The 72,089-nt window shown below is 43.3% G+C and overlaps 1 protein-coding gene across 5 annotated transcripts; it reads right to left on the reverse strand.

Moving 5' to 3' along the window:
- Positions 1-14,350: 14,350 nt before the first annotated feature.
- On the reverse strand, positions 14,351-55,050 carry LOC148039943 (uncharacterized). Of its 5 annotated transcripts, none has more exons than XM_087695407.1 (5): positions 54,873-55,050; positions 54,138-54,286; positions 53,892-54,047; positions 15,139-15,314; positions 14,351-15,001 (listed from the first exon to the last, which is right to left on the reverse strand). In XM_087695407.1, the coding sequence occupies exons 2-5, from the start codon at positions 54,267-54,269 to the stop codon at positions 14,905-14,907; spliced, it is 561 nt and encodes a 186-aa protein (XP_087551533.1). In that variant the 5' UTR covers positions 54,270-54,286; positions 54,873-55,050; the 3' UTR covers positions 14,351-14,904. The 5 variants fall into 5 exon arrangements, with proteins under 5 accessions (XP_087551533.1, XP_087551531.1, XP_087551530.1 ...); XM_087695405.1 differs by having other exon boundaries at positions 14,353-15,001; positions 54,138-54,299; XM_087695404.1 differs by having other exon boundaries at positions 14,354-15,001; positions 54,138-54,392.
- Positions 55,051-72,089: the final 17,039 nt, after the last annotated feature.

The following is a 72,089-nucleotide window of genomic DNA, read 5'->3' on the forward strand; positions in this document are numbered from 1 at the left end:
TGATTTGGGCCTTTCTTTGGCCACTTCTCAACTCAATGATCAATTAGCAATGATCTATTGTGCCTCTAGAAGCAATGAAAATTGCAGGGAACAAGCTCTACTAAAGTGAGAAGTCAAAACATACCTTAGGAGTGAAGGGTTTGGTGGGCAGCCATGAAAGCTTGAAGTGAAGCTCTCTTCTTATGCTAAAGCAAAGGCTGATGAAGCTTCTCGAATGCCTACTTTAATACTAGTTGAAAGGTTGAGTAGAAGTGGACGCTCGAGCGGAAGCAAGAGCTACAGATGTTCAAGCAAAGAAGAGAGAGACAAGTGTATGGGAACTCCAACAATCACAATGTGTGACTTGACTTTCCTTCTTCTATTGTCTTAGTAAGAATAAAGTGTACATTGATATTGATGGGAAGTTTCCACTTGCAATGTACAAGTGTGCAAGCGATAAGTACAATTAAATGTAGGTGGCTAGGCATAGGTAGTCTTTAACCCCCAACAAAACAGAGACTTGAGAATGAACATTGGTATATGACTCCTCAGAATAGTTTATATTATGGATCTTTACAATCTCTAGATCAATGGACAAGTACTGAATCTTAACCAAACTTAGTCCTCGTCCCACTAAAACAAGCTAGAAATCAATCATCAACATAGAATAATACCTAAAGAACAAGGGAAATGTCAAGCTAAATCATACTATTAAAGTGATCATAGGTCCTAGTAAAAAACCAACAAAAAAAAAAGAAACTCACATTTTTAGGATTTCCTTGTTCATAAAATTTTTCATTTTACCATAAATCAATTGAATCTTGTTGAGCTTCCTCCATGATAACATTTCTTTCAACCTACTTTCTTACAAATTCCTCTTTATGTCTCTAGAAAATAATCTATCAATCTCTTCCTTTACAGCATGAGCATGCTTCGGATTCATCGAGTAAGGTCATTCCTTTATTACTGGCATTGCGTTAGGGGTCATTGGGATGTTATGTGTTACGACCCTCCGATTGACTCCTTTAAGTTCATCTAAGGATCAGGTGAACACATCTATGTATTCTTGCAAGAGAGCAATAAGATCGGTCTCCTCTTGCTCAGTCAGGCCATCAGCTATAGACACGAGTTGAGGCTTCTCCCCTTCCCTATCCAAGTCGATTTCCTTGACTTTGGTGGTAGGTCCTTCTATTGGTTCACTCGTCTATCCTTGTCTTTTTGCACCCAACAAGATCACTATCATGTCCCCTTTCTTGAATTCAGTGAAACACTTTGGTAGGTCTTGGGGTTTCTTTTGTTGTTCGACTTCCATCCCTCTTGGTTATCTTCCTTTTTCCTCCTTCAACCATCTATGCCTTAGGTGGACCAACAAGTCCCCTTTGGTGCATCTCATCTTAGGTGATCAGGGTATCTCCGGATCGCTCTCAATGCTTACCTCCGATTCTGAGTTGAACTCACAGTCCTCACTAGAGAATGGAGTTTCCCCCAGTGGTCGCAACTCTAAGGTCGACTCCGTTCTAAAAAGAGGTGCGACACTTGGCGGGACTAGCCCTGCTTGTTCATAGTCCATCACACCTAAGTGATCTAGCCAAGTGCAATCACATTCAATTCTGAGGACTCCTCTTTCAATTCTAAACACATTGGGTCTCTACGGCTTGGAGTCTACTTTTATTTGTTCGATCACTCGGCCATTAGTGTCGTACTCTATCGTCTCGGCCTCTTCTTCACAGCTTCCATTCAAGGAATAAGAGTCCTCGTACTTGTCATCTGGATCACTACCTCTCCTGGACTGCTCGTCGTCATCTAGGTCTCTATTCTTGACTCTCTTTTCATCCATGATCAATGTGCCCAATTGTACCTAAGATTTAGATCATGCACTTTGGTCCATCACCATTTCTGTTCATCTATGAGATCTTGGAGTGGCTTGAGATTAGTGGTTGGATGACCAGCTAGCTCCCTTGTTAGGTACTCAAGAATCCCCTAGAGCTCAAGTTTGTCAAACAAGACATGGAAAAGGGTAGGTATTTTTTGCTTGCTATGATTTTTGGCCATCATACAGAGTGGTACTAACGGCAGGGTCTTGCCCTTTGGAGTCTGAGGTGAGGTGGCTTTATGGGACTCCTCGACTTTTCTTACAGCCTGCTTAAAAATCTTCTTCCTCCTCCAAAAATGGCACGTTGATGGTGGCTAGTACGTGCATCTTGTCACGCTCATCTTCGAGGCAGGGAATGTATTTTCTCAATGGTCCACCCGAATTCCTAGCTTGGTCATCTCCTTTCAAGATAGAGGAGATGACATCTAAGTCAACCGGCATGATCGTCTAGGTGTCCAACCATCTCAACTCTCACTGCCTCTGATGATCTATTGCCTAGGAATATGAGGTCATTTCCCCAGCCCTCAATTACTCACGCATTCCTCATCCACAACCACGGCCTAACAAGATGTCATAGTCTACTCCCTTCATAATAAAGTTCACCGAGAACTAGACACCTGTTATCTTCAAGGGCCAATCCTTCAACACTCTGAATGGCTTGACTTTCATGCCATTAGCCAATGTGACATTAAACCTTGAGATTTCCACCGGCAGATTATCCCAAACCTGCAGAACTGCATGGCTAAGTACACTGACTCCCACTCCCGTATTGACGATCCTCTTTCTTGTGGCATCTCCTAGTGCCACCACCATTGGCAGAACCACATGCATCTCCATGCCTTTCCAAAAAGCATTCACATGCAAGGACTTAGGCACCAAGTTCACTGTAAGGCTGGGTATTTGCATGGCTGCATCATTCTCGTGCAATTCAGCTACTTTTGGCCCCTTAGATCCCTCTACCCACTATTGCTTTAATTCTCGCCATAATGAAGGGCTTTTCCTAAGCAGATCCCCCATTGACAACGTTACACGAGCTGATAGAAATGTCATAAGCAGGCCATTGGCCGCTTGCCTCTTGTTTTGCCCTACACTTGTTTGCCACTAGTCTTGAGCATCTTGCCTACTGCCATTGGTGTCCAAGCCTTGTCTCCGTGATTTTGCGCAAGGTGCAAATGCATCTCTTGAGTTCATGCGTGTCCATGAGACAGGCGTGCTCACACTAGAGAACTCATCGATCTCGTCTTCTAGGATGGGCTCAGCATCCTTTAGATACTCTTAGGCTTCTCTCACCCACTCCTTAACCTTGTCGACTATTTCCAATTGGTACTTTGGATCAGGGTATTCCCCAACCTTAGTGCTCCCATTCTCTGTGGTTTTAGGGTGTTGAAGTCTCAGCCTCTACATCTACCACTTACTTCCCTCTTGTTAGTGTGGTCGCGCTGTCTGTTTTTAGCTTCACTTTGGCATCAACCCTCTGTTTCTTCCTTTGGTGGGTTTTCTTTCCTATGGAGGCGGCATCTAGGTTGCTAGGTCTTAGTAATGAAATACCAGCATGCTTCATTTGTGCCTTAGTCATGACATTCAATGAGATGGGAGTGGCCTCACCATCCATTGTTTTGACTCCAAATAATCCCAAGAGCACCAAAGGTACGATGGCTTAGCCAGTAGATGGTTTTCACTTGGGACATTTGGCATATAAGTGAGTGATTCCACACTCGAGGCATCTCAAATCAACCTTTTCCTAGTTATCTTGCTCATGTTTGGGGAAACATGGTGAGATATGCCCTAGGTGGCTATAAGTACAGCATGAGATTGGGTCGGCTCTGCCCCTAGGACCCTAACCTAACACTATCACCGGTAGTACTGGTCTAAAATCCATTAAGATAGGATTGCCCTCAGCATCATACGAGATGTAAGGGTTTACGTATGTCTTGCCTCATTCAGCTCCTCTACATAATGTATTGGAGCATCGCTCGGTGGATGGGTCACGAAGGGTCCAAGTAGTCTAAGTATGCTTGTAGGGTTGATGTCCATTCTAGGGATAGCCGGCTTGGCATCATTAGGCACTAGAAGAGCTTATGGAGATCCCCTTCTAAATTGTGGCGGTTTATTCTCCAAGTAGTATGGCTAGTTGTAAAGGTGCGGATATGGTAATCGCCTTGGTAATCGGCAATGCATATCATCCCGAACCTACCGGAGTTGTTGGTACAAGGTTTGGATTTAGGATCTGTACACTCAGCAAGGAGATGGTTCCCTCCACAATGGACACATTGCACGTGAGGTCACACAGGTCTTCTAATCGTTTCCTAGAGCTTGGCCAACTCTAGCCTTACGTCTGCCAATTCTTGGCTCGGGTCAACACTCTTCTCTTTCTCTTGGTTATCCTGACTAGATCTCTCACTAGCGATGGTAGCTCTCTCTGAGGTTCTAGAGGATGTTGCACTATCTCGGCTCATGAATCTAGAGCTCCTCTCCTTACGCAAGTCAAATACATGTATGGCTTCCTCAAAGATCCTAGCTAGCAGGTCCCTTTGCAGATTCGAGTTGCCTACCAAGGCCTTGTAGAGCTCTTCGCTCCTAATTCCGCTTATGAAGACAGTAAAAACCACTTTGTGGCGGTTGGGATTCTCCACACATGGATAACATAATCTCAAATGTCCTCCTTGTCCTTTTGACTGATATTCATCAATCGAACAATAAGGTTATCCGAGTATCCTGCCTCAGACAATCTCTTGATGAACAGGCTCTTAAGAGTATTGAAAGTGTTGCGTTTGGCATCATCTAGACTGGTGTACCACGTCCGCCCTTTATCTCCGAGACAAAGACCAAAGGCTCGCGCATGTTGAGCTGGGTCCATTAGGCCGTTCGCTGCACATACCTGCTCGAACTACTCTATGAAGCTATACGAGTCGTTGTCGGGCTGGTACTTCTCGAGTTGCTTGGCAACTATGGGTAGCTTCGGTTGGCTCCTTGAATTTGGCATGATTCCTAGTCTCTCTAGCAACGAAGTTGCTAGGGCCGCTCCTCTTTGCTCTACAACCGTATTGTCTATGAGTCACTTAGTGAGAAACTTGCTCAATCTGAGATCGGCTTCTAGTGCTCTTTCCCTCTCTCCATTGGGTCCTGTCCTATTTCGATTTGGTGAGCACTAAAACTCACTGGACCTCTCACATTTCTATTTCCTACCTTAGCCTTTGACCTCGCTACTCCTGGTTGAAAGCCGCTATGCCCTACAACGCCTTCTTGGCCAATCTCCACTCTTCCTCAAGGTCAGCTCTGATATCCTCAATTGACCTACCATGGTGCTCCATCTTGGTTTGTAAATCGTATCAATTGATCATTTGTTGGATATCGACTAGGAACTCTCCCAAGCTGAGTTTGTCATTTTCATGGTTGGGGCTTGGTCTTGACATCTTGTCTATCTCTCAATCTACTAGGTTGTCGATCAAACCGATCAACTCATGTAAGTTTAAATCCCTAATCATGCAGGTCTTCTCGCTCTTTTGTGATTTGAGGGTTTACTCCTATTAGTGGATTCGTGCTAGTCACTTATCTTGTGTGTGAATTCCTTATTAGTTCGATTAGTCCTCAAATTTAAGTGTGCTCAGGTGTTTGTGGGTGCTTCTTTTCGTGCGCACTGCGAAATCAGGCATTCTGCTTTCTAAGTGCACTACAAGTGAGTGTTCAGGCAATGCATGACTGTGTCAAAAACAATGTGATGCAATACACTTTTCTAGTTCGCTCCCTTAGACGCAATCATTCTAATAGGTTCAGTTGGGTCCTTTGAAACATTTCGAATGGGTGGTCTTGGGGGATTGTTTGAGGTTGCTTCCTAAGTGGCTTAATCACAATCTTAAAGTCTGGAGGCACTATGAGCCATCTGGCATGTCTAGATGCCTACATGGGTGTTGCCTTGCTTCGGATTGAGCTCTACCTGGCCTGGGATGTGTTGGATGGTCCATTTTCAGGCTCTAGTTAGTGTGTTTGATTCTCAGACATCCAATTCCTAGAATTAGACTGTCCAATTTTGGGCATGTCCAACTATGAAAATCGAAGTTTGGGTGTCCGAGTTGGTTGTCTGACTCGGACAGTCTGAACATGGCTGTCCAAGTCTGAGTTTGAGCCTGAGTCTGAGTCAGATCGACTATGGTGTCCGATCGAATGTAGTATTATGAGTGTTCGAGTGGATTGACTCAGACTATCCGAGTCCAAGCATCCACCTCTGGAAACGGCCCGCGAGGCACGATTTCAATTCGTCTAACCTTCTTAGTTGATATCAAATGCTAGAAACTTCCAAAATCAATTATTAGATGCAAAGGAAGGTTTGTGCATACCTAGAATAGCAGAAAACCTCTGAATCTATGCTCTTGATCTCTTCTTTGTCTTGGTGCTCCAACACACACATACACGCACACACGCACACGCACATGCACACACACACACACACACACTCTCTCTCTCTCTCTCTCTCTCTCTCTCTCTCTCTCTCTCTCTCTCTCTCTCTCTCTCTCTCTCTCTCTCTCTCTCTCTCTCTCTCTCTCTCTCTCTCTCTCTCTCTCTCTCTCTCTCTCTCTCTCTCTCTCTCTCTCTCTCTCTCTCTCTCTCTCTCTCTCTCTCTCTCTCTCAAAGCTCAAAAACTAAAAATGAGCTCACTTCCCCCTTCCTCAAGGTTTTAGACCCCCTCTCCAACCCTCCTCACATGTCCTTTCCTCTTCTTTTCCGAATTACAACCTCGCTTTCCTTCGATTTAGGCCTGTTGTTACACCAAACCCTACTGTAGTTTTCTTTCTCTTCCCCTGGTTTTTCCTACCTAAATGCCTAAACATCCCTACAAATCACAAGCAAACTCTAATGCTAATCAAACCAACTCATTCAAACTTCAAAAAATGTAAAACACTTACTTGCAACGAAGATCAAATTCCATTTCTTCCTACCTATCCACCTCAAGCACCGGTTTGGGTGAATTCCTCCAATGCTTGATTCGGAGTGCGCAAGACTCAAGGATCAAATCATTGGTCCCAGCAATCGAACCAAAATGTGGGAGCTTTCGCTCAATTGCCTAAGACCCACCACACACCGCTTATTGGTCAAGCGTTTCAAGTCGAATGCTAATGGCTACCTCTCACATAGCCATATGTGCTCTCAAGCCTATGAGTGTAGTGAGCTTACCTCCATGCTCAATCAGGTTGTCTCCTCCCTCAAGCACTCCGGTAGCTCCATGATCCAAGGTGCAAGCTCAATCCTCAAGCTCCAAGCTCCATGCTCCATTGCCACATGTGAGACGAGAGAAGAGAAGAGAAGAAGAAGAAGAAGAGAGAACATGGAGAGCTTCTCCACTGCAGTCCCTCACCCTTACACACTCACTCCCTCACACTCTCACACTCCCTCTCTCAAGCACAAGCACAAGTAAGCAAGAAAGAAGAAAAAGAAGAAGAAGAAGAAGAAAAAGAGCCACTTCTGCTACATACCAAGAATGAACTTCTCTATTCACTTTTTGGCTCTTACACATGCCCTCGTCCCTTTGAGCACCCATCCCCTTTTTTACATGACGAGCCTTCTTGCCAAGGTCCTCTTTTCATATTCCTATCTATTTACATTGTGTGCCTTCACCTATGCCTGTCTACTCTTTACAACTTGAACAGGAGGGAGCCTAGCACTCTTTTACAAAAATTTGGGGGTGCCTTTATATTTTAAAATGCACCTTTGGTTTTTTTTTACTTTTAAGGTTGTCCTTGCGCCTTTGGCCTTTTCTTCTCTTATCCTTCTATCGAGCCACCTTTTTCTGCTTTGCTTTGCATTTTTTAATTTTCTTGATTTTTCTTTTTCTTCTTTTTCTCCGTTGCACACTTGGGTTAATAGTGATGTGCATGCAGTACTTCACCCTACTCTTTCCCCCACCCACCCTTCTTAACCCTCCCCACCAACTTTCCTCACCTGCAATAGATATCACCCAATCTCACCCTAAGATAAGAACCGTGCTAGAGCCCACTCCTACCCCTATCATGGAGTGACGTGTTGAAGACCAAGTTCTCAAAAAGGAGGACCAACCTATCAACACCACTGCCCAATATCCTGCCGAGCAAGACTTGCCACCTCTGGAGCAACGACCTCCCCAATCCCCTAAGAAGTTCACCTTTGCCACCATCCTCTCTACCAAACTCACCCTCCTAAAATCAAAGGGCCAAAAGAGATAGCGGGAGGAGGAGACCACTGATGATAACAAGTCCCCTGCTCTCACATCTATCCTCACTTGTCCCGGTGGCAAGACCTCTACTATCCAACCCCTCCCTACCAACTTGTCCCAACAACTAGTGCTGACCCCCCAGAGTTCAACTAGGACATGATTCACCAGTCATTGAACTTCATCAATGGGTTCTTAACCAGGTAGCAACATCAGCAATATGACCTCATTGTCTAGGAACATCAACAAAGGCCGGAGGCCTACCAATAGGCACAATTGGCATTTGCTAATGATGTCAAGAGTAGAGTGTAGCAGTTGGAGGGGGAGAATGCTTGTGCGTGTGGCTAGAGCAAAGAACCCATATTTCACGACCCCACTCTCTCTGGAGATCATTGAAGAACTCCAACGTGACTATGAAGTGGAGTGTCTCAACTTATGGGAAAAGATCCAACGAGAACTTTGGGCCCCCATGACCAACTCTTGCTCCAAGCTCTTGCCTTTGCCCAACAAACTGGATGAGCTGGACTCTAATGCCAAGTCCGTTCCCCCTACCCAACCTCAGCTCACCACCACTCCACCCCATCCAAAGTCAAAGTAGCCCAGGAGATGAAGAAGGCCGGTATTCTCTATTTGGGCCTAGAATCAGAAGATCCATGCCCTATACCAAAGCATCACCGGAGTACCTGAGGAAACCATGCACAAATTGAGGAGAAGGATTCCCAAATCATGGTGACCCAAGCAAGGATTAGGGAGGAAGAGATCCTAATCATAATGCTCCACTCTCTAAAGACCCCTTCGCTACCACCTCCAACACCCTAAAGTTAGCCAATGTATTAACTTTGGGATCACCTCACCAAGTCCGAAGCCCTCTCCCTCAAGCGATGGCATTGCATCCATGCTCTACTCAATGCTAAGTATACGTATAAACTAGAACTTAAAGGAGTCTAGGCCCGTCTTCTAGTTTAGATTAGTGGCCAACTACAACAACAAATCTAACTCAGCTCCATCTACCTAGAGAAATCAACAACTGAGCTCATCTACCACAATGTCTTGTAGCCTCCCCTCTAAACTCGCATGGATCTTTGGCTGCAACAGCACCACCTCCAGTATAACCCCCTCCTCTCGCTCTGATACCAACCCCCCAACGCGATAGCACCCCGCCTTTGGCCTCTACCAAACCTCAACCCACCTCACCTCTTACTGGCTCCCAGCCCGTCTCCGCTCCTCATCGCCCCACCTCTACCCTTGGACTAGATCCAATAAGAGGTTGCACTCGACATAGAGGATGAAGGCAACATCAGCGAGACTAGTAATTTTGTGAGTCTGAGTCCACTGTGCATGCCAGTGTTAAAGGCAACAATAGTTAGGGGCATTTAAATCTAGGAGCCACCCCAACAACGCATTAATGAGTTGACAAGTGCAGGAGCAGTGAAGACCATTTGGCACGGCACATGGGCGATAGTTAGGGGCCTTTAAAGCTAGAAGCCGCCAGCAGTGCATTAATGAGTCGACAAGAGCAATGAAGGCCATCTAGCATGGCACATGGGCAGAGAGAATGTTCGCAATAGGCAATGGGCTATATAAGTTAGGGAGCAAGGAGATCAAGGGTTGCACAATCCACGAGTTCAAGGATCAAGTATCCAAGCGAAATTAGGATTTGAAGGCAAAGGGTTCTTATGCTCGACTGTTAGGCCTTTCATGGGTTCCTGTGGCTAGCTAGCATCCTAAGTGCTATCTAGCAGTAGAGCTAACTCTTGGTTTGTCATCAGTCACGTCTGGTAATAGTACTACCATTGTCTTGTATTCCTCAATTGTCTTGAATTCATGAAGGTTCTATGATCCCTCACTAGTTGTTCCCCACGAGTAGTGTGTCAATATCACTTTTTGTCTTTGTTGAGGCAATTGTATTTTTCTTTTCATACAGCAATATATATTTGGGCTTGATCGATTGAGTATACTTTGGTATCTGATTTCATTATTGTGACTATGTCGAACTCTAAACCCTAGACACTAACTGTAGAGTAGGATGTTGATGTCCACATATATCGACTCTGAGCATGACCACACTCCATTCTGTGGTGGTAGTTCTCGGACATGATTACAAAGTCAAATGCAAAAGCCCTTCCTAAACCATGTGAATTTATGGATATCATTAATTATTATAAATTCCTTTCCCACAATAAGTATGAAGGGGAGATTTACCGATGTGAGGGATTCAATAGCCATTGGAATTTCTTGTTGCTCCTCCTCTTCTTGTAGGTTAGTCACTTTTAAGCTTTCAATGACAAGCTTCCTCAACATTGCCTCATCGACCTCAATAGCAAGGACCTCTTCCATGTGCATATCAGCTTCCTCAAGACGTGATAGTCTTTTCATTTGGCATCATTTTATTGTAGCTTTGTTAGATCTAAGGGTTCTTCTTGATAAGCCAAAAACCTAACAAATCCAAAGTAAAATTCATAACACTAACAACTCTTTAAGTGATGTGCGTAATCCAATGTCTTATTGCAATCCTCAAGCAGTTGGTGCAACCTTTGCTTTACAATTCTTCTTTGGTTGTACATCATCCCTTTGGAAAGGATAGTAAAGTTTCTTGAATCTTTAAGAACTATCTCTAATGCCACCAAGGCCTTGACTCATCTTCCAAAAAATCCGTGTTTGCCAAAATGACTTCCTTTGTATTTGGAGCATTGAAAATATTTGGCATTTTCAAAGCATGTACTATGCCTAAACTTATATAGAAAATTGAATAGCTTCTTAATTGAAGTTTTATCTATAAGAAAAAGTTCTTCTTCTATGTAAATGTGCTCCATGTCTTGATATTCAAGCTTTGAAATAGCTAATGTGCTCTTATCTTCCTCTCCAACACTTGTTGTGGTCTAATTATCCTTTGCAACAATCACAATTGGCTCATCTAGGATCCTACACTTCTTCCTTGGATTGGAGATCCATCAAATGGTAGAGGGAATTTTCATTTCGTAGCACAGGTACATCTCTGAGTTATGCTCGAAGGTTGGTATGACCAAGTATCGGCCTATCTCATGCCCCATGGACCCAAAGTCCAAGCTTTTGGTAGCGTGAGATCCTCTTACAGATACCACTCGTTACATGTGTCTTGTTAGCTCCCTGATCTAGCTTATCCACACTCGGTTGAATATTTCCTTTGTGGTGGCTTTGTTGTCTTCTTTCATGAAAACTCCCACTCAAGAGCATTGGAGAGTGGCTTTGCGTATTCTTTGTTAGTTACAGGGGACTCAATCCTACATGATCATGTGTGGAGAGGGGGTTACTCTTTCTAGTTGGAGTACTCTAATTGGGCATGTGATGTGGATTCAAGATGGTCCACTACATGTTATGCCTTCTCCCTTAAATCGGGAGCTATCTCGCGAAGTAGTAAGAAGCAGCCTATTATGGCCCTTTCTTCTATAGAGGCAAAGTATCGTGCATTATGTTCTATAGCTATGGAGGTAGTTTTGCTTCACCGCATGTTGGCGGAGATTGGCATTCCCCAACCTGGACCTACGAAAATACATGTGAACAACCAAAGTGCTCTAGCTTTGGTGAAGAACCTCATGTTTCATGCATCGCACAAAGCACATTGAGGTTCAATATCACTATGTTCGAGAGTGGCTTGTGGGATTCCAAGTTAGTATTGGCCTACTATCCCACAACGAACAATGCAACCTATATCTCTTCACGAAGCCTTTACCCCTTGCTTCTATGCTTCATCACATGAGGTTATTGGGTCTTTAGACACTCTAGAATCTAAGAGGGGGTGTTAGTCTACCTATTTTATTCATGTTAGTCTATCATCTTCTAGTTGTGAGCTCCTATCAAAGTCCCATGGAGACATAGAAGCTTTAACAATTTTAGGTGCATTTTCTTGGTTTCAACACAAGGATTGCACATTTATTGCAATTGGCCAACATTTATGGCACCCTCAGGGGTAGGTTGACCAATTTAAGGCATTTATGGCTATATATAGCCAACCCCCCACTTGGCAATCATTCATTCTCTCAATTCTTTTGTCCTCCTTGGCAAGTTCACACTCTTGACACTCCATCTCCTCCATGCTTGGTGCCACCATCGTCATCAACCTAATCTACTACCCTCACTGACATTGTGGACTATGTGTAGGGACTAATCAATCTCCTTCTGCTTTTCCTTTTATATCAACATTCTTCCTTGTTCAGTGCAGATTTCATTCTTCTTTTCTTATAGTCTCTCTCTATTCCTTTGTCAATGTGTTCATATTCCCTTTTGTTACGCACTCTCACAATAACCTAAGAATTTTGAGTTTTACATGCATAGGCCAATTTGCGAGCTTCCAACTACTAATTTTCTCATGTACCTTCCCAAGATCCCAAAGGGCTTTACTTAATTCACAAATGTCTACTCCAAATGGAATCCAAATACCTGAAGATATTACTTTTGCTAACAAATCCTCCTTTACATTGCAAATTTGTTAGGTGCTCTCAATGACACTAATCAAAGAAGATTTGTGGTAATTTATGGTGAATCCAATAGCTCCATAGTTTTGCCTATGTTTTATTTAGTAGCTTTGAGTGACATCAACAAATCATCTACAAAACTTTGTCCTATTAGCTACTTGTGTCGGTATTTCACTCCATCCGAACTCCCCTCTTTGGTGAGGCTCTCCATCATGAAAAATAAATGTGGATCGCTACTACAAATAGCCAAGGACTTTTAACATGCATCATTGTCTAAATCCTCTCATCAATTATGAAGGGAACCAAGAGAGAACCATTGAATGAGATGAAAGCATGACCACTACCAAAAAGAAAGTACAAAATGTCAACTAGCTTTCTATTGAAGCCCATCTTTAGTAGAATACTACAAATCTATGATGACCTCACTTTGTCAAAAGCATTCTCAATGTCTAGTTGAAGGAAGACAACCTTTTGCCCCATCACTTTAGCCCGATCAATAGCAATCATAGCATTTGACATTATCCAAGAGATACGTCCCCTTAATAAATCCATACTGATGAGCGTTGATATGTTTTGAGATCACATATTGTCATGTAATATGGTGGTCCTAGTTTGGAACGTTTTACACCACAATTATCAATGTTCTTATCACATTGAGTTGTCTTAAATAGACCTCATTCTGAATATTTATGAAGCTAGATGCAAAATATAACAAAATATGATAGTGGATACAAACCAATAAAAGAGTGTCCACCCACATAGGACTTCAAATACTCCAAGCCTTTTGTTGAACAACTTGACAAAACTTTCCAAATAGAACTCATTAGTGCTAGCCCTTCATTGAATGTTTCCAATTATAGACCATCTCCACTTACATAGTGAGCAAACAACTCTGGTTGAACTCACCTAGAGCTCAATGCGAGATATAACTTCAACCAAACTTGACATTATCAATTTCAATTTTGGCATGAATGTGACTGCTGGGTAGTATGTAAAAATAACAATACCCAAATGCTTGATTTCAAAACAAACATTTAAAAAATCTTCAATTTGCAGTACACTAACACAAGTAGCCTTCAAAACATAACTATGCTCGATCTCAACAGCTATCATCAGTGTTCCCAAAAAAAAATTGATAGAAACCTATTGAAGTAAAAACAGTCCATTGAAATACAAACTTTTTCTGTCAGTTATTTGGAGTGAATGTTCGTTCAATAAGCTAAGAGGACATGTTCTGTAAACATTTCTTATGGACCTCTGAAGTACACTCAGAATGCCCATGCGGGTTAGTTCTGAAAAGATTGTGAAAGGCAATTAAAGCAAGCAACCAGTTTACTAGACTTCAAAAAATAGCAAAAAGCAATCAAAGCAAGCAACCAGTTAAATTCTCTAGTTTGTTGAATCCAATATACCTGAGGTAATCCAACTACAAATATACTCGTGCAATCCATGATCTCCCATTTAAGTAACAACAAAGGACAATGATATCTAAGGGAATTACATTAAGTCTTAATAAAAAGATTACGCATAGATGTCTCTTAGGTTGTGGTTGTTGCTAACAGTAATACTATGATATGTACCCCTGAAAACTTTTGTAATTTTGTAATGATTCTATTGTGAATTGGCCTGTCAGTTCCTTGTACTCTAAGCCTGTTCCATTCAGCACCATGTAATGAGTTTATTGAATGGAACAAAATAATTATTCACACGGTCACAACTACTCTTTTTCAGCATAAGTTTGACTCTATCCTGCAGTAATCACAACACAATGGACGATTAAATTCATTTGACTCACTGCCCCGGATCATCACATTCCTTCAAACAAAGTGGAGTTTGACTATTTCAGTTGCCCAATGCTATTGCTAGATTTTTACAAACGGGAAAATCGCCTGCAGAATCTACTCTATGTTGAGGCACAGACAGACTTCGATTAAACACATAACCATCAGATTTACTCTAAGACTTTCCTCTTTGTACTGTATAAAAGGCTTACAACAGCTTTAGAGCTGCATTTAAAGCACTGACACCTCTGGAATTTCTGTCGTGACATCAACCAAATCTTAAGAAGTTACCTAACAATTGGTCTTAGAGTTGATAAGTAATGCGCGCACATTTTGTCATGCTAAGGGAAAAACCACTCAACCTTGCCGATCCAATACATTTTCAATTTTGTTGAAGTCAGCTCTCACTTGGAGAGGGGAACTTTGAATATGAAATAGAAATAATGTGTGATCCTACTACGATGACTGTTGGCATTGCATTTTGCTTGATGCTGACTGTTAGCATTGCATTTTGCTTGATGCTGACTGATGTCCCGTTGTGCTAAAAATGGCACATGCTGCAAATAACACGTAGCCGGTAAATTGACAGAGGCACCAGCTCCTACGAAACCAATCAGCTGGAGGCTGGTCCAACAACTTTCAGCCAGCGTGTGTAATTATAGCCTCTACACGCTCAAGAGAACCATAGAGATGACCATAGTTCATCCCTATAATGGGCTCACCAGTTCCCAAAGCTCTGCATAATTTAAGTACACATTAAAATATTAGAAAGAACGTCCTTCATTGCTGTCAACTAAAAACATAAATTTGAAACATTAATAGTGATCCCATACAAGGTAGAAATAGAATCCCATATAAGGTCAAGATACACACCCGTGGATGTCAGGAAGGACATACTCCGCATTCCAACCGACTCGAACATCAAACCCAGGAAATATAGGAAACAATGTTTTATGTCGAATCTGAGTTACTCCATCTCCTCCATATGCAGAGGTCAATTTCCACTTCCAACCTGTTGTGTGATTGTGAAATTCATGTCCAATGCCAACCTTCACAAAACAAATGTTTTTAAAAAGCAATCCATGTGATGGACAGTGATTCTGCAAAACTGAAAAGTAAGTTGTCTCCTAATGGTATCCTGGTGAGTGAAGAACATGCATATGTATACCAAGTATAACCAAAAATATTTAACAGTAAGCTTCATGTCACATGTCAGATATAATACAACTTCTGAGGTGCAGGAACCTAGAATCTAACAAGTACACAGGAATCTACCATCTAATCCTTACCGAAAAAAATGCACAATTACAAATTCCAGAATTTTATAATCTGTTTCCGTTTATGTTAGATGTGTGACAGCCTCGCCTCTTAAATCATGGAGGCGAGGGATAAGTTCATTAATTGACTCAAGGATTAACATACAGAGCTTATTCACACAATTCATAATCAACTGTCATGGTACCAACTGAATCTTTAAAAAGTTGGTACTGTGACAAGAAAGCTTGGTACCAAAAATCCAGAGAAGAGGGTAAGCCTGAATTAAGCTCTTTATCTGACGAGACAAGAGACCTTCATATGTGATGGAGGTGACAAAAGCTTCAGCATTCACCAATCATCATTAATTGTGTTTAGGGTTGTCTATGTCTTGCAGAAGGGATCTCTAACCCAATCCATCCTGTCCCATTGGCGCTGGCTGTTGAACTAGATGTTTGGCCGATCGTTTCCAGCCGTTTGCAGGGTTTTTGAACTGTAGCTGGCTGAGGGCTTCCTCTACCACAATACCCATGTGCTCCCTCCCCCCCACCCCCCCCCTCTCTCTCTCTCTCTCTCATATTATTTAACACTAAATGCACCGGTCAGTCCTCAACACAGTTGTCCACATTTGACAGACCGGACAATTACTCCCATCCCATCCAACTTGTCCAATGCTGGCCATACTTGTTCAATGAGTTCCCTTCCCTATCCAACCATTGCACAGGTCAAAATTTACTATTGGAGGTCAAAAGTGACTGATTAGATGACTTTTTTTCTCCCCCTTTCCATGGTATTTCAAGTTCCTAACTTCCAGCCTAGAATACACTCTCTCTCTCTCTCTCTCTCTCTCTCTCTCTCTCTCTCTCTCTGTGTTGAGCAACCAAAGTCATTACATGCACTAACATTTATCGACATTTGCATTAATTCCTAATTTTGGTCTTCATTAACAGCCCCAAAATAGGCTTTGTTTGTATTTATTGGTATGTATTTCGTGAATCACATGGTAATACAAATGCTCCAAAATCCCCTATAAATAGTGCATGTTGTAGGCGTTTTTCACCTCCCCTAATCACCCCATTCATTCTCCCTACATTCAGATCATTCTCTCCCTCTTCTTCAACTGCCCACGAGTTCTCCCAGCAGGCAACCAAATCTAGAGTGCTCCTACAACCTGCACGTCATCAGAATCTTCTTGCCCTACTGCCAACATGCCATTCTCACTGAGACAAAATGCACCAAACCAGTTACAAACGTTTATGATGTATGGCCCTATTGGAGAGAGGGAGCCAATGCCAATGCCCGTGCAGCCAATGACTCACTATTGTACACAACTATGTCATGTTTGGTATATGGATTCCATTTCCCAAGCATATATCTGGAGTTCTCCCTTTGCAGTGTTCTTTCGTTTTCTTTTGTTCTCTTTTCTCTCGTGTTGTGCAGTCTATTACAGCACTCTTCTATGCTTCCATCCCTCGCTGCATCCACTTCTAACATGGTATAAGATTTCACAATCAAGGTCTGAAATGGTGTCAGACATCCATGTTTGGGCTCCGGGTGCTATTTTCCGTGGTGGATACTCTGTGCTCACAGTTTTCTGGAGCTGATCTGATTTTCTCTGTCTACTGCAGCTGAGCAAACAGTTTCTAGGGATTCTCAGCCTGTTTTCAGCCTTAAATTATTTGTGTTTTTATACTGCTGCCTGCCTTTTTTCATTTTCTTCATTATTTTACCATTGGCGACTGCATTTTGATCTGTGCCATTTGCATTTGCAGCATCTTGTGCTCCTGTAGAGTGAGCATCTTGTGCATTTGCATTTTGATCTGCGCCATTTGCATTTGCAGCATCTTGTGCTCCTATAGACTGAGCAACAAGTTTTTCAGTCGTTGTCCGTCTCTGGTTGGCTGATTCTCCCGTTCTTTTGCAAATTTTGTGATCACTTAATTTCAACACTGCATGTGAATTCGTACTACGTGCAGTCTGTGTTGTGTTTGGCTAGCCTCTCTCTCTCTCTCTACACATATATCCCCGATGCTTCTTGAGCATGAGGCATCTTTGCAATTACAGGAGAGGCTTCCATTTCAATATGGTGGCTCCAGTGAGGCATTTGCAGCTTCAAAGAGGGGTGAACAAGAAGAAGAAGCAAAGGCCCAGTGTTATCACTATGGTAAGAAGGGACATTTGTGCAATTGCAAAGAGTTAGTGGCTTCAAGGAAGGAGGAGGAGACATAGAAGAAGTAAGATTCGGCCTTCTCTACTGAGTCATCCTCCTCCTTTGACTCCGAGATCGGATCGCACAGTCGGACTGCCACGTGGCAGTCTGACCTGTTTCTGGACAGTCGGCCGACCTACATTTACTGGGCGCCTATTTTGTGGCTATTTATAGCCGATATTCCAGCAGTCTTCTCCCACTTCTGTTCGCAGATTACAGGCTGGAGGCTCGTGCAGATTTCATCTCTGTTTGCAGATTTCAGGTTGGAGATCCTGCAGACTGCAGCGGACTTCAAGGTGAACAGCAGGTTGCACCGTCGAGGTGGAGACACGCAGTCCCGCGCACTGCGCCCGTGTACATATCTGCATATCTTTGTATACAGCACACTTTATACAGCAAATCTTCATCTTCCACTATCTCTTTCTCTCTCCTCTCTCTGCGTTCTCTCTCTCTCAGTCTTGGTCCCACACTTCTGCATCACTGCACTCTAACATGGTATCATAGCAGTGTAGAAGGGCTGGCTGAGTGAAGAACCAACCTGAAGAGGAGTTTCCATCGCGACACAAGGCTGCGTTTCAAGCGTTTAAGGGCGAGCGGGAGGGTTGTGCCTCGGAACAAGGCTGAAGCAAGCATGGGCGCACAGGAAAGGAGTCCAGTTGGTGGATTTGCTACTGTTTGCTGCTGTTTGAAGAGGAGGAAGGCTGAGTTTTCAGCTTTCAAGTGCAGGTTTTGCTTTTTCATCGCCTCCGGCAGGTGAAGAAGGTTCGGGCCGCGGAAGAAAGAGCCCTAGCAAGCTGCGTTTTCACAGTCAAAGGGGGCTGCTTTTGCGTTTGTGAAGGCATTACAGGTGAAGATGTCTACAAAGATTGACTTGGAGTTCCAAACGATCATGGACCGGAAGGTGCCTGTCTTACCGACTCTTCCCGCAGATCAAAATCTCGATGGCGACAATTACCGCATTTGGCGCGTGATGATGTTGGCCATCCTTGAGTCCTACGATTCGGCGGAGCTTGTACAGGAGGAGATCGACCGGCCCCCGGTGAGAGATGAGTCCAAACTCTCTTCCGATGCTCGTGCGGAGTTGGCCAAGGCACAGTCTCACTGGGACAAACTGAATGCCCGGATTCGTTCTTTTCTTTTTCTGTCTTGTACTACAGCCGTGATAGCCCACATCAAGCACTTGACGGTGGCTCGGGAGATATGGCTGGAGCTTGATCAAATATATAACCGGATGACCCTTATGAAGCGGGTTTCTTTGGAGGTGCAGATGCGGACCCTGTCCGTGAATAAGTCTTCTTCGTTGTGGGAGCACATCAACAAGCTTAGACAGCTTCAGATGCAGGTTCAAAATGCGGGGAAGCCGATTTCCTCCGAAGACATGGCGATCACACTTTTATCCCAGTTGCCGCCACGATTCGACGCTTTCTACTCCGCCCTTATTGCTTTGGGGCATGAGTCTACTCTTCGGTGGGAAGAGTTGGTTCCTATGGTCTTGGACCAAGAGGAACAACTGAAGGGATAGCATGCTTCCAAGTCGGAAGCCTTGACAGGTCAAGCCTCTCAAAAGAAGGGGAAGGACCAAAAGAAGGAGGAGGAGGACAACAAGACAAAGAAGGACAAGGACAAGGACAAAGAATCCACATGCCATATTTGTGGAAAGACTGGCCATTGAAAAAAGGATTGCCCTGACAAAGACAAGAAGGACACGAAGGATTCTGGAGCGGTGGCTACACCCTCATCAGCTGCGTTTCTTCATTTAGCTGTCATTGAGGACTCTACACCGAATGCTTCTGATGCTGCGATGACAGCTCCCCAGGCTCGAGAGTGGATCGTTGACAGTGGTGCCTCCCGGCACATGACTCCTTCATCAGTTGGTGTTGCCAAGTTGCGAACTTCGCGTGGGTAGATTCTCATTGGAGATAGCTCTTCGGTATCTATTGCAGGACAGGGTGAGATGCAGCTTATTCCAGATGGACATGGTAGTACCCATACCTCAGAGGTCTTGCATGTGCCAGGTTTAGGGTATCATCTACTTTCAGTTCATAAGATTTGTTCCCTTGGACTTTTGGTGGAGTTTGACAGTGATTCGGTGCGAGTGCTTGATCATGGGTCGAGAAAGGTTCTCTCATCAGGATATGAGGAGAACGGCATCTACAAATTGACGTCTTCTACCGCTCTCCCTACTCTTCTTCTTACCTCTCAGACACAGTCAGAGCTATGGCATGCTCGGTTTGGTCACCTTAACTATGATTATCTTCGGAGGGCGTCACATGGACAGCTTGTTGGAGGGTTGCCGGACATAGTGGTGAGCCAACAGCCATGTGTCTCCTGCATTCGTGGGAAACAGTATAGGATGCGATTCCCAACAAAGCTTCGCGGCGGTCTACTTCACCGATGGAGCTTGTATCTACGGATCTTTGTGGCCCTATGAGGAACGAGTCTTTGAGAGGAAGCTCATACTTCATGTTGATCGTAGATGACTACAGCAGGATGACTTGGGCCTATTTCTTGGCGTTGAAGTCGGAGGCCTTCTCCCACTTCAAGGATTGGCTTCTCTTTGAGGAGAACCGATCAGGCCGGAGATTGAAGACCTTGCGATCCAACAAGGATGGTGAATTTGTTTCTAATGAGTTTGCTCGTTTCTGTGCAAATAAAGGTATTCACCAGGAGTTTGCTAATACCAACACTCCTCAAGAAAATGGCATTCTTGAACAGAAGAATCGAAGTGTGATCAAGATGGCGCGCACCATGATGGAGCACCGACAGACACCTCAATTTCTGTGGGCCAAGACTGTGGCTACAGCAGTCCATATCCTTAACCGATCCCCCACTTCGGCCGTTCATGGGATGACACCTTTTGAGGCTTACTTTGGGACTAAGCCCGATGTTTCTTATTTTAGGGTTTTTGGGTGTGATGCCTATGTTCACATTTCCAAGGCTCATCGTGATAAATTTGAAGCAGCTTCCCAAAGACAGGTGTTTGTTGGCTACAGCTCTCAGTCCCAAGGCTATCGTTTGTATGATCCCATCAAGCGGGATGTGTACACCAGTCGAGATGTGCGGTTCGTGGAGGTTCCGGCCATAGCAACGGGTGAGAAGCATCCCGTTCTTGGAGATCCAGGGGAGAGTTGGGCTCCCTAGACAGTTCCTTTGGAGCCCGCGCCTTTTGATTCCGATTCTGTTTCCGATACAGAGTCTACTGTTCCACCGGTCACCCCCGAGGAGTTACCACCGGTGGATATCCCAGAGTCTTCAACTGATGGAGAGAGACGAGGAGAGGTCCGGCCTCCTCTTTGTTGGGCCCGTGACACACTCCGTGATTCAAGGATCGAGGGGGTCCCTGAGGAGTGGGGACCGCAGGATGGTCCGCGGCAGTCACGGAGGCACCAGGCACATTCTACGGAGCTTGTTTGCTCTAACTATTGTTTGATGACCCGTGTTATGCAAGATCGAGAGCCCACCTCCGTGCAGGAGGCTTTACAGTCCGCACCATGGAAGAAAGCTATGGAAGCCGAGTTGGAGGCTATTGAGAGGAATGGCACTTGGTATCTTGTGCCTCGCCCCCCGGATAAGAAGGTGATTGGCGTCAAATGGATCTTCAAGACCAAGTACCTTAGCAATGGTTCTTTGGACAAGCACAAGGCTCGCCTTGTTACTAAAGGTTTTGCACAGCGCCCAAGGAATGATTGTCATGATACTTTTGCCCCCACTGCTCGCATAGCGACTATTCGAGCTGTTCTTGCCTTGGCTGGCCATAGGAGATGGCCTGTCTACCAGTTGGATGTGAAGTCGGCCTTCCTCAATGATGATTTGAAGGAGGAGATCTATGTCGAGCAGCCTCCTGGCTTTGGATCTTCAGATGGGCAAGTCTACAGGTTAAAGGCGGCCTTGTATGGCCTCAAGCAGGCTCCGCGTGCATGGAACGAGAAGATTGATTCGTTCCTTTAGTCACAGTTGGGATATCAGCGTTCCAAGGCCGATCCGCAGCTTTATATACACACTTCCGAGGCTGATTGTGTGCTTTTTGTGTTGTATGTTGATGAGTTGATTGTCACAGGTGAACGTGCACAAAAGGTCAAAGAGATAAAGGCAGCTTTACATCAAACGTTCGAGATGACGGATTTGGGTCTACTCCATTTCTTCTTGGGCCATGAGATTTATTAGTCTCAGAGGGGGATTTTCATCTCTCAGCAGAGATATGTACAGGAGCTCATTCAGCTTCTCCCATCGCAGATGCTTCCCGCTACCGTCAGTTGATTGGATCACTGATTTGGCTCCTCAACACTCGTGTTGATCTTTGTTTTGCTGTTGGTCTCTTGGCGGGGTTCATGAGTGAACCTCAGACGGTGCATTGGCAAGCTGCCCAGAGGATACTTCGGTATTTGAGGGGGACATCCGATTTAGGGATTCATTATCCAACAAGCGCAGGTGGTTCAGATCTTGTACTTGCAGGTTGGAGCGACTCGGATTGGGCTAGTGATGTGGACCATAGGCGGTCTACAACAGGTTACTGTTTTACCTTGGGTGCAGGTGTTATCTCATGGAGTAGCAAGAAGCAGCCCACGGTAGCCCTTTCGTCTACTGAGGCGGAGTATCGGGCCGCGTCTTCCACCATATGTGAGGCTGTGTGGCTTCAGAGATTGTTGGAGGAGCTTGGCTGCCCCCAGACTCGTCCTACTTTGCTGCATGCGACAATGAGAGTTGCATTGCCTTGGCACGAAATCCTATTTTCCATGCCCGGACGAAGCACATAGAAATCCAGTACCACTTCATCAGAGAGAAGCTTCTTGATGAGACCATTGCTGTGGAGTACTGCAAGACGGAGGACAATCTTGCAGATTTGTTTACAAAGGCACTTCCCCAGGCTCTACTTCGGAGACATGCCAGATCCCTCAGGCTTCTGCCCCGCCCAGGCTCTGAGAGGGGGTGTTAGCGATCAGACCCTGTCGGACTGCAGTCGGATTGCACAGTCGGACTGCACAATCGGACTGCCACGTGGCAGTCCGACCTGTTTCTGGACAGTCGGCTGCATTTAATGCAGCCGATCTGCATTTACTGGGCGCCTATTTTGTGGCTATTTATAGCCAATATTCCAGCAGTCTTCTTCCACTTCTGTTTGCAGATTACAGGCTGGAGGCTCATGCAGATTTCATCTCTGTCTGCAGATTTCAGGTTGGAGATCGTGCAGGCTGCAGCGGACTTCGAGGTGAACAGCAGGTTGCACCGTCGAGGTGGAGACACGCAGTCCCGCGCACTGCGCCCGTGTACATATCTGCATATCTTTGTATACAGCACACTTTATACAGCAGATCATCTTCCATTGTCTCTTTCTCTCTCTTCTCTCTGCGTTCTCTCTCTCTCAGTCTTGGTCCCACGCTTCCGCATCACTGCACTCTGACACTTCCTTAACGCATCGACTACAATCTAGCAAGTTTTGAAATTCTAGAGCTAGGATTGACTTCCAAGTTCATGATGGGCTACTATTTGACAGAGAGCGAGATTGGCTCCTAGTCTGAGCTCACATGAGGGGACACTTTGGCGATCTTAGTCAAAGGCTAGAAATCCATGTTCATGTATTCTCAAAGGCATTTTTGACAAGGTGATCATCTATGCTCCTACAAGGCATTGTTAATAGACACAAAGAGCTATGGTTTTTCTCTAATTTTCAAATTCTGGTACGATTGACATCCACATCAGGTTCTCTCCAGGGCACCTTGGTGGTGACTTGATCACCCATTGCTTGGGTATCCATGGTCCTATTCTTGTGGTCTTTATTATATACACTATGATGAGTCATTATCATTGTATTATATCAGATCACCCATAATCTGAGAGAGAGTACTAGCAATCTAGTAAGCTCATGAGTGAGATTGTGCAAGGTTTAGTGGGCCAAGCAAATATAGATATTTTAGGTAATTTTTTGTGTGTCATTTTTATGGTTTTTTCAACATTTATTGCTAGCAGACCTGATCATTTTTCATGATATGTTTTTTGTCTATTTATTCGGCTCCCTCCATAGTCAATCACTCATCATCTACAGATTCCAGTGCAAGTCCTAGTGGAGAGAGGAAGCCGATGCCAATGACTCACTATTGTACGCGACTCTCGTGTTTGGTATATGGATTCCATTTCTTGAGCATATCTCTAAGTTCTCCCTTTGCAATGTTCTTTTGTTTCTTTTGTTTTCTATTTTCTCTCATGTTGTGATGTCTATTACAACAATCTTCTATGCTTCCATCACTACACCCACTTCTAACATCCATAATCCACCTTGTTGGTTGCCACCCTGTAGGAGTTCTTTTGGTTGTTGGTCATTATCCCTTCTCAGCAAGGTTTGTGTTTTACGCTACTGGATACTCAAGTCACTACAAGCAACCTCATTCATCTTCAAATGACATCATTTTGGAGCTCCCAACATCTATACTTTTACACTTCTTCCAATGTGGCTGCCCAACAATCATTTTGGTAGCAGCCATCATTCAAAGAGATTACAACTTCTCATCGTCATCACCACCTACATCTCTTGAGACTGCATTTCACTCCCACTACCATTGTCCATCATCACCTAATGTCTTCTCCAACATCCCCAAACCCACAAGATTGTGTATCACTCCCTCCACAAAGCATCCTCATCCACAAGTGTTGTCACCTGATCAGTTGGAATAGTGCAACCATCTTCAAGCCTTGTTTGACATCATCTCAATACTAGCCCCAAAGACAAAACCCTGAGGCTCCACCATTGTACCAACATTGTACATTATCCTTTATTTCATTCACTTTCTATGATTTTGAGTTTTGAGTCTCATGTTTTCAATACACACTCCGTGTTCCTTCCCGCAAACCCTACCATTTCTTTACATGGTATCAAAGCAAAGGTGCTATAAAAGCTAAAGATCTTTATCATCAATGAAGGCAAATAAAGGCTGTGAGGAGTGGCAACACTCTCGTATTCCAAATTCTTCCTCATTGTGTTGCATCATTCAAGATACCATTACCTTCTCCCTTCCACCCTTCCATCACAAATTTGACACACTAGTGCTATGGCTTCTTCTCCAAAAGCAAAAGGACAAACCATTGGGTGATCAGCTTCACTACTGCAACAAGGTGCGGATGCTCCGCACACATCAAGGAAGGCCTGAACAATGCAAAAAATCAGCAATCTTCATGACAAATCTACAAAAAGCAAAAAGTAAACAGCCAAAAACCAAATCGCCAACCTCCATGGTGTGAATACAAGACCTGGGGTGCATAAAAACGAAATGCACAGCCTAAAGTAGAAGGCAGTTGGTGTGAACACACTTGAAAATATTCTAAAACTGAAATGCAAGGGTGCCACCCCCTAAAAGCACACGAAATGACAAAACATACAAAATGTCAAAGCTCCTAATCTTCTCGTCTACTGACTCAAACTAAGGTTCACAAGAAGGACTCAAGAGATGACTATTCATGACACAAATTTCCACTAACACAGTCAACATAAGAGAACAAGAACACATGAACTCAGAAATAGTGAACTCAAGAAATGAAATCCATATACCAAAGGACAAGAGTGTGTACAAAGGCACTGACTATCGACAACCAATAGAGTGCTCTCTCTCTCTCTCTCTCCCAGAAAGTTGCAATGTGCATATATCAAATGACCATGAGATTGAGGAGAGGTAGCCTTTTAATAGGTAAAAATAAAAGGAGGTGTCAATCAGGTTGACCAACATTTAAAAAGACCAAAACATATGCCAGCCGGCCATAAGTGTGCCGCCTACTCAAAAATAAAATGCACTACAATCATGATATATACAATGCTAACACCCTCTCTCAGAGCATGGGTGATAAGTACAATGAAATATATGATGATAATGAAAGACCCACCGTAGTACTGTTTTAAAGACTAAACTATAGTAAAACCACACAACTGGAACAGCTGAAGCGATAACAGGGTTAAAGTTGGTATTAAACAGTCCGAATCACATTAATCCAACCTCCTGCATTACCCAGTCACCCCAACCTTGCACACTGATTCAGTCTCTGTGCAGGCCATTCTAGAAGGGCGACAGAGATCAGAAAGCAGCAATAGTGGAGCAGTTACAGGCTGCACATTCTAGACCTAAAGGCCTAAAGTAGTTGTGTTTGACCAGTTACAGGTCTTTCAAACCCAAAGCTGCCCATGTGACCGGAGTCAGATTCCAGCTGAGGGCTACATCATAAACACTCACACATACAAGGGAGAACAACACAAAATGGGAATAGAAAATCGAATGACACCTAGTCTGGTTGAAACCACTCTATGACTCACATAAAGCAGTAGTGCCTTCAATTAACACTTGGTCTTTTCACACACACACACAAACAGAGACCTCACTCCCTCGCTCAACACCAGATTGGCCCCGAAGACCGACGCCCCTCTCGGTATTTCTTTATCAATTAAAAGATGGAAAGTTACAAAAAAGAAATGTTCCAAAATACATAACCTGTGAACAATTGGTTTCCATCTTTTCTGAGTAAATCCCAGCTGCATAAGGACAATACAACATGACCAGATCAACATCCCTTTTAGGAAAGCATTTTCTATAACCATAGCTTAATGATTCATGTGCAAAATTGCAGTCTGCAGAACTCTAAATTCACTGTTCTTACTGTCCAACATGTCCGGAACAACATCCCTTTTAGGAAAGCATTTTCTGTGACCATAACTCAATGATTCATGTGCAGAATTGCAGTCTACAGAACTCTGAATTCACTGTTCTTACTATCCAACATGTCCAAAACAATATCTCTTTTTACTCTAGCATCATTCCAGCAGTAAAACAGTCCCACAAACAGCACTAAATCAGAGCTGAAAAACCTTGTTCATGTGTGGCATGGTCATTACTTTCTTTAGTTCCTGCATTGAAGAAGCAAACAGCTGCTCCTGAACCTAGACAGTGAGGCTCTTGCCTTAGCAAAAGTGCAAATAAAACACAGAACTGTACCTTCGATGGAGTCAGCCCATCATACAGAGCATTTCCTCTGAGAATAGAGAGAGAGTTGACCAGAGGGAGCAAGCTCTACCTCCGTACACGAGTCGGAGACGAAGAAGTACTCTCTATAGCTGATGCTCTTACAGCAATCTGCCCTCAACTCCTCAAAACTTCATTCTCAGATCTACCCCTCATGCCGATTACGGTTTTTTTTTTATGCTCTCTCTCTCTCTTTTGGGAATTTGTGCCACATGGCATACATGTAACAATTTTCTCGTTTAAACCTTCTGGTCTAGAATTCTCCATGATCGGTGCAAAATTTAACCTCGGTACAAACCAGAGAATTAATCCTCGGGCAAAAACGAAGACAATGACGCGAATAGATTCTCGGGTCCAAAAATAGTAACTCTCTAAATTTTAGGGATGGTGACCCCTGCATTCATCAAGTTGCTTTGAGCAACTTTTATCATTGCAAGCTAAGTTATAGTGGCTCAGTTATAGTGACTCAGTTATAGTGACTTTTATTCTGTGAGCATTCTTACATGTGCATCTTCTGTCTTGGCCAAGCTAAGTCCAATGTGTCCCAAGGGCTGCCTCTGTTTACTGTAACACCGGCAACAGGAAAGAAGCGGGAAAATAGAAAAAATCTGAGAAGCAAGAAAAGGCGTAGGGCAAGCATGAAAAAGGTGCCCAGAAGAATAATAAGTCCGGAAAAAATCCAAAAGCAAGGGAACAACCGCCAAAAGTCCAAGGCGCAGCCGCCGAAGTCTGGAGGAGTTAAAAGCAAAAAAACGCACTTTTAAATGTAAAGGAACTCTCAAATCCTTGTAAAAGAGCGCCAAGCTCCCTCTTGTGCAAATTGTGAACTTAGAAGGGCGGTAGGACTAGCTAGGAAGTGAAAGAATGGAGAAAAATGACCTAGGCCATGGCCAGCCATGTAAAAATTGAGGATGACCGCCCGTGGGAAATAGGGCATATATATAAAGTTGAAAAGTGAATGAGAAGCTCATTCTTGTGGGTGGCAAAAAGCTTCTTCTTCTTCTCTTCTTCTTGCCTTCTTGCTTGTGCTTGAGAAAGGGAGTAAGTTTAAGGGAGTGCGTATGTGAGAGTGAGGGATCGAGGAGAATAAGCTCCCCATCTCCTCTCTTCATCTTCTTCTCTTCTCTACTCTTCTCTTGTCTCGCGCGGCTATGGAGGATGGAGCTTGTTGGAGAGGGATTGAGGTTGCTTGAGCTTGCCTCAAGGATCGTGAAACTACCGGCATGCACGGGAGAGGAGGATACTCGATCGGGCATCAAGGTAAGCTAACTACATCCCATAGGTAGGGAGGCCGCGTCGGCTATGTGAGAGGTAGCCATGGCCACTCGGCTTGAAACACTTGACCAATAAGCGGTCCATAGGTCTCGGGGGTTGAGCTCGAAGCTCCCTTCATTTTGGTTTCATTGCCGGGACCGACGGAATCGAGCCTTGAGCGTCGCGCGCTTCGAATCGAGCATAGAAGTAGGGTTTTCAGCCCGAACCAGTGCTTGAGATAGATAGGAGATTTGGGTAGTTTGATCTTCGAAACAAGTAAGTATTTTGGTTTGTTGTTGAGTAGAAAAGTAGGTAAATCAACCTCAGCCACTGTTTTTTATTTTTGTTGCGTTAAGATAGGATCAGGACCAAGGAAACAGGGAAAACAGAAGGGTTTTCTGCTGCTGAAAACAAGCTGAAAACTGAGAGAAAGGGGCATAAAATCTAAGTCTTGAGTAGATGGATGCAAGAGGGGCAACCATAAGGTTGAAGGAGACTTGAGCAGGGCAATAAGAGGCTCAAAAGGTCAAGGGAAACCTCATTTTGCAATCAGACATTGAGAGAGAGAGCTTGAGAGAGAGACTGTGAGTGCAGGTACAGAAGGGATTCGATTCGGTCATTTTCCTATCGCCTAGCCAGTCCAGGTATTCCTTGACCTTCTCTGAGTTTTGCGTATTTGATCTGGAAAGTTGGAGCTTGTACCAGGACCCCCATGCGTGGCATTCGCCATTCGCACCCTTGCGACTATGCCGCAGCAAACGCAGTTAGACTAGGTTGCAGGTGTCTGAGTCCCATAATCGAACACTCGGACTGTCTGACTCTCGGAGTCGAACCGTCTACCAATTGGACCGTCTACCAGTCGAACCGTCCAACTTATAGTGTAAAGTGTGCAGCATAGACCCTAGACAACACGAGAGAACAGCCAGGAAATGCGCTTAGAGCCATATTAGGCTACGAACAAAAGAGGGAAAAGCGAAAACTGCTTTGTTCATTTTGCATTCGCACCTCACGCTGATTTCATTGTTTAAAGTGCACTAAAAGGGAGAAAGCCTGATTTGGCACTGTGCACTGGAAAGCACTAAGCACAAGTGTGAATAAAATTGACAACTGCTTTCAATAACAAGGAACTCACATAGAATCATAATAATACAAATAACCCACCACAGACCCTGAGACGTAGCTAGGTGCCATAGAGCCCCGTTAATAGGACCCTGAAGACCCCGACGAGTTTGAAGACAACAGGATTGGGGGCAAGTCGCTACCCGAGTTGATTGAAGTGATCGACAACCTGATGGAGCGATAGAGGCTACAGAAATGTCAGGAGCAGACGCGGACCGAGAGAATAACCAGTTGGAATTGGGCGAATTCCCACTCGAATTGTAGCGTATGGTCGATCAATACGACCGGCTAACAAGGACTGTGATCCACAGCAGACTGATCGAGAAAGTAGTTACGAGCCTTGAGGAAGAGAGGAAGACAGCTAGGAAAGCGGTACAGAGCATCACGGCGTATAACCGCGAGGAAAGGACGAGGAAATTGTGGCAAGACTTAGAGGTGCACGAGACACGACGCATTCTAGCCTTAGCTGGTAAGGCCAAGACAGGGCCGAACACAAAGAGGGAGAGGGAGAGGGAGCTAGAGGCAGACCTGACACTGAGTGACCTTGTCACCAAGTGGCTCATAGACAACACAGCTGCAGAACAGAGTGCAACTGCGCTAGCCACCTCCTTACTCACAGGCTTAAGAGTCACGCAAGGGGCAAGGAGCCACAACAAGATCCCTACAATGGCCAAGCAGTTGAACAAGTACCAGCCCAGCAACGACCCCTATAGCTTCGTGGAGCAGTTCGAGCAGGTTTGCGAAGCCAACGGCCTCACGCACCTCGCCCAACGCTCGCACGCTTTTGGACTTTACTTGGGTGATAAGAAAAGGACATGGTACACCAACCTAGACGCAGCAGAGTGAACAGATTTCAATCGCCTGAAGGGTCTCTTCATCAATAGATTTTCAAAGACAAGGTATTCGGACAACCTCATAGTCCGACTGATGAATGTCAATCAAAAGGACAGAGGACATTAGAGACTACGTCACTCATGTACGTAGCCTGTTTAAGAGAATCCCTACCAACAAACGACCAAACGAGAGAGCAGTCTCTAACGTTTTTATAAACGGAATCCACAGCGAGGAACTTTACAAGGCCCTAGCAAGCAACTCGATCTTGCCGAGAGATGTGCTCGCTAGGGTTTTCAATGAGGCAATAAGGATAGATGACCAACTTAGGGAGAGAAGCACTAGAAGCTCGAATCGAGATGGCTCTAGCCAAAGAACCACAGAGAAAGCCACAACCTATAGCGAGAGATCAGCCCTTGACATGCAGGATAAGAGCAAGAGCACGGCACAAGACCAAGAGCTAGCCGAAGTCAGGATGGAGCTAGCACGATTGCAGGAGCTGGTAAAGAGACCCACTAGACCGAAGGGTCGGAGGCGGAGAAAAAAGAAAATGGACGCTAAGATCACCCTCAAAACTAACGGAGAGACGTCGCTAGCAAGTGGCAGGAAGGTAACTGATGCTGAGGCTGAAACCACCACTTCGAAAACAGTAGAGAAAGGGAGTGCTAAGGTAGAGGAGTACCCCCACTCGAAGCGCCAATTGGAGGCGATTGAAAGGGTCAAGGAGTGGGTAAAGAAAGCCCAAAAGAACCCGAAGGATGCTGAGGCCATCATAGAAGACGGAACTGAGGATTTCTCTAGTGTGAGCCCCCCAGTCTCACCCTCTTGATCAAGGTCAAGAGATGCGCCTATGCCATGGGCAGCACCACCCAGGAGAAGCTTAGGGGCCACGGGCCAGCAAAACACCCAAAGCCAATGGCCCAAAGGTGTGGGAATGGAGGAGAGACAAATGACAAGTAACCTCCTCACGACATTAGTAACCACCCCAGTAACCCTGAGTTTAGGAGACCTGCTTAGGCAGCATCAAACACTTTGGCTGGAACTGAAGCACTAGGTGGAGGAACCAACTGAGCAAATTGCTGCTGACCTGCATGAGCACGATGCAATCACACAGATACCGAGCTTGACGTTGCACTCAGTGCCTAAATCTCTGCATGTAAATGCTTTTTGGGAGGGCACCGAGATGCAGGCGGTGCTACCTATCTTGGCCCTAGGAGACATGACGCAAAAAGGAATCGTAGACACGAGCGCAGGGGTTAGTGTCTTGAGCCACACAGTCTTGCAGGCCTGGGAAACTCTCCCATCGAGACTGCTAGATTCAATGTCACACTAGCAAATGGAATGAAAGTAAGGCCGTTCGGAGTTTTAAAGAATTGACCAGTGAAGATTGTAGGTGACTAGTTCTCTGTACACTTCATTGTTATGAAGGGAGTGGACTACGGTATCCTGCTAGACCGACCCTGGATGAGGAATGCACGAGTCATTGAGGACTAGGGCAATGGTCTAATCTTCTTAGGGAATTGGAAAAAAGCAGTAAGGGTGGAGATGGACACCTGGAAGACAACACCCATTGACCTAGATGCCATCTCAACCACATTGAGAGGTGACACGCAACCAACCACATCGTATGGGCTGCTGACCAAGTATATCCCCTGCCTTGAGGATGAGCGAGATCGGATGCATATCCTTGCAACCATCGATCTCCCATTCTTAGACGATGAGGAGTATAAGCAAGCCGCACAAGCCATGTGTACGCCAAGTGAGGAACGCTCAGTACCACTCTGCATGATGGCAAGGAGTCCGTGTGGTCGGCCCAAATCTGTCACTTTCCATGTCCCAAATAATAAGCTAGAACTTCAGGAGACCCTAGAGTATTTGACAAGCAGATTGGAGGGCAATCCTTCCGCTAATCTCTTGCCCCTCAGAGACCTCATGGGTGAGCATGAGTGGAAGTGGACCAAAGTTCACAACCTGAACTTGTTGTACAATTGGGCTCTAGTCACCGACGAGAAAGAGGCTAGAAAGGAGGACCCAAGAGACAACGAGCAGTCAGGGAGCGATGGTTCTGACAATGAATATGAGGATTATTCCTCCATCAATGAGGAGAGCGAGGAGGAAATGGGTACCGTGGAGTACGATACTGATGGAAGGGTGATAGAGCAGATAAGAGCAGACTCCAAGCCCCAGAAAAGGAATGCATGTGAGATCAAGAGAGGAGTTATGAGATTGGATTGCGATCGCTCTTGGTTGGAACGCATAGGGACAGTGGATTATAAGCAGGCTGGAATTGCCCAACCACCAGTGGTACCTGTGTTTAGGACAAACGCACCTACTGAACTACGACCACCCCAGGAGACTCCTTCCTCCAGTGAGGGATGTGAGTTCAACTCGGAGTCTGAAGCCAGTACGCAGAGCGACTCTGAAATACCCATGCCATACAAAACCAAACACACCAAGGGGGACTTGCCGGTCCACCTAAGGCACAATCGGCTAAAGGAGGAAAGAAAGAAACGAACAAAGAGCCAGACGCAAAACGACAGAAGAAACCGCAGGACCTACCCAAGCGCTTCACTAAGTTCAAGAAGGGTGACAGGGTGGTGGTCCTACTAGGAGCAAAGAGGCAAGGCCTGACCAACGAGCCTATCGAGAGACCCGCCAAAGTCAAGGAAGTCAACCTGGCAGGGGAAGGTGAGAAGCCTCGACCTGCATTCATAGCAGACGACTTGACCAAGGATGGGGAGGCTAACCTTGTTGCTCTCCTACGAGAGTACGTGGACGTGTTTGCCTGGTCTCTGGATGAACTTAAGGGGATCGACCCCAGGGTTGTGACCCACAACATCCCTATGGTCCCTCACGTTGTTCCTGTAAAAAATCTATGCGTACACTCTAGCCGGGCGGAATACTTAGAGAAACTATGGGCAATCTTTGAGCGGTGTCGACTTTATAATCTCTCGTTGAACCCCCTGAAGTGCCAATTTTGGGTGAAACACGAATGCATCCTAGGGCACGTGGTGTCTAAGAATGGTATCGCCACTGATTTCTCGAAGATCAAGGCTATTGTCGACTTGCCACCACCCAACAATATAAGGGTGTTCAGTGCTTCTTAGGTCACACAGGGTACTATCAATGCTTTGTATTGAATTATGCACTAATCGCAAGACCATTGTATAAGCTGCTAATTGTGTTCGAGTGGACCGAAGAATGCCAACGTGCTTACAAAGAATTGAAAAAGGCTCTTATCACCACACCCATCTTACGAGCCCCAGACTGGACCAGAACGTTCCATGTGTATATAGATGCATCTAAGTTTGCCATTGGAGCTGTTCTGTGCCAACCTGGTAAGCACAACCTGGATTACCCAGTGAGCTTTGCTAGCAGGCAACTCACCGACACAAAGATGAACTATTCCATTATGGAAAGGGAGGGGTTGGCCATGATGTTTGCCATTAAGAAATTTAGACATTATCTTTTGGCCACACCCTTCACCTTTCTTATTGACCATCAAGCATTGCTCTATCTAGTGAGAAAACCTTGCACTCCGGGACGCATTGCACGATGGTTATTGCTTCTTCTAGAGTTTGACTTCTCTGTGGTTGTACACAAAGGAAAACAGCATTACATGGCAGATCACATGTCTCGCATACCCACAGGTGAAGCCACTGGACAAGGAATAACGGACGACCTTCCAAACGCGCATCTCTTTGACTTGTCCAGTGACAAGGAATTATTCAAGGCTGACTTAACGCCATACTGGGCTGACGATGTCGTCCACCTGCTCGAAGACAGTCTACCCGAGAGACCTATCGAGAAGGCCAAGCTTAGGAGGCTTATTATGAAGATCCAACCCTATCAACTGATTGCCAACCAACTCTATAGGTTGGGGCAAGACGGATTGCTACGCAGGTGTGTGTGTGAACATGAGATGCATGACACATTGAGAGAGGCACACATTGGAATCGCTGGGAGGCATTTCAGTGGAGACACGACAGCCCGCAAGGTGCTGCAGTCTCAACTGTGGTGGCCCACGCTATTCCATGACGCAGCTAGATTTATCAAGCACTGTGATGAGTGCCAAAGGACCAAGGTCCCCGCGCGGAAGAACAAAATGGAATTAACCCCTGTAATAGCACGACAACCTTTCGAGAAATGGAGCATTGACTTCATCGGACCTATTAGTCCTGCGGCCCAGTATTCAGAGGCTCGATATATCATCGTAGCGACTGACTATTTGACGAAATGGGCTGAAGTAAGAGCCACAAGGAAGAATGACGCAAGGACCACAGCAAAGTTCTTATGGGAGCAGGCTATCTCAAGATTTGGTTGCCCTATTGAGATAGTGAGCGACCAGGGCACCCACTTCATCAATGAGGTGGTTGCCCACCTGCTCTCAACCTTCTTGATCATCCATAGAAAGTCTTCACCGTACTATCCCCAAGCCAATGGCCAAGCAGAATCAACGAATAAGATCCTGGTCAACGTGCTCACAAAGGTGGCTTCCACTTCTCGGAGCGACTGGGATAACAAGCTCATGGCAACTTTATGGGCCTATCGAACAACCTATAAAACAGCTGTGGGACAAACGCCCTTCAAGCTGATATACCAAACCAAGGCTATCCTACCTTTAGAATTTTTTATCCCTAACTTAAGGATAGCGGTGCAGGAGCGATGGGAAGGAAAAGAGGCTTGGACTAACCGTCTTATCAAGTTGGAACGCCTCACTGAAACTAGACTCATTGCCACCCATGCTCTAATCTGTGAAAAGGTGCGAAGAAAGATGTGGTTTGACAAGCATGTCAAACAACGTGATTTTGACCAAGGTGACCTTGTGTTGTTGTACTCTATGAAGAGCCATAAGCAGAAAATGAAGTTCCGAGGGTAAGGACCTTTTAGAGTGCGTGCCATCAGTAGGACGAGCAATGTCAAACTTGAAACACTGGAAGGCGAGGGCATAGGCTTTTTCAATGGCAGTCGCATGAAGAAGTACTACCCTCCCACACATCCTTATGATAGAGGCCCCTGTCCATAGAGGCCCCTGTCCATATCTGCGTCGCAACCATCACCGAGATAGAGGATGATGAGAAAGCTATTGCTCCAGCTTATTTACGAATCACGGCCACAGCCCAAAAGACACATTCTTTTGATGCTTTGATCGATAAGGGAGCCAACTTCAATACCCTAACTAACAGTTACAGCCAACTAACGCTAAACTTAGCCCATTTGGGAGCCGATCCTATGCACTCCTTGGGAAGTGCCAAGTCGTTGTCTCTATTGAGTCCTGAAAGTTTGCCAATCATCTTCTATGCATTGCCCAACACAAAGGAGGCAAGCAAGGTGTCGCTGCTAGGGCGCACTTTCAAAAAACAAACCCATTGTTACGTTGATTATGACCTGCAGTGTATCCAACTCACCATAGGAAATGTGCGCATCGTGACAACTTTCAGCAAGGCCAGTGCGGGTCCCTCCAAGACCACCACTCCACCAATAGAGAAGACCATACCAAAGGCTGAGGGGGGTCGTGATGTGTCACACCCCACCCAGCTCACAAAACCCCACCCCACCAAACCCACCCCTAAGGTTAAGCAACCTACATTTCAATGGGTACTTAAACATCAAGGCAAGCCTTCCCATAATAAGCAAACACAACCCCGCAGACCTAGAAACTCCCATGCAAAGCCTAGAAACCAACCTAGACGCCAAAGCCGTAAATGCACCCTTAAGCCGCGATGGGTCCCCATAACCCTATTATGTACTCAAGGATACTGGCAATAGCTAGATCTGGGTGCCCAAGACAGCAGTCCTTAAGAACAAACCCCTTACACGGCTTGTGGCCACACCTGCTTCAAGCAGCGCATTCACTAAATAACGAGTCATACCTATTATCCAAGCTGTCAAATCTATGACAACCACAAAGACCGAAGCCCCAAAACCTAAGCCCATCTATCGGCCAAAGCCGCAACCCGCTCGCTCTAAACTAGCCACTATTGATACCAAAGCAAAGTCTCTAGAGAACCTACCAATCAGACCAATGCAGCCTGAACTCACTATGTCTCTCGAGATCTCACATTAACTTACGCAACAGCTAGATGTCCCACAATCATCTAACGCGACCGACTCTTGCATGCTCAAAGCAGCTCACGATGAAGGTTGCACGTCTTCCGAGCCGCAAGACACACAACTAGCCTTCCAGGCGGATGCTCCTCCCAAGGAGCAATCTAGCGGAACATCATCGCTAATGCATCCATCCAGTTCTATTCCACCGCAGCCACCACCAGCAAGTCTTAGGCCTTCATATGAGCTACGCTCATTTCTTGCTATGGCCAAGGACCTTGCTGCCAATTCAGGTGATGACTTGGTTACTTGCATTAAAATGCTGAACAACACATTCACGACCTTCGCCCGAAGTTATGAGCGGCTAGACCTTGGCCTTCTTGATGAGCCGCTTGCTTCTGAAGCCCGTACCTTACCATGCACCTAGGAAGAGTACGAGCTCATGACCATCAGATTCCCTCAGGTTGCAGCTGACCTTATCGCTAGCAGTGAAGTCTCAAAGGAGCAAGCAATCATCAGCAGGATGCTGACCGAAAACCGAAAACCTGCCGGCTCTGCACCAATCCAAGAGCTTGAAGAGCTCCTGAGCCTTGCAAACTCTACCTTTTCATTCTTACAGCAATGGTACGCCTTACACCTCCAATGGGAGTGAAAAGGTTGCCAAATTATGACAAATGCCGAGCAGAGATGCGCAATTAAGGCTGCAGAATATGACCCCACGTACGTAGCTCCTACTTCTTTTAGGGTTATGGCCATCCAACATAACAAACTGCTTGACGACCATTTATTGGCCCATCCTTACATCGACCAAGTCCTTACAGACGAAGAGCTACATGTTGCTAGCCACCTCGAATCTGGCAATGTGCTACACGATGTCCTAACGTATATCACGCAAGCATCCATTCAACCACATGAACTTGACCGTCATGCCCAATTGGAATACAACCCAAATTTCTACCAATGGTTGTTGTCAAATTAAACACACCACACTATGCTTTAACGCCCTTTCCTTATTCTATTCAATCCTAGGAAAGATCTTCATCTTCCCATGAGGGGGAGGGGGTAAGGTGATCAGGAAAACATAACACAAAGGAAAAATCAGGAAAACATAACACAAAGGAAAAACATAATGAAGAGTTGAACTATGCATAAAAACTTAAGAGAAAAGCCACTCGGAAAATTCATGTCTTTTCTTTCAATGTGTTATTTCTCAAATTTCACGTTCTCGTGCAGCTTTTCTAATTGTTCAATTCTTTCATAATGCCATAATTCAGTCTTGCCTACCCCATCAACACTAATTATGAGTACTGTTGCATGGCAGGTACCCACAATGGCAGGACAAGAAAAAGGTGATAAGCTTCCGTTCACGGAAGAAGAACAGGCCAAGTACGAGATAGGTGTGGAGACACAAGGATTTAATCAATTCACCTTCAAGCACACTCTAAACCTGGACAAAGCCATCCTAGAGGAGCCAACAGTAAAACAGCTGGTAGACAAGTGTGCTCTCCGGAAGTATGTGGAGAAAGTGGGACAAGCAGTGGATTACAACGCTTGCGCAAAGTTCCTGAGGAGTTTTGATGCTCACAGGAACTGTGGCATGGTGACAATAAGAAGAGGGGATGTTGCCCACCAGGTGGAGGTACCGCTTAACGCAAAAGTGGTGGAGAACGCCCTTGGCTTGGCCCCCAAGGCGGTGAAGCATCATAAAAGAGACGTATATGCCATACTGGGGATGAACAAGAGTGAGGTGCGCACAGTGAACGGAGTAAGTTTGGCAGACATCCCGAACCCGGAAGTAAAGATGCAAGCAAAGATGGTCCACGCCCTCTTCTCACGACAGAGATACAATGCTTTGATGAACAGAATCAATGTCCCGATGTTGGAAAGCATAGCGGCAGGGTCCCCTGAAGAAGTGGATTGGAATGGGTTCGTCATAAAGACCATCAAGTCAACAACAAAGGCCCTTGCTACAGGTGCAATAGCAGCTGGAGGAGAGTCCCTAGTCTCTACAGCGAGATCAGCCCGCAAGAAGTCCTCTGCCAAGGCCTCTACCATCACATACGGTGGTGTACTGACAGCCATTATTCACGAGGCCACCAAGGAAGCAGGGGTAATCCAACACCCAAGTATGTCATACAAACATCTGCCAGTGAGTAGGCACACCCCCCAGGCAACGAGACAAAGTGTTCCTACCACTACCAAAACTTGACACAAGTAGGTGTCAGTTCACAAAGATACAGATCCAAAACTGAGACTTAGCTCATAAGCATACAGTGAACCAAGACATATGATGTATCATCCCAAAAGGTAAGAAGTCCCAAAGTCTCAAGTGTCTATAACTGCTCAATAGCATGTAATGGCTCAATGCATAAAAGTACCACGTGCTCAATGTCTGATAAGCATTCAAGAATGTTCCCACTGGCACAAAAGTCGTATGTATGAGCTCAAGAGCTCAAGCCAAGGCGCTTCTCTTTGAGAAGAACCGATTTGGCCAGTGACTAAAGACCTTGCGTTCAGACAAGGGCGGTGAACTTATGTCTAATGAGTTTGCTCGTTTTTGTGCAAATAAAGGCATTCACCAGGAGTTTGCTAACACCAACACTCTTCAAGAGAATGGCATTTTGGAGCGGAAGAACAGAAGTGTGATCAAGATGGCGCACACCATGATGGAGCACCGACCGACACCTCAGTTTTTGTGGGCCGAGGCAATGGCTACCGCAATTCACATCCTCAATTGATATCCCACTTCGGCCGTTGACAAGATGACACCTTTTGAGGCTTATTTTGGGACTAAGCTTAATGTCTCTTATTTCAGGATCTTTGGGTGTGACGCCTATGTGCACATCCCAAAGACGCAGCGTGACAAGTTCGAGGCGGCTTCTCGACGACGGGTTTTTGTTGGCTACAGCTCCCAGTCCCAAGGTTATCGTCTGTTTGATCCCGTCAAGCGAGATGTCTACATGAGCTGCGATGTGCGGTTCGTGGAAGTTCTGGCCACAAAGGGGGGTGAGGAGCACCCCATCCTTGGAGATCCAAGGGAGAGTTAGGCTCCCAAGAAAATTCCTTTGGAGCCAGAGCCCCTTGATGGAGATTCTTCTTCTGATTTAGAGTCTACTCTTCCACCGGCCACCCTAGTGGAGCTTCTGCTAGTGGACGTACCCGAGTCTTCAACAGATGGAGAGCGACGGCCGGGGAGAGATCCAGCCTCCTCCTCGTTGGGCCCATGACACCCTCCAAGATTCAAGGATGGAGGGGGTCCCTGAGGAGTGGAAACCACAGGATGGACCGCAGAGGTCACGGAGGAATCACGCACATTCTACGGAGCTTGTTTGCTCTAACTATCGGAAGGCTATGGAAGCCAAGTTGGAGGCTATTGAGAGAAATCATACTTGGTCCCTTGTGCCTCACCCCTCTCACAAGAAGGTGATTGGCGTCAAGTGGGTCTTCAAGACCAGGTACCTTAGCGATGGTTCTTTGGACAAGCGCAAGGCTTGCCTTGTTGCTAAAGGTTTTGCTCAGCGCCCAGACATTGACTTCCATGATACTTTTGCTCCCACTGCTCGTATGGGGACTATTCGAGCTGTTCTTGCCTTGGCTGGCCATAGGAGATAGCCTGTGTTGGGAATAAAGGGCCATCGTGCCTTTTATATGCGCACGGGTGTGAACACACCCTTAGCACATTGTACTTTCATATATATATCTATCTAAAAACCTAAAGTGGTACACTCGTCATTGTACCTAAAACGTGCTCACTCTCCACTTTGCTCTCTTGCACTCTCTTTGTCTCTCACTGCGCGTAACGATTGTCTGCCTCGATCTTCGTGCCTAATCGATTCCTACAAACTGGTATCAGAGCGTAAGGTGCTGCAAGCAATCGTCAAGCTGAGGTAGAAGACCAAAGCTGGCAAGAGACAACTCAAAGGCGAGCAGGAGAATCACAGTCGTGAGCTGCAAAAAGCGGACAGGTTGTGGAGAGTGTGCGAGGGCCAGGCTCCAACTGTGCGACAAGGCTCGTGGCGACTGGCAAGCGATAGGCGACACGCATCACGGTCGAACAGAGTAGTGGGCAGAAGCCGTCGTGTGGCAGGCTGCGATTGACCTGCAACAGGCGCTTGGACCAACGGGGCGAGCGCGCGACGGTGATGGGACCAGCAGGCGAGCACGCGACGGGGAGGACGGGAGACAGGCTTGATGAGTCAATGGATCCGTCATTCAATACTTTTTTTTTCAAAAAAATCATTTTCTCAAACTCCTTCCTCTAACTAAGGTTCGCGCGTACAAGCACAAAACATCAAATTTGTGCAATTTTGGCCCAGAAAGTTGGGGCTTCGCCAAACTGAGCAGCACTGTTCGTGAAAAATTGAGGCATCTGCATCGGAATTGCAGACATTGTGCACATTTGAATTGGGGATTTCGCCAAAATTGTTGAAATTTTGCTCATTTAAGTGAAATTTCTCAACATTTGGCCCAAAAATTTGGGGTTTTTCCCAGATTTGGGAAATTTGATGTAGGATAAGCAAATTTGTCTCAGAAATTACAGGAATTTGTAATATTTTTCCCCCTCATGCACAAATTGGGCTGAAATTAACCCAATTTCTCGACATTGAGCCACATTGGACCCCGTGCAATTTGGGGCTTTTACAATTTGGGCAAAATTTGTGCAGCATTTGGTCATTTTATGTACATGCAGGTTGAATTCCGCGCAATTTGGACATCAACACTTGGTAAAATTTGGGGGTTTTGCTAAAATTGCTTTATTTTGGCGAAATTGGACAGTCCTATGCATGGCAGAGGAAATGCAGATGTGTGTTTGATGCTTTTGGGCACAAAATTTTGGGGCTTTTGACTGTTCGTGTCAAATTTTATGCCCATGGATACATGTACAACAGAAATTGCAGCTGAAATTTTGGGATTTCTCATGTAATGTGATGCACATGCCCTTGGAACAGTTGTAATCAATTGGATAATGCTATAGCACTTGTTTTGACACTTCTGAAAATTTAATTACACATCTGAAATCTGTACTTCTGCGTGGTCAATTATTACTGATTGGTACTTGTTTGTACCTTGGTCACTCGGGTGACAGTTTAGGCCTGCATTTACTGGTTTTTTGTCACATTTGGGCTGAAAATCATGGCTGGCAGCAATGACAGCAGTAATATGATGCACATAAAGAAGCTTGAAGGCGCACACAATTTTGCAGTTTGGCAAAAGCAGTGCTACAATATCCTGTCACAAAAGAAGCAGGCAAAGCCGATCAAAACCAAAGGGGCAAAGCCCCCGGACATGGATCAGGATGATTGGGATGAGTTGAATGAGCTTGCATGCTCAACCATAGAGCTATCAATTTCTAATGCCTTGTTGTTCAACATTGAAGGTTTGGATTCTGCATATGCTATATGGACTAGACTGGAAGAACAGTATGCACAGAAGAGTGCTGCAAGCAAAGTGTATTGGCTGAAAAAGCTTATGGATTTGCGTATGAAAGAAGGTACAGCAATGTCTACTCACTTGAGTGAGTTTAACTCCATTTTCAGCCAGCTGGTTGCCTTGAAGTTTATGATTGATAAGGAATTTAAGGCTACTTTCTTGCTTTGCACTCTACCAGAGAGTTGGGATACATTCAAGACTGCTATGAGCAATTCTAATGTGATCCTTTTGTATGCTGATGTAGAGAGTGCTCTACTTATGGAAGAGATGAATCGGCAGAACAATGCATCCAGTAAGTCTTCCACTGCTTTGCATACTAGAGACAGATCATAGCAAAAGGACAAATATGATGGCAAGGGACGCAGTAAATCACGTGGCAAAGATGTTGAATGCCATCATTGTGACAAGAAGGGTCACTTTAAAAGTGACTACTACAAATGGAAGAAAGAGAAAGGAAAAGGCAAGAAGACAGATGATTGCAAGGAAGAGAAGAAGGATAGTCAGTCTAAGAAGAGCAGTGTAAAAATTGAAGAGGTGAATGTAGTCACTCATGACAGTGACAGTGGGAGTGATGTACTCTTTGTCTCTTCACATTTTGGTGCACATGCTTTACTTGCAGATACAGATGATGGCATGCATACCTGGATTCTTGATTCAGGTGTTTCCTTTCATGTCACCCCTCATCATGAGTGGTTTTCCGCCTATACAGGGGGTCGACATGGTGTTGTCCATCTTGGGGACAACTATGCATGTGAGATTGCAGGTATTGGCAGTGTGCAGTTACAGTTTCAGCATGGCTCTATCTTTACACTTCAGCATGTACGGCATGTACCTCAACTCAAGAAGAGCTTGATTAGCACAGGGCAGCTGGATGATGATGGTTCTTATGCCACCTTTGGTGATGGAAAATGGAAGATCTGTAAGGCATCTAGGGTTATTGCCAGAGGTTGCAAGAGTGATACTTTGTATCCACTTTATGTATCTAGTGTGTGTGACCATGTTGTTGCCGTGACCGAGCAGCCAAGCGTTTCTTTGTGGCATGGCCAATTGGGACACATGAGTCAAACAGGAATGAAAGTGCTTTCTCGTTTGGGTTACTTGCCTTGTCTTCATTATGCTGATTTTGAGCATTGTGATCGTTGCATTTATGGTAAACATGCACAGACGTCTCACAAAAAGTCTCTTTCTTTGAAATCTTCTCCTCTAGAGTTAGTGCATTCGGATGTATGTCAAATGCCAGGATTATCTTTGGGGGGAAAGAAATATTTTGTCACCTTTGTCGATGATGCTACATGGAAAGTATGGGTTTACCCTATTCATAGCAAGGATGAAGTGCTTGACAAGTTTAAAAAATTCTTGGCATTGGCTGAAAATCAAACAGATAAGACACTTAAGTGTCTTCGCTCTGACAATGGGGAATATGTATCCAAGGCCTTTCAGGCATTTTGTGACAGCAAAGGAATAAAGAGGGAGCTCACTGCCCGTCATAATCCACCCCAAAATGGAGTTGCAGAGCATATGAATCAGACCATACAAGATAAGGTCCATACGATGCTGTCTCATGCTACATTACCCCATGGTTTTTGGGCAAAGGCTGTTATGACAGCCGTTCACTTGATTAATCAGTCACCAAACAGGTCTTTGGGGGGGGGGGGGGGGGGGGGGGGGGGGGAGTTCCCCAAGAAGCGTGGTCTAGCAAGCCACCTTCACATGCTCATCTGAAAGTATTTGGCTGCGAGGCTTTTGTGCACATTCGTAAAGAAAACACAGCATACTTGAGCCAAAGTCCTATAAATGCATTTTCCTAGGATATGGTGACGAGGGTGAAATGGGGTATAAATTGTGGGATCCCGAGAAAAGGAAAGTAGTACGCAACAATAACGTTATCTTCCGGGAAGATCGCATGCACAAACAATTTGAAAAGACTAGAAGGTCCGTAGGGTTGTATTCTGGGAAGAAATACCTTTTGGACAACAAAATGTGCCCACTGTACAGCAGCAAATACCTGCTGTAAATGAACCTGTGAATGCTGGAAATGATCAGCCAGCTATTGCCCTGAAAATGAGCCATTACATGTGCACGAACAGCCAGGACAGCAAGCTGTTAATGCTGATTTGCAGGCTGAAATCCCAGGTCAACATGCTGAAAATGGAAATTTGCAAGAATAGCCAGCAAACAATGACCATTGGGTTAGGAGATCGTCTAGGGCTACTAGACAACCTGACAGATTTGTTCCTGGTGCAATTAATGTGGCTGATTATGTCATGTTGACAGACTGTGGTGAACCATCTTGCTTCAAGGAAGCAATGGACAAACAGGACAGCAAGAAATGGTATAAAGCCATGCTATCAAAGATGGAATCTCTAGAAAAAAATGGCACTTGGGACTTGGTGCAGTTGCCTAAAGGGCAGAAAACCCTTCCATGCAAATGGGTTTACAAGATGACGGGCACTTATGGTTCCTCACCCAAGTACAAAGCAAGATTGGTTGCAAAGGGATACAAGCAAGAGCATGGAATTGACTTTGATGAGATTTCTCTCCTGTAGTCAAGATGACTACATTGGATGGATGTAAAGACTATGTTTTTACATGGTGATTTGCATGAAGACATATATATGCAACAGCCTGAAGGGTTTGTTGAACAAGGGAAAGAAAAAATGGTATGTAAACTCAAAAGAAGTTTGTATGGGCTGAAACAAGCACCAAGAGAATGGTATCATACGTTTGATACATTTATTCAATCCCAAGGCTTTCATATAAGTCAAGTGGATCACTGCTTGTACACCAAGAAGACAGCAGATGGCAACCTGATTATCTTGGTTTTGTGTGTTGATGACATGCTGATTGCTGGCAGGGATACTCATGCCTTGGATTCATTGAAGCAAAGTCTTCATGGCAGCTTTGACATGAAGGATCTGGGTGATGCAAATCACATTCTTGGCATGCGAATACTCACAGATAGATCTAAAGGCTTACTCTATCTATCTCAGCAGGAGTATATCTTCAAAGTTTTGCAGCGTTTCAATATGGGAGGGGGGGGGGGGGGGGAACAATTGGGGTTCCATTACCTCCATATGTGAAACTCAGTGCAGAGGACAGCCCTACATCTGATGATGAGAATGGTGAAATGGCCAAGATACCATACGCTTCAACTGTTGGCAGTTTGATGTATGCTATGATTGCTACACGTCCTAACATTGCCTTTGCAGTGGGAGTGGTTAGCAGATACATGGCAACCCCTGGCAAGAAGCATTGGGATGCAATGAAAGGTATTATGAGATACCTCAAAGGCACAAAGGAATTGTGCATTTGCTTTGGAAAGCAGAAGGAATCTGTTGTTGGCTTTACGGATGCAGACTATGCTAGTCATGCGGACTGCAGAAAGTCCACTTCTGGGTATGTGTTTACTTTTACAGGAGGAGCAATCTCTTGGATCTCCAGGCTACAAAAGTGTGTTGCATTGTCTACTACACAGGCAGAGTATGTGGCTGCCACTGAGGCATGCAAGGAGGCTTTATGGCTCTCACGTCTAGTGGGAGAGCTTGGCGTCTCAGAGTTACCTGTTCTCCATTGTGATAGTCAGAGTGCTATCATGCTAGCACGGAATCCTGTCTTTCATGCAAAGACAAAGCACATACAGGTGAAGTACCACTTCATTAGAGATGTACTTGACAGCAAGAGCATTGAGCTTGTCAAAGTGCATACAAATGATAACCCTGCAGACCTTCTCACGAAGGGTCTTCCAACAGAGCGGTTTGCTCATTGCCGACAGATGATGGGAGTTGGATAGATATATTTATTTCAGCTTTGTACATACCTAGACTTAGTTGATTCTTTTCTCCTCTTAAGGCACATTGCCTTTAGGTGGGAGGTTGTTGGGAATAAAGGGCCATCATGCCTTTTATATGTGCACGGGTGTGAACACACCCTTAGCACATTGTACTTTCATATATATATCTATCTAAAAACCTAAAGTGGTACACTCGTCATTGTACCTAAAACAAGCTCACTCTCCACTCTCCTATCTTGCACTCTCTCTGTCTCTCACTGCGCGTAACGACTATCTGCCTCGATCTTCGTGCCTAATCGATTCCTACAACTTGTCTATCTATTAGATGCGAAGTCAGCCTTTCTCAATGGTGACTTGCAGGAGTAGATCTATGTTGAGCAGCCTCCTCGCTTTGGATCCTTGGATGGAAAGGTTTACAGGTTGAAGAAGGTCTTGTATGGCCTCAAGCAGGCTCCGCGTGCATGGAACGAGAAGATTAACTTGTTTCTTCAATCAAAGTTGGGATATCAACGCTCCAAGGCTGATCCGCAGCTTTATGTGCACACTTCTAAGGCTGATCGTGTGTTGTTTGTGTTATATGTTGATGATTTGATTCTGACAGGGGATCATGCACAGAAGGTCCACGAGACCAAGACAGCTTTACATCAAACGTTTGAGATGACGGATTTGGGGCTTCTTCACTTCTTCTTGGGTCACGAGATTTATTAGTCTCAGAGGGGGATTTTTCTCTCTCAGCAGAGATACATTCAGGAGCTCTTGGTGACTTTTGAGATGGAGACTTGTCAGACCATTTCTACTCCTATGGATCCAAACTGGAAGGCCACTTCACACTCAAATTCTCCCTTGACAGATGCTTCCCGCTACCATCAATTGATTGGATCCTTAATCTGGCTACTCAACACTCATGTTGATCTTTGTTTTGGTGTGGGTCTTTTGGCAGGGTTCATGAGTGAACCCAGACAGGTGCATTAGCAGGCTGCCCTAAGGATTCTTCGGTATTTGAGGAGGACCTCTGACTTAGGGATTTTGTATCCCACAAGTACCGGTGCTTCCGATCTTGTTCTTGCAAGTTGGAGCAACTTGGATTGAGCTGTAGGTGTGGACTACCGGCAGTCTACTATAGGCTACTATTTTACCTTGGGTACAGATGTTATCTCTTGGAGTAGCAAGAAGAAACCCACGGTAGCCCTTTCTTCTACTAAGGCGGAGTATCGGGCTGCATCTTTCACCACATGCAAGGTTGTGTGGCTTCAGAGATTGTTGGAGAAGCTTGGCTGCCCCCAGACTCATCCTACTCTTCTACGGTGCGACAATGAGAGTTGCATTGCCTTGGTACAGAATCCTGTATTCCATGCCCGACAAAGCACATTGAGATCTAGTACCACTTCATTCGGAAGAAGCTTCTAGATGGGACTATTAATGTGGAGTACTGCAAGACGGAGAATAATCTTGCACATTTGTTCACGAAGGCACTTCCCTAGGCTCTTCTTCAGTGACATGCCAAATCCCTCACTCTTTTGCCCTGTCCAGGATCTGAGAGGGGCTGTTAGAGAGTCATTTCCTAGACAGTAGTGTGCAGAATCGTACAGCCAAAGTGCCACGTTAGCAGCGCAGGATGCCACGTCAGCAGACAGTACGGACAGACCAATCGGACAGGTGCCACGTCAGCACATTCGGCCAAGGACAGCAGCAGTCGGACTGTTTTATGCAGCCGACCTGTTTTTTTGGTTCATTTTAGTGGCATTTTTCCACTGCTATTTATAACAATTCCAGTCCAACACTTTGATCATTCTAGATCTGAGATTTGACAGAGTCGGCTTGCTGAGACTAACAACACGTGGGCTGACAGAGATTGAGGTCCTCAAGGCAAAGACATATGCAGATATTTTCTCTGCACCCGTGTATATTTCTGCACTCCTATACAGCATACTACACTACAGATTTCCTGCGTTTCACTGTCTCCTCTCTCTCTCTCCTCTCTGTGTTCACTCTCTCAGTCTTGGTCCTACGCTTCCACATCGCTGCACTCTAAGAGAGAGCACGTATGTGCGAACTATTAGTGTCACAACATGTATACTCATTCAATTGAAGTGTAACGAATACAACTTCAAAGCACTGAGATTTCATTCAATGATACACATGTTAATGCTAAGTATAAACCATACATTGTGCATTATTCAATGAGATGCAATATTCAACTGCACAATAGAGAATGTACACTGCTTCAAAAAGCATTCTAAGACACTGTAGGTTCCAACAAGAAAGCTTCTCGGTAAAGTTGCAATAACTGAGGCAAATCTGCCAATTCAACCCTTTTCCATCCATTCGGTATCCATTAGTGAATAGTTCTTGAACTTCACCAAAAATCTTCTTATAGCTCTACCTTTCACTTTCCTATCCTTATGTGCCAAGATCTGCTCAAGAACTAGAATCTCATCTAATTCCTCTACTTCAAGCTATTCCTCTTGAACCATATCTTCTGGCACTTCACCAATAAAAGGCCTCAATAGGCTCACATGGAATGCATTATGAATTTTCCAATTCTCTGGCAATTTCAGCCTATATGCCACATCATTGATCTTCTCTCAGACCTAAAAAGGGCCATAGTAACGCATACTTAGCTTTGGAAACAAACGTTCCTTGCCCTTCTGTTTTCTCAAACGTGCATTTTCAAAACGCAGTAAGACCCAATCATCCTTTGTGAACAAGAGTTCCCGACGATGACTATCAACAGCTCTTTTCTATTTAGCTTTGTGACTTTTCTAAGGCACACTTGACCTTTTTATATGCTTCTTCCCAATCTTTTACATAACAATCTAGTTCAAAAATGTTATCTTTTGTCTGCAAAATAGAAGGCATTGTCTTTCACCTTCCACATTCTCAAAAGGTGCTTTGCCAGTAGATGAGTGCACTGTATTATTGCATGCATACTCAACCAATGGCAAGTAGTGTTCCCAAGAAGTCTTATGATCTGAAACATAACACTTCAGTAGATCTAAAACAGTCGCATTTGCTTCTTCAGACTGCCCATCAGTTTGTAGATGGAAAGAAGATGAAAATTTCAGCGTAGTGTCCATGTTTTCAAACAATGCTTTCCAAAACAAGCTAGTCATTCTTGGGTCTCTATCACTCACAATTGAACGTGGCATTCCATGGTATTTGAAGATATTATGCATAAATATCTTTACCATGTGTTCTGACTTAACCTTTTTCCTTACAAGAATGAAATGTATCTGTTTGCTAAATCTGCAAATGATAGTCCAGATTCCATCATTCCCTAAAGAAGTTCTTGGAAGATCGAAAATAAAATCCATGACAATACTTTCCCATGGCCTTTCTAGAATAGACAGTGGTTGCAATAACCCTAGTGCCTTCTATCTATCAAATTTGACCTTTGGGCATACAAGGCAAGATCTGACATATGCATCGACATTAGATCTCAAGGCTAGCCAATAGAAGAAAGTCTCTACCACTTTGACTTTAGCATCAATATCATGATGTCCTGCATACGGTGGAGCATGACTTTCTAATAAAACTTTTGGCCTTAGCTGTTTTGTAACGCATAGTCTTCCATGCATCATGATAAAGCCTTCTTTGAACACATAATGATCATGATGTTGGCCATTGATCAATTGTTCATAGATTTTAGAGAAATCTTCGTCATCAACATACTGCTCTTTCATATCATCCAATTCATGGTGATAAGAAATTGAAACACCTGACACCTGTGGTTTGCGAGATAAAGCATTTGCGACTACATTCTTCTTGCCTTCCACATGCACTATCTGAAAATGAAACATAGATAGGAAAATTGCCATTTGACATCTTTCTTCTCAAGCGCATGTAAAGGAGAAGCAATCTCTGCAAAGTGTCTTACAAATCTTCTGTAGTAAGAGCATAAGCCAAGGAAACTACGGACATCGTGAACTGTTTTCAAGCCTGGCTAAGAGACAATTGCTTCTATCTTTACAGGATCCATCTTTACACCATCTTTAGAAACTATGTGCCCAAGGAAGTGAATCTCTTCCAAAAAGAATTCACTCTTTTTGCCATTAATGAGCAATCTGTTATGCTTAAGCTCATTAAAGATTGTAACTAGATGTTTTTTATGCTTCTCTTCATTCTTTGAAAAGATAATCGTATCATCAAAGAATGTGCCAACAAAACTTCGATAAGGGTAGGTTCTATCCACCATCCTGTTAAACGTGGCAAGAGCATTGGTAAATCCAAATGGCATGACTAAAAATTCACAGAGACCAAATGTCGTTCCAAAAGCAGTCTTATGGATATCCTCTAGCATGATTCTGATCTGATGGTACCCACTTTTCAAATCTATACTGCCAAACATTCCTGCTCCCTGTAATTGATCAAGAATGTCATCTATCCTCGGAATCGGAAACCTATTCTTGATCGTGTTCTTATTCAAGGCTCATAGTCAATACACATTCGCCAAGAGCCGTCCTTTTTCCGAACTAGCAACACAGGTGAATAAAACAAGGAACTACTAGGCTGAATTAGTCCCTTCTCTAAAAGCTCATTAACCTGTGTCATAATCTCTTTCTGTTGTGCTACACTGACCCTGTACAGTGGCCCATTGGGCGGACTAGTCCCTGGAATAAGATCTATGGTATGATCTTCAGGCCTCTCAAGGGGTAACTCTCCTAGTAACGAATCTGAGAAACAGTTACTAAATTTATCCAAGAAAGCCCTTCTACTTTCATCTAGTATAGACACATTACTGTCAATTTCATTAACTTGCTTTGCAAAAACCAAGTGCGCAGAAATATGATTTTTCATTACAGAAGTAATTGCAGAAGCAGAAACAACTAGGACAGACTCTCCTTTAAGCTTCGCATCTAACACACAAGTCTTGCCCCCTATGTACAAGAGTAATCGTTCTATTGTAAGTATCCAGCATAGCATGCTTTCTGTGGCACCATGGAATACCCAAAAAGACATCACAGCCCTCTAAAGGCATAATATGGAACTCCTCTGTGTCCACATAGCTCTGAATGTGCATACAAAGTTTGCCAAGAATGGGGGTGACAGGTTCAGTATGTCCTAGGTATGCCAAATCAGCCTGTCGCACTGGTCCCATTTCCTCGGGACAAATACCCAGCTTAGCTGCTAATGTCGGTGAGATAAAGTTTGCACGAGCTCCAGGATCAAAGAAAATAAGCATTGTGGAATCTCTGATCTTTCCCCAAGCTCTGCACAATTCTGTAGCATCATCAGCTGATTGATCTCCCACCATATCAGGCACTAGGCCAATGTTGGGCTTCTTTTTACTTGGCGAATCTTTATCCTCTGCATCTTTAGAAGATTGTTGTGGGCACTTAGAAGCAATACGACATATCCTTGCATCAACAATATGTTCCACCACTGCAAAGCATTACCTTTCAAAAAAGTTGCAGCCTTCCGCACCTTAGAAGTCTCAGTAAAATTACCTCTAGTGTAAGCTGCATCAAACTGCTGTATAAATGTCAAAGCTTTCAGCTTATCTTGCATACCGCTGAAGGTTTCAAACTTTAATGCCTGACCACCCTCTTTATGGTCTTTAAGCTTTGCACTTTTTGGTGTCGAGTTGTCATAGACAGGTGGCTGTAAAAAGGGGAGTCCCTTGGGCGCATTATCAGCATTCATTTCACACGTCTTAGCTGCCATATGCCCACTAGGATGAAAAAAACCAGCCGCTGCATTTTGTACTCCAGGCATCAAATAAGGACTCTGCAAAGTCTGATAATCGGACTGTAGACCAATATTAGCATAAAGTGGGTTCACTGCCTCAATAGGTATCATTCTTGGTAGCCCTCTAGGCAAGTATCCTTGATAACCAGTGGGTAATCCAGTCATTGCTTGAAAAACTAACCCACCACCAAAGTAACCAGGATAAGTAGCAAACTGAGAAGGAATAGTCTGTTGTGCCACTTGTGCATAAATGCCTTGACCATTCACTCCCTAATCCTGTGCTTGTGCTTTTTGTTGCACTGGACCTGTCTCCATGTTTGGTGTCTTTTCCACATGCTCACACACTTTGGAGGTTTGCCTTTTTTAGCGCTCCATGGTATGATGTGATGACTAAGTCTGAGAATCCTGATTATGTGACTTCAAAATTTTTTGCATCCGAGGATTCTTTACAAGTTGTTCGAAAGAGCCAATCATATTAAGGATTTGTGACATAAACAAGTCCTCCTATTCTTACTCCTCATCCTGTGGTTCAACCTCGGTTCTTGAAGGTGCTAACACTCGTGCACCAATACTCTCTCTTCGGTGTCTATGAGCAAAAGAAGAACTCTCTTCTTCATGAGAGTTTTCCTTTGCCTTTATCCACGTCTGCCATCTCTCTAGTCCTGTAATCTCTACAAAACCTGTGTATATAGCCTTTTCACCCAAAACTTTACGAGCTTAAATTCTTACAGAAAAGAATTCAAATCCAAGCAATGAAACCATGAAACCGGTCTATGACTCACATAAAGCGGTAATTCCTTCAATTAACACCTGGTCTTTTCACACACACACACACAAACAGAGACCTCACTCCCTCGACCAACACCAGATTGGCCCTGAAGACCAGCGCCCCTCTCGGTATTTCTTTATCAATTAAAAGATGAAAAGTTACAAAAAAGAAATGTTCCAAAATACATAACCTGTGAACAATTGGTTTTCATCTTTTCTGGGTAAATCCCAACTGCATAAGGACAGTATAGCATGACCAGATCAACATCCCTTTTAGGAAAGCATTTTTTGTAACCATAACTCAATGATTCATGTGCAGAATTGCAGTTTGCAAAACTCTGAATTCACTATTCTTACTGTCCAATATGTCCAGAACAACATCCCTTTTAGAAAAGCATTTTCTGTGACCATAACTCAAATGATTCATGTGCAGAATTGCAATCTACATAACTCTGAATTCACTTTCTTACTATCTAGCATGTCTAGAACAACATCCCTTTTTACCCTGGCATCATTTCAGCAGTAAAACGGTCCCACAAACAGCACTAAATCAGAGCTGAAAAACCATGTTCCTGTGTGGCATGGTCATTACTTTCTTTAGTTCCTACATTGGAGAAGTCAACAACTGCTTTTAAACCTAGATTGTGAGGCTCTTGCCTCAGCAGAAGTGCAAAGAAAACACAGAACTATACCTTCGATGGAATCAACCCATCATACAAAGCATTTCCTCTGAGAATATAGAGAGAGTTGACCAGAGGGAGCAAGCTCTACCTCTGTACATGAGTCAGGGACAAAGAAGTACTCTCTATAGCTGACGTTCTTGCAGCAATCTGCCCTCAGCTCCTCAAAACTTAATTCTCAGATCTGCCCCTCATGCCTATTACGTTTTTTTTTAAATGCTCTCTCTCTCTCTTTTGGGAATTTGTGCCACATGGCATACATGTAACAATTTTCCCATTTAAATCTTCCGATCTAGAATTCTCCATGATCGGTGTAAAATTTATCTGGCACAAACCAAAGAATTAATCCTCATGCAAAAACAAAGATAATGACGCGAACAGGTTTTAGGGTCCAAAAATAATAACTCCCTAAATTTTAGGGATAGTGACCTCTGCATTCCTCAAGTTGTTCTGAGCAACTTTTATCATTGCAACCACATCAAAAAGTGTAATATGGCTCAGTTACGGTGACTTTTATTCCGTGAGCATTCTTACATGTGCATCTTCTGTCTTGGCCAAGCTCATTGTCCTGCACCATCTCCAATGGCTAAGCACACAGTCCCAAACCACTGGCATTCTATTCTTTAGTGCCCATTCAATATGGAACCGGTCCTAGGGCTCAAACAAGCCATTAGTCCAATTTGTCCCAATGGCTACCTCTTCAGGCCATGCAAAGATCCCGGCTTAATCCAAGAGAACTCTAGGGGTAAAAAGCAACATCAACTAAAGAAAAGAAAAATAAAATATTTATATAAGTAAATAAGGAAAGCAACTGCAAAAAGTATCACCGCCTAGTGACACTGGTGAATAATGAATCTCCACACAAAATACAGTGGCCACAATGTCTGTTGGAGTGTGAGGACCCATAAGTAAATGCACCCGAGAAAAGTAGGGAAATGCTACACCAAGGGAGATATCCATCACCGAAGCGTTTGATGATCCGCGATCCTATTCAGCACCCAAGATGGTGTTTTCAGGCTGGGGGCACTTGCTCAACCTAGTTCCATATCAGCTTCAGCTGGTGGAGCTGGTTCTTGCCTAGCCACCATATATAGAGGTTCTGGTGGAAACCAGAAGCACTCCTCTACCCCTTCACTTCTTTCATGCTTAAAATCTTCCCGAGTGAGAACTTCGCTCGTGGCAGTGAGTCAACATGGCAAATCCACATATTTGAGTTAGTAGATGGCATGTGGATTTCCAAGTTATTGCAGCAGTCAAGCTTGTATAATAGGTCTGCTCATTTACGAGTTTCAGTGAAAAGGATGACAACATTGATTGTGTGAACACAGTTCCACAGCCTGACCAATAGAGATTGTGTGAATGCAGTCCCCGGGTTTGAACAACAGAGCAACAGCAGGTCTGTTGCTGCACCATAGAGCATAGGAGATTCTTCTCAAAAGGCTTTGGTGGTGTCAGATCTTGTGGCACTCAGTTCAACCCCCTAATCACTGCTGTGTATGCATGGTTTTTTGAAAGAATGTACTCTAAACTACCATTATCCAAATATGGAGCTTTTGATTTACCTGTAAGCTTAAAAATGGACCAATAGGTATTTTTTTTGTAAGCAGCCGCACATCTGCCTGCTTGGGCTCAAAAACAACCTTCCATCTCCTGTCACTTGATAGTGGCTTCAAAACCAGTTTTGGATTGCATGGATTTGATCCTGTCACATCAAACTGCTGATTCGGCAAAGGATTAGACAGCAGCCATGCATATTAGATTGTGTTACAAGCTATCACATGTAAACAGCTGGGAAGTGTGTTTGATACCTCAAGATTGGCACCCAACTGAAAGCCTTCGACGTGTTGCCGAAATTTCAGGAAGACTTCTTTCGGCGTCCAATCGATACTATACAAATCATCCCACGATGTAGGCTCTTCCAGAGAACTGAAGTCCATCATTGGAGACTCAAAGGTACCTGTTGGCATGGGCTGCATTTGAAGCACAGTTGAGCCATGTTTAGATGATCCAGGCAAAGCTGGACTGGTGCCTGCCCTGTTCTGTCCCTTAGATATATTTTGGAGCTGCATTATGCACTTGAAAAGTGCAAGTAAGCCAAATGATTAACAGCACCTTCTAATCTTTTAGTCACCTAACATTCTAAAGAGGTTACTGCCATGTGCATCATACAACTACATGGTCTTTGTAATTCAAGTAACGTATGCGTTTTATATTCACTGCCATTTGCACCCTATATTGACCTAGCATTCTAAAGATGTTCACGGGCATATGCATCATGCAACCACATAGTCTTTGGTAATTCCAGAAAAGCATCAGAACAGGTTAGAGTTAAGTCGCTCTGTTACCAAAAACCACCACAGGAAGATGTATCCAGGGGCCTAATGCTTGTACAAATACGTCAGCAAAGAGAATGAAGAGTTGTAATCATCAAGCCTTATTGCAGTAATACTACTTATCATGAGCAGGTCCATGAAGCAGCCATAGCTTCAAATCACACCACACAAAAGACACTGACAGGGAACAGACCAACCAAGGTTGCTTACCCAATCCTCAAACTTTCCATGCGAGCCAGGCTTCACGATCCTTGGCGTGAAAATGATTCACGAAGGGCTTCACGTTCCTTAATTCTCACACAAGACGAGCCTTTCCCCTCGCAAGACAAATAACCATGTACCCGCACGGCCTAGATTTTGTGCAAATCCCCAAAGTTCCCCTCTAACTTTGAAATAGATATATAAGATTGGCATGTAAAAAGGCCCTCTATAGAGAGTAGTGGTACTTGCCCCATGATTCCTCATCTTCTAAATCTCATCAATGTGTTGTACCATTGAAGTCCCCTATCTTTCGTCTCCACTCATGGTGATGGAATGGATTTTTATGAACATGTGAGGGCCATATCAAATATTTCAAACACACTTGAGGTGTGTCTTTTGGTGATTATTCAAACTTGAGAGGTACTTTGAGAATTTCCACAAGAGTTGGGAATTTTTGGGTGATTTTTTCAAGGATAAATAATCTTTTGGTATTTATAAAACGAAAAACACAAATGCATCAATGCAATGGCTAGCTTTGCTAGGCCAAAATATTTAAGAGATAAGACCTTGTAGAAATAGCTAACCCTAACCTAGACCCAACCATGAGGTAGTCATCCAAAGGTGGTGAAGGCTACCACCATGAATTCACAACTATGAACTTGGCTAACAAGATTGAAGGTGAACTTAGCCAATAGCTAGAAACTATTAGGATTCAAAGACACAACATTGTACCTAAAGTGGTAGATGATGAGCAATGAGTCAACTTGAAACAATTAGATGGGTTGCAAACGCAAAGAAAGGGGCTAGATAAAATCCAAAGGTTGTTGACCAATGTCAATATAGTTGGCGCTACTCAAACAGTGGCTTGGGCTTTGTGTAAAGAGGAGACTTAAGCAAGTAAGTTGCCATAAACATAAGTGTTAAACTTGCTTCAACTTTGCTTAATGACTTAGGAAGAGGTTGTTCCACAAACTGCCAAGCAAATTCCTATAATCATGAAATAACTAGACAAGTACATATCAAGTGATCACCCTTATAGCTTTGTAGGACAATTTGAGTAGATATGCAAAGCCATAGGCCTAACATTTGTACTCAAGTGGGATTAAGCTTTTGACCTTTCCTGGGTGAAAAGAGGAGAACTTGTTCACAAGTTTGGATACCACAAAGAAAGAGGACTTCTCTATGCTCTAAGATCTTTGCATTCAAAGATTCTCCTTAGAGAAGGAGATTTTCAAGGTAAGATATGATGATAATGCCGTAGTTTGACTTATGAATGCAAAGCAAGGAGAAGGAAACTCAATTTGAAACTATGTGTCAAAGATTCTAGGTCGATTCAAACAAATATCACCATCAATATATTAAGAGTTTTCATCAATCGTGCCTACAATGATAGACTTTATGGGGCCATAGCAAGTGATTCTAGCATGGACCACAATGATCTAAAAGGAGTCTTTGATGAAGTAATATGGATAGATGATCTACATAGAGAGAGGATGGGGATGAGAAAGGCATGACATCCACTAGGATAAGGTAAAGTGATAGAAGAGTTGAGGAGTTTTCCATCTTGCAAGAGATGGTGACCCTTAAGCATCAAAGCCAAGAATTGATGAGGCTAGTGGAAAATGTCAAGCCTAGGAACCCATTTAGGCTAAGTGGAAACCACTTTCAATCCAAATACTTTGAGCTTAGGCTAATGAGAATTTGCACTAGTTATGGTAGATATGGACATGACATTATAGTTTGTTGGGTGCCAAGATGCTTCCCTACTTATTAGCAAACCAAGAGAGATAAAAGAACTTGATATGGCATCCAAGGCCACAAAGGCCTTATATAACACATCCTTTATGTGATGTTCTAGCTCATTATGTTGAAAATTCCTTGGATGAAAGGTCCAAACATGGTACTCATACAAGGAAAGGGAAGAGGCATTTGTCAACCTTGTGAAGAGATTGCCCACTAGAAATGTGACTAGCTAGGCCACAAGTCCATGAGAAATAGAAGGCAAAAATGGATAACAAGTCATTATTGACAAGGTGGACTAACAATGTCATGACAAATAAGGTTCGTAGAGGAAAATGAGATAAAAAAGATAACAAGGCTTTAATAAGGTGGATTAATAATGTCACTAGCCGGGTATTAGACACACGTATCCTAACTTTCCTTGATAAAATGCAAAAATAAGCAAAGCTATCATACCTTCAATGTCTTAAACTTGTTCGATATATATATATATATATATATATATATATATATATATATATATATATATATATATATATATATATATATATATATATATATATATATGGTATTAGAGGAGCCTAGCCCTATACCTCTTAATGAAATTTCAAGAGCCCAATGCAATAGGATAAAGTAAGCTTTCTTGGACATTCAATGATGGATATCTCAACCTAGGAAATAAAAATCCAAAGGATAAGTTAATAAGAAGAGGCAATCAACAAGATGCTCTTAAAAAGACTATGATACAACCCAATTCACGAAACCAAAGGTACCAAGTGTATGGATCCAAATGGCTAGCCCTTCCATAGCCTTGAACAAACTAGCCAAGGTTGACAAATACTTTGCCTTCAACATCAATCAAAATGAGTGAGAAAATGGGTCAAGGAAGCACAAAATGGGTTTAAAAATAGACTACATGAGGTAGGGAAGGCCAAGAAGCAAGCTTTTCTAGGCAACCCCTCTAATCTTATTCCACATAGCTCATTTATTCCACCCCTAGATGCATCCACCTCCACTTCCACTTCTATCACTAGCACCACCACCTCCACTTCCACTTCTATCACTAGCACAACCACCTCCACCAGCACACCACCACCACCATTGTTGCCACCACTAGCTTCACTCTATCTATCTCTCTTTCTCTTTCTCTCTCTTTATGCCCCTCGCTCTCTCCCTCCCTCTTTGTCTACCTAGACACATCTACTATCTTTCTCTCTCTCTATCTGTTGTAAATAGCCAATCATTTCCCCCACACTCTCTCTTTCCATTCCACCATTTACACCCTCTCTCTCCCTCTCTCTCTCATCTCTCATTCTCATTCTCTCTCCTCATCTGTCTCCTCATTCTTCCTTGCTCTCTCTCTCTCTCTCTCTCTCTCTCTCTCTCTCTCTCTCTCTCTCTCTCTCTCTCTCTCTCTCTCTCTCTCACACACACACACACACACACACACACACAAATTGCTCCATCACTTTACTCTCAGTTTCTCTCTCTACTTGCAATTTTCCTCTCTACATTCTCTCTCAACACACACTCTCTTTGTGTTGTGCAAACAACTCTCTCTCTCTCTCTCTCTCTCTCTCTCTCTCTCTCTCTCTCTCTCTCTCTCTCTCTCTCTCTCTCTCTCTCTCTCTCTCTCTCTCTCTCTCTCATTGCTCCATAACTTTACTCTCTCTCAGTTTATCTCTCTCTGCTTGCAATTCGCTCTCTATCTCTACTTTCTCTTTCTTTGTGTTGTGCAAACAACTCTCTCATGCAACATGAAAACACTCATGGGATCACTCTAGAATGATAGATCATGGCTCATAGGGTTCACTCTAGAATCATAGAACTTCTCTTACATCAAACTACAACATGTGTTGCGTCAAATTGAACATTTCTTTATTAGGAAGCTTTGTGCGTGCGTGCGTGCGTGCGTGCGTGTGTGTGTGTGTGTGTGACTCTCTCACATTTGCAACACGGAAACATGCACGTGATCAGTCCACATTGATAGAGATAATGCCTCGCATCAGATTACAACATGTGTTGTAATAAACACTTCTCTTTACTCATAAGTAATTCTCTCTCCCCACCTCTCTCTCTCTCTCTCTCTCTGTCTCTGTCTCTCTCTCTCTGTCTCTCTCTCTCTCTCTCTCTCTCTCTCTCTCTCTCTCTCTCTCTCTCTCTCTCTCTCTCTCTCTCTCTCTCTCTCTCTCTCTCTCTCTCTCTCTCTCTCTCATTTACATATTGTGAATGCTTATGCAACCACTCTGAATTGATAGAACTTTCATTGCAATGAATTGATGGCTCCCTCCCTTCTCTCCCTCTCTCCTCTCTCTCTCTCTCTCTCTCTCTCTCTCTCTCTCTCTCTCTCTCTCTCCAATGATTTCAATACAATAGAATTCATACAAGCAATCCAAATCTACATTTACATTACTTTGACCTCTGGCACAGGAGTACTACTACTCGACATACAACAGAGAGAGAGAGAGAGAGAGAGAGAAGGTCACCAAAAGCTTTACCTCAACAAACCAAGCGAGATATGATAGTATTTTCTCAACAAAATAAGACGTAGTTGTGCTAAGAGGTAGCATAAGCGTTGCTTTGCTGGTCACACTATGGGTGTTGGTGGAAAAGTTATTTTTCTTCCAAATATGAGGTGTAAGTTTTCTTTCATAAGCATGGGTTGGTGTATTAACATGTTTAGATTTGCACCCATTCCAAACACTCGAAGGTACACATAGTACATGTGATTGCATGCCAAATATGCTTTTCCTTTTGCTACACAGTCCATGAAATCTCGGCAATCATAAGTTGGGTTCTTTGAGATGTGCACATCATAACACTCTTGTAAGACACTTGAGTTAGGTATCTCAAGTTTGAAGAGCTTGTGTTTCAAGGGCTTCACCATTGTGTGGCCCTTCATAGTTGCATTGGAGCTAATGCTGTCTATTTGTTTTACCACGCCCTATGAAACACCACTTTGATATCTATTTGAGCCCTCATTAGCATCCACTTGTGTTGCGTTTTGTACAACAAACCCACCACTCTCTAACTTGTGGATTTCTTCTGTAGTCAAATTTGTGCCTTGTGCCATTGGCCATACTTGTGAAACTCTGGGTGATGAATTAAAGAACAAATGTTCCATTCAAATTTGTGTCTTGTGCCATTGGCCATACTTGTGAAAGTCTAGGTGATGAATAGAAGAACAAATGTTCCATGCATGGTCCATACTATCATTGCAAAACCACATAAACTAGTGTTGCATTCCATGTTGATTATTAGCTTCTCCTCTTGAGCTAGACCACTTCGTGATGCCCCAAAATGAAGGTGTTGGCATCCCATGAGTCGCATTCTTGATTGGTTTTTTGCATTTTCCTTGTGTAGCTCCCAACAAACCTTGAGACATTACACATAACTACAAGCTAAAATCCTTCTTATAATCTAAATGATGTCATGAAGGGCTGTCTCCCCAACACCATTTCCTCTGAAGAATTTGGTGATAGTGCCCTTTGATTGGTTGGAAGGCAAAGGTTCCTCAACGTTTAGTTTTCTTATGCCCTTTCTTCACCCCACTTTCCCATCAACCTTTTGTTTCCCCGCCACAATCACATTGTTCCCTCTAAAATTAGGTTGTTGATGCATTTCAATTCTTGCTTCTACCTCCTCCACCATCCTTACTACTACTCGAGGTGTGGGGCTAGTTCCTTGTTGTAGTCAACTCAAAAGCTTCTCTACACTGGGTCCTGCACCATGGAACTTTCCATTAACAATGAATGCATGCTATTTCGTACTTAGTAGTAGAGCATTGGCCAAATCACTAACACATGCATCGTACAAGCTAATAGATCCTTTGAATCCCTCCCCAACCAACCAACTTACATGCATTGGCTCTACAAAATTTGTGGTTGGTATATGAGCAATATTATCTACCACCTGTATGAAAACTAGCACGTCACATCTTACTCTTATGGATTAGTCTTAGCCAAGCAAAGTGTCAGCTAACATGGATATTTGATACATCACCAACTAAGCCAATAATCCATTGCTAGAATATTGTAATCTGCAACTTTTCCTGAGACATGCTAGGCACGAATGAAGAGATATTACACTATTGCATCATCTTCCATGGTTGCACACCTCCACATGCGACACAAACACTTATGCTCATCGTGGAAACTCTTGTGCACATACTGTGATGTGTGTTTGGAGACTTTTTTCCCATTGAAATAAGTAAGATCTCTCCCTTTCTTGCATTATGTTGTCTAAACCACTATTGAACATTGTGCGGATGGCCCTCCAATTGGAGGCTACCTCATTTGCCATGAATCCTTGAAAGTTAGTGCTCGGCTGGCCATACTTCTCCATCTCTTCATTCGACTTTGACCAGAATAATACTTGTGCATCTATATCCTCTTCCTTCATCTCGCATATGAGTGCATGCAAGAAGTGAGCTTCACTGGGCAACCTCCATTTCTTGTTCCACATAGTCCACTTATTCCACCCCTTGATTTTTTTGACCTCCACCACCATTACCACAACAAATTCCTCCACCACCACTGCCACGACCATTGTCGCCACTGCTGCCACCACCACCACTACCACCATCTTTGCGGCCGTCACCAATACTGTTGCCATCTCCACCACCACTACCATTATCCCCATCACCTCCATGATTGCCACCACTACCTTCACTCACTCACACACACACACCCACTCACTCACTCACACACACACACACACACACACACTCTCTCTCTCTCTCTCTCTCTCTCTCTCTCTCTCTCTCTCTCTCTCTCTCTCTCTCTCTATTTCTCCCTCTACGTGTATAATCTCTTTTTCTCTTTTTAGCACACTCGATCAAACATCACTCCATCTCATGTAAACGATTTCTCTCTCTCTAACACATAACGTGGATTCATTCATGCGATCACCTCAGAAGAATGGAACACCACGGCCACACCTCTCTCTCTCTCTCCCCCCTATGTGTGTCTCATGAATTACTCCATGTCTTTACTCTCTCTCAGTTTAGGGTTGTACATGCAATTTCTCCCTCTCACTCTATTTTCTCTCTCTCTCTCTCCCTCTCACCTCTACACACACACACACACACACACACGTACATATATGTACGTATATAAATCTTAGTCACTCACTCACTCTCCGTGTTTATCTCCCTCCCTCTCTCAAATTCTCTCTCTCATGCATGCGATTAGTCCACATTGTATCATAATGCCTCACATACCATATGTCACATCTTACCATTACGAACTAGTCTTACCCCGACAAAGTGCCGCCTACAACGTGGATATTTGATATGCCACCAACTAAGCCAACAATCCATTGCTGGTATATTGCAATCCGCAACTTTCCCTAAGGCCCACCAAGCCCGAATGAATCGATATTGCATCGTTGCATCATCTTCCGTGACTGCACACCTCCATATACGGCACAAGCGCTTATGCTCATCTTGAAAACTCTTGTGCACATACTGTGATGTGTGTATTTGGAGACTTTGTTCCCAATGAAATAAGCAAGATCTCTCCCTTCCTTGCATTACGTCGTTTGGACCACCATTGAACACTGTGTGGATGGCCCTCCAAACGGCAGTTGCCTCGTCTGCCATGAATTCTCGAAAATCAGTGCTTGGGTGTCCACACTTCTCAATCACCTCATTCATCTTTGTCCAAAAAAGAGCTTGTGCATCTGTATCCTCTTCTTTCATCTCACATATTGCCAGAGTCATCAACTCTTGTACACTACAGAAACATATGAAAGGAATGGGAGGGTAATGAAAACTATGTTGCTTAAGTTTGTGTTGTGACGGTAGAATTAGGTAAGAGAAACTACCTTGGATCATACACATGTGCTACCATGGTGGTCCGATCGTTAATGAGATGCACGTGGTCAAAGCATACCCAACTATTGCGTAGGTCCCCAGTGCCATTCCTTCACATACAATTCACTAAGTCAACCCCTGAGGCTGGCCTTATTGTTGACATTTTGAATATAAAGCACCTACTATCATTGTCAACGGCTTGCCCAGGAAATAGACTGCTATGGAAAAATTTGTATGCACAACGTTGCTTTAACTTTAGAAGATGAGATTCCATTCCCTGATCACTCTCAACGCGTGCTACACGGACCATGTGTTTGAACCTACATGCACAAAATATTGATCTTCATATGCATGGCCTTTTAAAGATATTTTGAAATGTGTTGTGAATGAAATAATATGTTACATGTTCCTTTGAATGAGTGGTTGGAGTTCCTCGAGCATCATCAAGAGTTCAGTGTTGGACATGGGGACACCTTGCTCATGAACCAAGGCACCCATCACTAGCCTTCTAGCCACAATCATTTATAGGTGTCGAGGTCCAGCTGCACTAAAGTCTCTTACCATTTCCTCTACAGTCTTTCGCACCTCTTCGACATTAGCTCTACATGTGCCTCTTTGCATCTCATGGTTATGTGTGCCTTGATGAACAAATAATCTTGACATTGGCTTTGGTGACATCACATAATACACTACACACTCACACTTGGAGAGCATGATGGGGGGGGTTCTTACAATAGAAGCATCCAAGGCTTCCAAAACCAATAGCTGACATTCCAATAGTCGGTATGGTGGTACTGAGTTTACCTGCATGGCATACATTTGGACTTGATTAGTGTGATTTACTTATGATAGGGTAGTAGAACCATGTCATGTGACTTTGCAATCACTTTAATGATAGTGGAGTGAATGAAGAATCTTGCACTTGTCCATGCCACCTTGTTTGGGGAGCTAAAAATTGACCTGCTAGTACAATCTCTCACTCTAGCTCTCCAATACATTTGCTTCGGCGAACAGTACCAAGGAATGCCATTGATGTTGACATGGGCTTTGTCTAGCAATGGCCATTGTACTTTTGCTCCATACCCTCCATTGGATGCATATTGTCTGCTCTACTGGTGGAAGCTCGTATGCCACATTGCCATCATAGAAAACTGGGATCTTCTCCAATCGCTCTATAGTGCTCGTATTATGAAGGAAATGATGTAAGACTTGGTGTCGGCCCCTCATAATTGACTATACTGTCAGATAACCATTCTAATGAAAGTATATAGGAACAAGCTTTAAAGAAGACATTATGTACTCAACCACACTTATAACATAAGAGGATTGCCGCATTCCCTCCTCTTCCACATCAAGCATGATAGGGATGGTTTTGCTTTTCTCAATGTCCAAGGGGGGGTGGTGAGGCTTCCATGGTGATTGTTGTTTTCTTAATGATATAAGGGCTTTGGGTGAGGTTTAAGGTGGGGGAAGGCTGCAATGTAGGTCCATTTCCTTGTTCGACAAGATATTCTTGTGAGACCAAGGTATCCAGAACATATACCTGGACAGTCTCATTGTCATTGTTACAATGGATTGGTGTGCTTTGTATTCGGCCATTTGCTTGGGTGATAGCAAGAACACGGGAGCCATTGCCATTGCAAATATCTTCCTTCTTCAACATTAGGAACCGACTACTTGTGTAGTGCATAATAGGTTTGGCAGAGAGGGACAATACATATATGCGAACCTCGGTATTTGGTGTAGCACTGGATGTTGGATCCATTTCCAAAGCTATCTACACATGTACAAATACTCATGTCAGATATGGGTGTCATTGAAAGGCTTGGTGTGGGGGTGTATGTCATAGACAAGAGAGGGAGAGAGGGAGAGGAGGATATATAAAGTGTGGGCATGAGAGAGAGAGAGAGAGAGAGAGAGAGAGAGAGAGAGAGAGAGAGAGAGAGAGAGAGAGAGAGAGAGAGAGAGAGAGAGAGAGAGAGAGAGAGTGAGACCAGCAGACCAGTCCACCACCACCACCTCCACCCCCACCATCTGTCACCATCCACCACACCCCACCATCATCATCATCATCCACCATACCAATTATACGAGCGTGCAACAACAAATATGTGTGTGTGTGTGTGTGAGCAGGCTACCTGCCACCTCAGTCTTACACAGAAGCATTGGCATGAGAGAGTGGATGAGAGATGGATACGTGCTAGAGAGAGAGTGAGAGAGAGAGAGAGAGTGTGTGTGTGTGTGTGTGTGTGTGTGAGTGGTGAGAGAGAGAGAGAGAGTGTGTGTGTGTGTGTGAGTGGTGAGAGAGAGAGAGAGTGTGTGTGTGTGTGTGAGAGAGAGAGAGAGAGAGAGGGGAGAGAGAGAGTGTGTGTGTGTGTATGTGAGTGAGTGAGAGAGAGGGGGAGAGTGAGAGAGAGGGGGGAGAGAGAGAGAGTGTGTGTGTGAGTGGATGTGGGTGCGTATCTGCGAGATTAAGAAAATAATCCACAACTTGAGGGAGGGGGAGCTATTGTGTCATAGGAGGTGTGTGGCCTTATATAACCACTTTGACATAGTGGGGCATTAAATGCATGTCACACAGAGAGAGAGAGAGAGAGAGAGAGAGAGAGAGAGAGAGAGAGAGAGAGAGAGAGGGAGACTGGGAGACATGTGCCATACGAAGAGAGAGATGTGAGAAAGGGACGGAGGGGGGGTAGTAGTCATGTTTTTCTACACCACAAATGTTGGGCTACCGGCGACCCCTTCTTTGGCGACAAAATGATTCCAATCCACATGCACTCTCTCTCATTAGTCGTCTTAGCCCACACGCACTCTCTTTCTCATACCTTGGACCCTAAACCCAAATAACTAAGATAGATGATGTAGGCGTACCGACGACCCCTTTCTCGGTGGGCAGAATGATCCTAATCCACATGCACTTGCACTCTCTCTTCATTCCCTCCAAAAAAATCCCATATAACTAACATATTAATATACAATCATACTAACTGAGTAATTAGTATTATTATTACAATAGATTGATGTATATGAAATGATTAATAATAATATATAAATTAAGAAACAATTTAAGTAATATTAATATACCAACGATTCACTTTATACTAATTGATTACTATAATAGCTAACTAATTAATAAGCTCGTTGATATACATGAATTATAAAACAAGCTGACTATTATGAATTAAAAAATTAATTAATAATTTAATTGACATAATTTGATTGATATACTAGATATCTAATTAATAAACTAATGAATACTATCTTTTTAAATATTATTTGATTTGTATTGAATCAATAAAAGTTTAATCAATAGATTTATAATAACTAATTGAGTAATAAATATTTTTAATTAATAAATAATTATGGAATTAAATTATTTAATATTTTTAAATATAATAAATATATTATATTATAATTAACAATTACTACTTGAATAAAATATATTTATTGATTGTTATAAACTAATTAAATATATTTCAGTAATTCATAACTAATTAATAAATAATCAATTATTATTTATTAGTTATTAATTTTATAAATTATTTATTAATTTTAAGAAACTACTTATTGGTTATTACTAATTGTTTTTCAGTTTGTAGTTATTAATTTTAAACAAATAGTTATTAATTTTAACTAATTGATCAATATATAATTTTATTGGCAAAGTAATTAATCAATATCTAATATATAAAGTAATTATTTATTAATTATTAATATTGAGCAATTATTTATCATTTAACCAATTAAAATTTTACTTATTAATTAACAAATAACATTATATTTTATAGTAGTTACTTGGTTTTTAATTAGATAATTAATTATGAACTAGCTATTAATTTATTGCTTAATTAATTACTTAATTTTTGTTAGTTACTTAATTAATCAATAACAAATTAACTAATTTGTTAATAGTTAATTAATTAGCTCATTGTTAATTAATTATTTAGTCAATTAGTTATTTAATTGTTAATCACTATTGATTAGTTAGTTAAATAATTTTTGAATTTAAAAGAAATTAAATAACACTTTTTGATTTTTTAGTTAACTTCTAAAATAAGAAATTAACTAATTTATTAATAGTTAATTTATTAGCTAATAAATGATTATTTATTTACTTAATTATCAATCATTATTGATCAGTTAATTAATCAAATTTTCAATCTAGAAAAAGTTAAATAATATTTTTTGCTTTTTTTCTTTAAAATTAACTAATTTGTTAATAATTAGTTAATTAGCTCATGGTTAATTAATTATTTAGTTAGTTAGTTATTTAATTATTAAACACTATTGATTGGTTAGTTAATTAATTTTTAAATTTGGAGAAATTAAATAATACTTTTTGATTTTTTAGTTAAATTTCTAAAATAAGAAGTTAACTAATTTATTAATAGTTAATTAATTAGTTTATGAGTATTTATTTATTTAATTAATTATTAATCATTATTTATTAGTTAGTTAATTAAATATTCAATCTAGAAAAATCTAAATAACACCTTTTTCTTTTTTTTTATTTTGTGTCTTTATATGAGTGAGAGAGATTCGCCCTCACCTAGAGAGAAAACACGTGCGAAGGACAAACGTCAACGGGGACGGACGCAGAGCGACAGGCGAGCGGATGCAGGTAAGCACCAAAAACCTTCCCCCCATCCAATCCACAAGCCTGCGCTAGGAAGGGGGGTGCTGACGTCCCCTTAACCAATCCACAAGTTTTTAAAAATGTGCAACATAAATCAATTTTATTTGGAATGTATATGTACATTGTTTATTAAAATAAACTAAGTAATGGGGGCCCATTCCTTGCGAGAGTAACTTTTTCCCAACTGGATTTGTGGGTTTTCTTCGCCTAATAAGGGGTTGCCGGTGACCCCTTTTTAGTAAAAAAAATCCGAGAATATACAGTATGGGGAGAATAGGGACCAATAGGGTACGAGCTTTTCTTCGCCTAATAAGGGGTTGCTGGCGACCTCTTTTTGGCAAGAAAACAAACCACATATCTGAGAATATATAACATGGGGAGAATAAGGACGAATAGGGTACATGTTTTTTTTTCTATTCTCCCCATGTTGTATATTCTCGGATTTATAGTTAGTTTTTTTTGCCAAAAAGGGGTCATCGGGAGCCCCTTAATTGGTGAAATAAAAACCACAAATCTAATTGGGTGAGGGAAGCGAGAGTAACAAAGTGATGGGGGAAGAGAGAGTAACAAAGTGATGGGAGAGGGATGAGAGAGAGAGACAACATGAATAAAGTAATGTTTGAATGAGTGTGTATAAGCTTCTACTTTGTATGACTATCTCATATGATGCTTCTAAGAGTGTAAAGATCTACTATTTAGAAATTTATATCTCTCTCTATCACCCGTAAATTTAATTAGGTAAATATTTGTTAATTAGTTGAGATAATGGGAGGGAGAGAGAAAGGGTGATGAGAGAGAGGGTATGTGATGTGTGTAATTTTTTCTTGCCAGAAAGGGGTTGCTGGCAACCCTTTACAGAACGAATTTTTTTTTGGCGACCCATTCCTTGCGAGAGTAACTTTTCACCCAACTAGATTTGTGGGTTTTCTTCGTCTTATAAGGGGCTGCCGGCGATTTCTTTTTGGTGAAAAAACAAACCACAAATCCAAGAATAGGGACCAATAGGGTACTTTTTTTTTTCACCCAAGAGTGGAAAAAAAACCCATACCCTATTGGTCCCTATTCTCCCCATTTTGTATATTCTTGGATTCGTGGTTTGTTTTTTCACTAAAAAGGAGTTGCCAACAGCCCCTTAATGGGCGAAAAGAAAACCACAAATCTAATTGGGCAAGGGAAGAGAGAGTAACAAAGTGATGGGAGAGGGATGAGAGAGAGAGAGACAACATGAATAAAGCAATGTTTGAACGAGTATATATAAGGTTCTACTTTGTATGACTATCTCATATTATGCTTCTAGGAGTGTAAAGATCTACTATTTGGAAAATTATATCTCTCTCTTTCACTCATAAAGTTAAATAAGTAAATATTTGTTAATTACTTGAGAAAATGGAGGAGAGAGAGAAAGAATGATGAGAGAGAGGGCATGTGATGTGTGTAATTTTTTCTTGCCAGAAAGGAGTTGCCGGCAGCCCCTTATTAAACCTTTTTTTTTTTGGACGACTCATTCCTTGCGAGAGAAACTTTTCACCCAACTGGATTTGTGGGTTTTCTTTGCCTAATAAGGGGCTGCTGCCAACTCCTTTTTGGCGAAAAAACAAATCACAGATCCAAGAATATACCGCATGAGGAGAATAGGGACCAATAGGGTATATGTTTTTTTTTTCACCCAAGAACGAAAAAAACCCATATCCTATTGGTCCCTATTCTCCCCATACTGTGTATTCTCGGATTTGTGGTTTGTTTTTTTTGCCAAAAAGGGGTCGCCAGCAACCCCTTAATGGGGAAAAAAAAACCACAAATCTTGTTGGGCCAAAATTTACTATCCAAGAATGGGTCATTGAAAAAATAAATCGTTCGACAAGGGGTTGCCGGCGACCCCTTTTTGGTGAGAAAAATTTACACATATCACATGCTCTTCCTCTTTCCCCTTTCTTTTATCACTCTTTCTCCGTCCCCCTATTTTCTCTCTCCTTCACCTATAAAAAGACCCATCCCTCTCTTTTCACATTGCAAATCGTTCCACTCTTGGTATGTGACTCTCTCTCTCTCTCTCTATCCCTCCCTCATTCTCTCTCCTTTGTATTTAAAAGGAACCCCCTCCCCCTTGCAATTCAACTTCTTGTTTTCTGTCCCCTACCCTCAGTACAGTTCCTCTCTCTTTCTCTCCACATCTCTCTCTCTAACACAGTCACACATACTCTATCTCACCATTCTATCCCAGGCTTTTCCTCTCTCTCTCTCTCTCTCTCTCTCTCTCTCTCTCATTCACACACACACACACACACACTCTCTCTCTCTCTCACACACAATCTATCCCCACCTTCCTCCCTCTATCTCCTCCTTCCTCCCCACTCTCTCTGTCTCTCTCCCTCTCCCTCGCTCTCGCTCTCTCTCCTTGTATTTGCCTCACTCTCTCTCTCTTTATCTCTCACTCTCTTATCCCAATGTCATCTCTTCCTTTCCCCCCTCTCTCTCCCCAATGTCATCTCTCTCTCCCCGATGTCATCTCTCTCTCTCTCTCTCTCTCTCTCTCTCTCTCAATTGGTATTTCATTGGCAAAAAATTGAGGAAGCAATATAAGTAACCCTAACCCCCTCTATCATGGCCAAATCTGATTTCAAAAGACAAGATCATGCCACCCTTTATGAGGGCGATGAAAGGATTGCAGAAGGTTTAGTCCAAAAAATGTCTCCCTCACCGAGCTTGCTCCCTGGACAAGTGGGAGTTCTTATCACCATTGTGCATCAGAGGGGTGTAAAGGCCCATGGCAAAGGCAATACTAAGATTATCGTTGAGGAAAACACAATTGTGCAATGGCCAATTGAACAGACGGTAAGCAGATCCTCTCTTGATTTTTGTTATGATTGCTTTATCTCCCTCTCTTATCCTATTTTGCATCATTATTTACAGGAAAGATAGCGACGACCAGACGAGTCTCTTGAGGACTCTGACTTGCCTCCGCATTCTAGAACATGATGACAGGCTATTGCCACTGGCATCATGCAGTCGCAAGGGGGGAGTCGCCCTCCAAGAGCGAGAGGAAGAGTAACACAAACATGATCATTGACTTCTACCGAGCTATAAGCAACCGTTGCAATTGCATGTGGGGAAGGAGTGACATCAGGAGAAGGTGAGCACGCTTTGATGACGCAGGCAAGGAAGGGCAAGAGAAAGCTCATACTATCGGAGAGTGATACTGACGAGAAAAGCAATGATCTCATCAAAGCATCGAGTCCTTTAGTGCACAACAAGGGCATGGCCATATGCAACCCAAGAAGAATCGAACAGAAAGAACAAAAAAGAAGCGCATGCCAGATGCCAGGGCGAGACCACTCTCACAGTCACTTGCGATAAACGTATTGTGCAAGCATGCATAGAAGATCAATTGGAAAGGTTGACGGTGAGTGCTTGTAAGAGATGGCATCATGATTTAGATTATGGTTTTTATTTATTTACATTGATTGGACATTAATTACTTCATCATCTCATTCAGATGCAGACATCCACCCCTTTGCCACCCATCCCATTATGTCGTTTGGTTTCCATACCTACAATTAGACAAGTTACATGGAGGTACAAGCAACTCTCGGAAACCTTTTTTAGCAATGGGTATGTTAGAGGGATAGGTATACTTATAGTGTCATTAGAGAAACCAAGACACCAGTGCAAGGAGGTTGATGAGATGATTAGAACTGAGTGGGATCCCCATTGGCTAAAGAAGCATGAGGACTTCGAGGCAGAAATTAGTGGCACCGATTGGGCCTTTTTGTCAAATTGCATGTTTTATGTTTGGGATGGTAACCATCGTCTCACAACATGGATGAATGAGATACACACATGTGAGTGGCCCAAAATAGTAGGACCTTAACATTCTACAATGTGTTTGTTTCTTACATCATCCTTAACATAATTGATTGTTTGTAATAGCCTTTCCAGATAATGCAAGGCAACATGTGCGTGTTAACTGTCGCCTTGTGAAAGTGACAAGTGTGGCAGAAGGGGAGATTTTGTAAGATGTTTCTCGTACAAATAGGTATGCAATGGACCATATTCATGAGATCCTAATATGCATGAGATCCTTATATAGAATGTACACAGGTTGGCACAAAAGGGGGTTATCCATACCTTGTATCCAGACCTTGTTTGTGAAGTAAGGATGCTGGGGCAGGCTGACCACGTAACTATTTTTGACAAGCTAACTGATGAGGCAAAGGCATGGGTGTAAGTACACAGAAAGCCGGTGCCCATTCCCGCATGGTACAAGGCACCATTGATTGCACTGGCCCACATTATGTGGAAGGCATGTAGTTCTTCAAGCTATATTAACAATGTTTTTCCTGATGCATTTTTTCATAATGCAATGATGTTGTCCCTAATTACCAAGTGTAGGACGAGTATGATATGGCAGTGTGACCGATCGAACAAAAACGGACACAACTCTCCGACTCTGAGTCTAGAATCAAGTGGGGTGAGGCATACTATAGTGTCAATGAAAATCTTGTCAAGAAAACTCGACGTTTGCTAAGAGTTGCAAACCCTAGTCTCGGAGAGAAGTGGTATTAGTAAGGTGCTATCTCTTTGTACTTGCCATCTATATGTACTTATAGTACATTTGTCCAAAGTAACAATGTTTTTGTCAATGCAGAACTGTCTCATGCTTGGAGTGGGGCTCCAAGACAGGGGGTATATTGAATGAGAAGAGAGTATACACATTGGCATCCTCAAAGCTAAACAAGGTAGATCACATAAGGATATTGAAGGCCATAGAGAGTTTTGACAGGAAAATTCGAATGTTGATGGACATGCCTGAACATGGGTTATTCTTGTTCATCTAAATTATGTGCATCATAAGTTTGACAAATTGGTATTAAACAATATATATTTGATTTGAGCTGATGGAAATGCACCATTTCAAACTTAGGTAAGACAAGAGACCTTGTGGGCCATGTTGCAAGACGATGGAAAGAGATTGCTTTTGAGTTGGGAGGACAACTATAACATTCGAGTGGAAGACGATTTGTTCTTCCAATACACC

The sequence above is a fragment of the Lygodium microphyllum genome, chromosome 2, assembly GCF_053477565.2.
Source record: "Lygodium microphyllum isolate KBCC chromosome 2, Lygodium_microphyllum_v1.1.10, whole genome shotgun sequence".
Classification (NCBI taxonomy): Eukaryota; Viridiplantae; Streptophyta; class Polypodiopsida; order Schizaeales; family Lygodiaceae; genus Lygodium; species Lygodium microphyllum.

Excerpts from the sequence above, each read along its gene's own strand:
- LOC148039943 (XM_087695400.1), bottom strand. The coding sequence starts at position 54,398 with ATGCAGCTCCAAAATATATCTAAGGGACAGAACAGGGCAGGCACCAGT. Across the intron at positions 54,048-54,137 it reads AGTTGGGTGCCAATCTTGAG|CAGTTTGATGTGACAGGATC; the intron begins GTATCAAACACA and ends TTGCCGAATCAG. Across the intron at positions 15,002-15,138 it reads GTCCTTCCTGACATCCACGG|AGCTTTGGGAACTGGTGAGC; the intron begins GTGTGTATCTTG and ends TAAATTATGCAG.